Genomic DNA, 72089 nt, shown 5'->3' with positions numbered 1-72089 from the left:
TCCTGTTGTTATGTTTCCTGTCGTTATGTTTCCTGTCGTTATGTTTCCTGTCGTTATGTTTCCTGTCATTATGTTTCCTGTCGTTGTTATGTTTCCTGTCGTTATGTTTCCTGTCATTATGTTTCCTGTCGTTGTTATGTTTCCTGTCGTTATGTTTCCTGTCGTTATGTTTCCTGTCGTTATTTTCCTGTCGTTGTTATGTTTCCTGTCGTTATGTTTCCTGTCGTTATGTTTCCTGTCGTTATGTTTCCTGTCGTTATGTTTCCTGTCGTTATGTTTCCTGTCGTTATGTTTCCTGTCGTTATGTTTCCTGTCGTTATGTTTCCTGTCGTTATGTTTCCTGTCGTTATGTTTCCTGTCGTTATTTTCCTGTCGTTGTTATGTTTCCTGTCGTTATGTTTCCTGTCGTTGTTATGTTTCCTGTCATTATTTTCCTGTCGTTATGTTTCCTGTCGTTGTTATGTTTCCTGTCATTATGTTTCCTGTCGTTGTTATGTTTCCTGTCGTTATGTTTCCTGTCATTATGTTTCCTGTCGTTGTTATGTTTCCTGTCGTTATGTTTCCTGTCGTTATGTTTCCTGTCATTATGTTTCCTGTCGTTATTTTCCTGTCGTTGTTATGTTTCCTGTCGTTATGTTTCCTGTCATTATGTTTCCTGTCGTTATTTTCCTGTCGTTATGTTTCCTGTCGTTATGTTTCCTGTCATTATGTTTCCTGTTGTTATGTTTCCTGTCGTTATGTTTCCTGTCGTTATGTTTCCTGTCATTATGTTTCCTGTCGTTATGTTTCCTGTCGTTGTTATATTTCCTGTCGTTATTTTTCCTGTCGTCATTATGTTTCCTGTCGTTGTTATGTTTCCTGTCGTTATGTTTCTTGTCGTCGATATGTTTCCTGTCGTTATGTTTCCTGTCGTCGTTATGTTTCCTGTCGTTGTTATGTTTCCTGTCGTTATGTTTCCTGTCGTTATGTTTCCTGTTGTCGTTATGTTTCCTGTCGTTATGTTTCCTGTCGTCGTTATGCTTCCTGTTATTATGTTTCCTGTCGTCGTTATGTTTCCTGTTATTATGTTTCCTGTCGTCGTTATGTTTCCTGTCGTTATGTTTCCTGTCGTTATGCTTCCTGTTATTATGTTTCCTGTCATCGTTATGTTTCCTGTTATTATGTTTCCTGTCATCGTTATGTTTCCTGTCGTCGTTATGCTTCCTGTTATTATGTTTCCTGTCGTCGTTATGTTTCCTGTCGTCGTTATGTTTCCTGTTATTATGTTTCCTGTCGTCGTTATGTTTCCTGTCGTTGTTATGTTTCCTGTCGTCGTTATGTTTCCTGTCGTTATGTTTCCTGTCGTCGTTATGTTTCCTGTCGTTATGTTTCCTGTCATTATGTTTCCTGTCATTATGTTTCCTGTCGTTATGTTTCCTGTCATTATGTTTCCTGTCATTATGTTTCCTGTCGTTGTTATATTTCCTGTCGTTATTTTTCCTGTCGTCATTATGTTTCCTGTCGTTGTTATGTTTCCTGTTATTATGTTTCCTGTCGTCGTTATGTTTCCTGTCGTTGTTATGTTTCCTGTCGTTGTTATGTTTCCTGTCGTTATGTTTCCTGTCATTATGTTTCCTGTCGTTGTTATGTTTCCTGTCGTTATGTTTCCTGTCATTATGTTTCCTGTCGTTATTTTCCTGTCGTTGTTATGTTTCCTGTCGTTATGTTTCCTGTCATTATGTTTCCTGTCGTTATTTTCCTGTCGTTATGTTTCCTGTCGTTATGTTTCCTGTCATTATGTTTCCTGTTGTTATGTTTCCTGTCGTTATGTTTCCTGTCGTTATGTTTCCTGTCATTATGTTTCCTGTCGTTATGTTTCCTGTCGTTGTTATATTTCCTGTCGTTATTTTTCCTGTCGTCATTATGTTTCCTGTCGTTATGTTTCCTGTCGTTATGTTTCCTGTCGTTATGTTTCCTGTCGTTATGTTTCCTGTCATTATGTTTCCTGTCGTTGTTATGTTTCCTGTCGTTATGTTTCCTGTCATTATGTTTCCTGTCGTTGTTATGTTTCCTGTCATTATGTTTCCTGTCGTTGTTATGTTTCCTGTCGTTATGTTTCCTGTCGTTATGTTTCCTGTCATTATGTTTCCTGTCGTTATTTTCCTGTCGTTGTTATGTTTCCTGTTGTTATGTTTCCTGTCGTTATGTTTCCTGTCGTTATGTTTCCTGTCGTTATGTTTCCTGTCATTATGTTTCCTGTCGTTGTTATGTTTCCTGTCGTTATGTTTCCTGTCATTATGTTTCCTGTCGTTGTTATGTTTCCTGTCGTTATGTTTCCTGTCGTTATGTTTCCTGTCGTTATTTTCCTGTCGTTGTTATGTTTCCTGTCGTTATGTTTCCTGTCGTTATGTTTCCTGTCGTTATGTTTCCTGTCGTTATGTTTCCTGTCGTTATGTTTCCTGTCGTTATGTTTCCTGTCGTTATGTTTCCTGTCGTTATGTTTCCTGTCGTTATTTTCCTGTCGTTGTTATGTTTCCTGTCGTTATGTTTCCTGTCGTTGTTATGTTTCCTGTCATTATTTTCCTGTCGTTATGTTTCCTGTCGTTGTTATGTTTCCTGTCATTATGTTTCCTGTCGTTGTTATGTTTCCTGTCGTTATGTTTCCTGTCATTATGTTTCCTGTCGTTGTTATGTTTCCTGTCGTTATGTTTCCTGTCGTTATGTTTCCTGTCATTATGTTTCCTGTCGTTATTTTCCTGTCGTTGTTATGTTTCCTGTCGTTATGTTTCCTGTCATTATGTTTCCTGTCGTTATTTTCCTGTCGTTATGTTTCCTGTCGTTATGTTTCCTGTCATTATGTTTCCTGTTGTTATGTTTCCTGTCGTTATGTTTCCTGTCGTTATGTTTCCTGTCATTATGTTTCCTGTCGTTATGTTTCCTGTCGTTGTTATATTTCCTGTCGTTATTTTTCCTGTCGTCATTATGTTTCCTGTCGTTGTTATGTTTCCTGTCGTTATGTTTCTTGTCGTCGATATGTTTCCTGTCGTTATGTTTCCTGTCGTCGTTATGTTTCCTGTCGTTGTTATGTTTCCTGTCGTTATGTTTCCTGTCGTTATGTTTCCTGTCGTCGTTATGTTTCCTGTTATTATGTTTCCTGTCGTCGTTATGTTTCCTGTCGTTGTTATGTTTCCTGTCGTCGTTATGTTTCCTGTCGTTATGTTTCCTGTCGTCGTTATGTTTCCTGTCGTTATGTTTCCTGTCATTATGTTTCCTGTCATTATGTTTCCTGTCGTTATGTTTCCTGTCATTATGTTTCCTGTCATTATGTTTCCTGTCGTTGTTATATTTCCTGTCGTTATTTTTCCTGTCGTCATTATGTTTCCTGTCGTTGTTATGTTTCCTGTTATTATGTTTCCTGTCGTCGTTATGTTTCCTGTCGTTGTTATGTTTCCTGTCGTTGTTATGTTTCCTGTCGTTATGTTTCCTGTCATTATGTTTCCTGTCGTTGTTATGTTTCCTGTCGTTATGTTTCCTGTCATTATGTTTCCTGTCGTTATTTTCCTGTCGTTGTTATGTTTCCTGTCGTTATGTTTCCTGTCATTATGTTTCCTGTCGTTATTTTCCTGTCGTTATGTTTCCTGTCGTTATGTTTCCTGTCATTATGTTTCCTGTTGTTATGTTTCCTGTCGTTATGTTTCCTGTCGTTATGTTTCCTGTCATTATGTTTCCTGTCGTTATGTTTCCTGTCGTTGTTATATTTCCTGTCGTTATTTTTCCTGTCGTCATTATGTTTCCTGTCGTTATGTTTCCTGTCGTTATGTTTCCTGTCGTTATGTTTCCTGTCGTTATGTTTCCTGTCATTATGTTTCCTGTCGTTGTTATGTTTCCTGTCGTTATGTTTCCTGTCATTATGTTTCCTGTCGTTGTTATGTTTCCTGTCATTATGTTTCCTGTCGTTGTTATGTTTCCTGTCGTTATGTTTCCTGTCGTTATGTTTCCTGTCATTATGTTTCCTGTCGTTATTTTCCTGTCGTTGTTATGTTTCCTGTTGTTATGTTTCCTGTCGTTATGTTTCCTGTCGTTATGTTTCCTGTCGTTATGTTTCCTGTCATTATGTTTCCTGTCGTTGTTATGTTTCCTGTCGTTATGTTTCCTGTCATTATGTTTCCTGTCGTTGTTATGTTTCCTGTCGTTATGTTTCCTGTCGTTATGTTTCCTGTCGTTATTTTCCTGTCGTTGTTATGTTTCCTGTCGTTATGTTTCCTGTCGTTATGTTTCCTGTCGTTATGTTTCCTGTCGTTATGTTTCCTGTCGTTATGTTTCCTGTCGTTATGTTTCCTGTCGTTATGTTTCCTGTCGTTATGTTTCCTGTCGTTATGTTTCCTGTCGTTATTTTCCTGTCGTTGTTATGTTTCCTGTCGTTATGTTTCCTGTCGTTGTTATGTTTCCTGTCATTATTTTCCTGTCGTTATGTTTCCTGTCGTTGTTATGTTTCCTGTCATTATGTTTCCTGTCGTTGTTATGTTTCCTGTCGTTATGTTTCCTGTCATTATGTTTCCTGTCGTTGTTATGTTTCCTGTCGTTATGTTTCCTGTCGTTATGTTTCCTGTCATTATGTTTCCTGTCGTTATTTTCCTGTCGTTGTTATGTTTCCTGTCGTTATGTTTCCTGTCATTATGTTTCCTGTCGTTATTTTCCTGTCGTTATGTTTCCTGTCGTTATGTTTCCTGTCATTATGTTTCCTGTTGTTATGTTTCCTGTCGTTATGTTTCCTGTCGTTATGTTTCCTGTCATTATGTTTCCTGTCGTTATGTTTCCTGTCGTTGTTATATTTCCTGTCGTTATTTTTCCTGTCGTCATTATGTTTCCTGTCGTTGTTATGTTTCCTGTCGTTATGTTTCTTGTCGTCGATATGTTTCCTGTCGTTATGTTTCCTGTCGTCGTTATGTTTCCTGTCGTTGTTATGTTTCCTGTCGTTATGTTTCCTGTCGTTATGTTTCCTGTTGTCGTTATGTTTCCTGTCGTTATGTTTCCTGTCGTCGTTATGCTTCCTGTTATTATGTTTCCTGTCGTCGTTATGTTTCCTGTTATTATGTTTCCTGTCATCGTTATGTTTCCTGTCGTCGTTATGTTTCCTGTCGTTATGCTTCCTGTTATTATGTTTCCTGTCGTCGTTATGTTTCCTGTTATTATGTTTCCTGTCGTCGTTATGTTTCCTGTCGTTATGTTTCCTGTCGTTATGCTTCCTGTTATTATGTTTCCTGTCATCGTTATGTTTCCTGTTATTATGTTTCCTGTCATCGTTATGTTTCCTGTCGTCGTTATGCTTCCTGTTATTATGTTTCCTGTCGTCGTTATGTTTCCTGTCGTCGTTATGTTTCCTGTTATTATGTTTCCTGTCGTCGTTATGTTTCCTGTCGTTGTTATGTTTCCTGTCGTCGTTATGTTTCCTGTCGTTATGTTTCCTGTCGTCGTTATGTTTCCTGTCGTTATGTTTCCTGTCATTATGTTTCCTGTCATTATGTTTCCTGTCGTTATGTTTCCTGTCATTATGTTTCCTGTCATTATGTTTCCTGTCGTTGTTATATTTCCTGTCGTTATTTTTCCTGTCGTCATTATGTTTCCTGTCGTTGTTATGTTTCCTGTTATTATGTTTCCTGTCGTCGTTATGTTTCCTGTCGTTGTTATGTTTCCTGTCGTTGTTATGTTTCCTGTCGTTATGTTTCCTGTCATTATGTTTCCTGTCGTTGTTATGTTTCCTGTCGTTATGTTTCCTGTCATTATGTTTCCTGTCGTTATTTTCCTGTCGTTGTTATGTTTCCTGTCGTTATGTTTCCTGTCATTATGTTTCCTGTCGTTATTTTCCTGTCGTTATGTTTCCTGTCGTTATGTTTCCTGTCATTATGTTTCCTGTTGTTATGTTTCCTGTCGTTATGTTTCCTGTCGTTATGTTTCCTGTCATTATGTTTCCTGTCGTTATGTTTCCTGTCGTTGTTATATTTCCTGTCGTTATTTTTCCTGTCGTCATTATGTTTCCTGTCGTTGTTATGTTTCCTGTCGTTATGTTTCTTGTCGTCGATATGTTTCCTGTCGTTATGTTTCCTGTCGTCGTTATGTTTCCTGTCGTTGTTATGTTTCCTGTCGTTATGTTTCCTGTCGTTATGTTTCCTGTTGTCGTTATGTTTCCTGTCGTTATGTTTCCTGTCGTCGTTATGCTTCCTGTTATTATGTTTCCTGTCGTCGTTATGTTTCCTGTTATTATGTTTCCTGTCATCGTTATGTTTCCTGTCGTCGTTATGTTTCCTGTCGTTATGTTTCCTGTCGTTATGCTTCCTGTTATTATGTTTCCTGTCGTCGTTATGTTTCCTGTTATTATGTTTCCTGTCATCGTTATGTTTCCTGTCGTCGTTATGCTTCCTGTTATTATGTTTCCTGTCGTCGTTATGTTTCCTGTCGTCGTTATGTTTCCTGTTATTATGTTTCCTGTCGTCGTTATGTTTCCTGTCGTTGTTATGTTTCCTGTCGTCGTTATGTTTCCTGTCGTTATGTTTCCTGTCGTCGTTATGTTTCCTGTCGTTATGTTTCCTGTCGTTATGTTTCCTGTCGTTATGTTTCTTGTCGTCGTTATGTTTCCTGTTGTTATGTTTCCTGTCGTTATGTTTCCTGTTATTATGTTTCCTGTCGTCGTTATGTTTCCTGTCGTTGTTATGTTTCCTGTCGTCGTTATGTTTCCTGTCGTTATGTTTCCTGTCGTCGTTATGTTTCCTGTCGTTATGTTTCCTGTTATTATGTTTCCTGTTGTTATGTTTCCTGTCGTTATGTTTCCTGTCGTTATGTTTCCTGTCGTTATGTTTCTTGTCGTCGTTATGTTTCCTGTCGTTATGTTTCCTGTTATTATGTTTCCTGTTGTTATGTTTCCTGTCGTTATGTTTCCTGTCGTTATGTTTCCTGTCGTTATGTTTCCTGTTGTTATGTTTCCTGTTATTATGTTTCCTGTCGTCGTTATGTTTCCTGTTGTTATGTTTCCTGTCGTTATGTTTCCTGTTGTTATGTTTCCTGTTGTTATGTTTCCTGTTGTTATGTTTCCTGTTATTATGTTTCCTGTTGTTATGTTTCCTGTCGTTATGTTTCCTGTTGTTATGTTTCCTGTCGTTATGTTTCCTGTTGTTATGTTTCCTGTTGTTATGTTTCCTGTTGTTATGTTTCCTGTTGTTATGTTTCCTGTCGTCGTTGTTTCCTGTCGTTATGTTTCCTCTCATCGTTATGTTTCCTGTCGTCGTTATGTTTCCTGTCATTATGTTTCCTGTCGTTATGTTTCCTGTCGTTATGTGTCCTGTTATGTTTCCTGTCGTCGTTATGTTTCCTGTCGTTACGTTTCCTGTCGTCGTTATTTTTCCTGTCGTCGTTATGTTTCCTGTCGTTATGTTTCCTGTTGTTGTTATGTTTCCTGTCGTCGTTATGTTTCCTGTCGTTATGTTTCCATAAAAATGGCATAAACAACAACCTCCACCGACAGAAGCTTTGCAGCTTCACTGCGTTAAGATCAACGGACCAATCTGCCAATGGACTGGCATTTTGCAGTGGGCGGGACCAATGGACCTGACCCCCGTGGGCTTGTACAGACACGGCCTTGGTCCGGTCCTGCTGCTGCTGCTGCTGTTCAACGCACAAAACTTGATTCAGTCAAACGTGTCAGTGCTTCAGCCAAGCTGGAGACAAGTATACTTCTCTCTGCGTTGGTGATTTTCTTCTCTTCACTCTTCTTTTGTTCAGTCACATCTCAAAGTCCTTACTTTTTTTTTACAACAATACTACTTTTGATTACCGTGGGAAAATCTTTCTTTGATTTTTTTCTTTGTTGTTTTTTTTATAAAGGTTGGTGTGGTTGTAAGCTGAAATTGCACAAAAACCATGAAATGTGTCGGGGAGAATGTTTCTGTCTACATTACTGGTGCTCCTCACTGCAGCTGAGCAGTGTCCCTCCTTCTACATAGCACACTGAACATTAATGACCCCGAGCACTGCGCCGAAAACAACTCTGTAGTTCGGAGACGTGAACATTGTGAGACATTGAACATTGTTAATACAATTATTTGGACACTTATTCATTTTTATTGTTTCTCTTCGCAGCAGAAACCTTCAGCTGCTGCTTGTTGTTGTCGTTAGCAACTTCTGGACGTTCACCGAGAAACACCGAAGAAACCTTCTCCAGTTACGCAATTTAACACAAGAGGGTGTTCATTAACGTCGTTATTGGCACGTCGACATGTAATATTACGTAATATTACGATTAAACAACAAGTTACCAGCTAAGTAAAATATCTAATCAAAATGTCGCTCTCAAAATATACAACTATTTGTTGGTGCGATCTCCGTTTCAATGGCAACACATGGGGCATGACTAACAAGTGGAAAACAATCAGTAGACTCTTATGTAACGTATGTGATGTTTACTACTCCAGGAAGTAGTCCGACCCTTAGCAACCACCTAGCAACAGAGAGGATTTCTAGTCTCCAACTGAATAAATACAGAACATAGAAACACTAAACTGATCAGCTAGTTCAGTCTGGTTGGAACAAAGATATCTGATGAACAAAGATATCTGATGAACAAAGATATCTGATGAACAAAGACACCTGGTGAACAAAGATATCTGATGAACAAAGATATCTGAGGACGTCACTAAGGATGTTAAGTGCGTGACTATCCGTGGTGTTACGGTACGGGTGCTCGGAGCGACCAAAAAGGACCAAAAGAGACCCGACTTCACCAAATGGGTCATTTAATAGAACTAGAACAAGTAGAAACTACATTATATCACATGTTATGTGAAATTCAACAATCAACAGTGACATCATCAATATGTGCCGTAACAGAAGCATCTGTTTGTTCTCATGTTTTCTGGTTGTTTTTTTCCAGCTGCATGCTGCTCTGTCTGTTATTTAGAGTTATTCTGAATCCTCTGAAGTTCTCGTCATGACATCGTCTCTCGGCCGTTGAACAGGAACCATATTTGCCTCCACATGCATGAAGGAGATCTGTATCGACCTGCTGCTCAGCCACTAATGATTCTCCTCTCACTTCCACTTCTCAATGAACACAACTGATTTCAGCGCACTAACTACCTTTAATATCTGCGCTGGATATTTCCTTCTTTTGAGCACAGCTCTCTTCTTCTCCTGGATGATCACCTCATTACTCCTCATTGACCGACAGCAGCACCTCAGTCCAAACACAACCTTCAGCCTGAAGAGGGAAGCTCAGAACCAATCACTGAACTGCAGATTTAGTTGAACGTTTTTTTATTGTACTTTATTTTGGCCTCTTTTAGATCAATACTTTAGTTTTAACTTCATCAGCATCAGCTTCGTTTCCAGGTTTAGTGAACGGGGAGGTGGTTTCCTGGAGGAACAGAGTCGTGCTGCGGTGTCGGGTCATATGAACACGGAGGATCTCCAGAACCGACCACAACAAACACGTTTCATAGATGTTCTCTGTTCTCCAACAAACATGTCTGAACAACATCTCCCAACTGCAGGTTGATGGTGAAGACAGCATGAAGAGCGACGCGTCGCATGAAGAGCTTGAAGGTTTAATAGAGACTTGGTGTAAAAATATAATAAATGCCCTGTAGTTCCTTTGAAGGACATTTCCTCCCATCTGACATCACCTAAACGCATCCTGAGTAGATTCAGACGAAGCTCTGATTAAACAAGAATTAATTCAATTTAATTCAATTTTATTTTGATAATGAAGTATTCAATATCAAGACCGACTCCATGTCACATGTCCATCTTGTACCTGGCATGTAGTCAAACATCCATTTTCCCTGCAGACGTTTCCTCATCTGTTCTCCAAGAAGGTTTTGGTCTGAAGGAAACCACATCGATGTCTCTTATTATAATTATAATTATTAGCCACTGAAATCTTGCCTGTCATTACTGAACCTTTGATTTTAGTCCAACTACTCCTCTTGTTAACAGTCTTGACTCGTGTTCTGGCGATTTAATGTTTAAATCCCAGTTGCTTTGCTCTTACTGGAAACACAGACCTGCAGCGAATGCTGATGAGCCTGCAGGTTGCAGAACTCATTTCATCTCATCTCATCTCATCTCATTTCATTTCATTTCATTTCATTTCATTTCATTTCATCTCATCTCATCTCATCTCATTTCATTTCATTTCATTTCATTTCATTTCATCTCATCTCATCTCATCTCATCTCATTTCATTTCATTTCATTTCATCTCATCTCATCCCATCTCATTTCATTTCATTTCATTTCATTTCATCTCATCTCATTTCATTTCATTTCATCTCATCTCATCTCATCTCATCTCATCTCATTTCATTTCATCTCATCTCATCTCATCTCATCTCATTTCATTTCATTTCATTTCATTTCATTTCATTTCATTTCATCTCATCTCATCTCATTTCATTTCACTTCATTTCACTTCATTTCATTTCATTTCATCTCATCTCATCTCATCTCATTTCATTTCACTTCATTTCATTTCATTTCATTTCATTTCATTTCATCTCCTGCTCAATTAAAACCAGCTCAATGCTTCACATTTACAACCTCAGCCGGCCGAGGGAGTCCGGCTTCATCTGATCGCTGCGTCGTGTTCGTGTTTCAGAGTCGGTGTTTCTGGGCTTTTACACAACATCACCTTCGTGCACCGCGCAGAGAGGAGAATAAAAAACACATGTTGCCCCCACGAGGCAGAATACTCACCCCCAAGTGGGTTTTTATGATGAATTGTGTTGAAGTGAAATACGTTCCCACTCAGATTGTCCTTCAAACAGCTGTGATGTGTTCAGCAGTGCCGCTGACGGAGAGGAAAATGGAGTTTCTGCGCGGCGTTATGGATGGTTATGTCGCGCTGCAATATGTGCTGTGGGTTTTCTGTTTTATGGCTGCGAGTGCTGCAGATCATATTTTTTGTCGTGAACAGTCACCAGCTGGGAAATTTCCAAACGCAGGACTTGGAGCTGGCGAGCAAATCTGTCTGATGGATTCTTCACAGAATGTCAAAAAACACAAACTGGTCCTTTAAACTGTCACATTATGATCCTGTTTGTTCACAAGCAATATTTAGCATAAAAAACATCACAGACAGATCATCTGAGTCACAGAGTCGGTGTAGGAGGTGACATTTAATCATTTTTATGAATGTCAATCACGACCACAAGATACAAGATGACCGATCTGGTTTCTCAGATCTTCACTTGGACCTTTTATGTTTTATGTAAAGCTCTTTCTTTGAATCGCCTTGTAGCCATTCGATACTACATCCCGCCCACCAATAGCTGTAACCTGACTGCACCACAGACCTGTCAATCAAACAGACACGCCCCCAAAAACAGGTCTTCTTGAATCTTCTTTTCTAATGAATGAGGGATTATTTTCAGATGGACCTCCAGAAAACTAATAAGAAGGAGTGACTTTAGCTAACAACACCGAGATAACTGATGGACACATTTTATTCACTTTGGATTTGATGAGAGAAGTTGAATGGGAGTCTATGGAGCCGGAGGCTTTTTGGAGCCGACCTCTAGTGGCACTCGCTGGTATTGCAGCTGAAGACACTTCTGGATCAGAACCATTTTACAGACCTGAAGCTACGAACTCTTTTATAAACAGTCTGTGATGTAAACGTATGAAATGATTGAATTTCTCTCTCTGAGTGTTACATGACTGAATTGGTGTGTTTTAATTGCCTTTTATTTTCCCTCCCTGCGGCCACTTAGCCAATAGAATTATACACTTGTGACAAGACAATTAATCTCACTGATAAAAGAATGAGCGATGAGGATCTCACTTTTTAATTTCTAATTACTGGAGTGTAAATATGTGAAGTAATGTTACAAGACTGATCCATTTCTCTGCGGGGAGCCTAATGAGGCAGATGTACATCAGGCCGACTTTGACTGTTAATCACTCGGCGGGAATCAGAAACAATGACAACAGCCCCTCGTCAGATAAACATGATGCTGTTCTGATCGGTAAACCGGGGAGCAGTCGGACCAAAATGTTCTCTTTGTCTGGCAGCGTGTGAATAGATGGCTTTACATAACACTCACACAGAAATCACACAGGAGGATGTCATTTTGCAAATATGAAGAAGTCTCCTCCGAGGCGAGAAATCACGAGAGCCAAGACGGAGCAGCACTTCCTGGAGCCGCTCCATCACAACACAACGAGGTGCCGCTCGCCGTATCCACGGTGATTCTCTGGGATATGGGCACATTTCTCTCTGCAGCACAAACACCAACTACAATGACATGAGGCTCATTTAGATGTGATTACTCACACAAATATACTTTACAGTTCACAGTTAAACTCCGTTTGTTTCGGTGGAGCAGCTCCAGACGATTACCGAGGAACGACGGGATTAAAGGGACAGTTTGGCTCGTTCACCTGCTGTTCCTGGATCTGTAAAGTACAGAGCGCCGACTGGATAGAAAACACAGACTGGATAGAAAAGTGTGAAGCATGCAGAAGTGTCTTAAGCTGCAATAATGAGACATGTACGATCAAGATTCTGTAAAAATGGAAAACATTTTGGTAAATCTTGAAGGACTGAATGGGACCTTCATGCATGCTCAGCTGGTTTTAGTATTTTCTTATTTGTTGAAAAAGAGGTTGTCAAGCAGAAACTGGCCAAATGACAGTTAAACTAAATGACTGGTGGACCACATGTTGTCTAACAGCTCCACAAGGTAAAAGATATCCAACTAATTATAAAACTCTGTAACTGTCATCTTTTCTGAAACCATTGTTTGGTGTCCAGATTTTGAACTGAATATCTGCTGTTTATTATTTTATCACTTAAAACCTGAAAACTTTTCATTTAACAGTTTGGCCAAATCATAAATAATGTCAGAGCACTTCAAACAGAACAATCAAGAACTGACAGTCTCATAAGGAGAATCTAACAATCGGCCCTTGAGCAATCACTTCACCAGCAGGGAGGAAACACTCCCTTCAACCAGGAGGAAACCTGCGGTAGCCTCTGAAGTGAGTCATAAAACGAGTCATATCATGTGTCTTGTTTTTTCGTGTCTGTTTCCTGTTTTCCTTCGCGCTCACCGTTGTGTCTCGTTTCAGGTCTTCTTGGCTTCCTGCCCTCGTGTCTTCCCTCCGCTGATCGTTTCCACCTGTTTCCAATCATCTCCTCCTTCAGGTGTACGTAGTCTAACTTTCTTATCTCTTTTTCACCTGCCTTCAAGAGAAGAAGTTGAAGTCCATTTCACACTGCATCCCAACTTTTTTGGAAAACGTGATTGTACAACACCAGAGACACTTTATCTTCCGACTTCTCCTGCGATGCTCATTCTGTCTGAACAGGCTTTTAGACAGAACTTGATTGGTAACATCTTACAAGAACAGACAAAAAAATACCTTCAATATTTCGATTTGACCTTCACACACAAGTGAGATGTCAAACAAAGCTCCAGCGAGCTAGCTGTTTCTCCCTTATTCTGGTCTTAATGCTAAGCTAGGCTAGCCAGAAGAAAACCCATTAAACATGCCAAGTTTTCCCTTAAAAGATACAACAAGATCTTTTTTGTTCTATCTGCGTTGTGAAGCATCTCAACTATAAGCAGCGTGCGTTGGCATCACCTCGAGGCCTCGTTAGTTACGGCCAATTAACAGCACATTATTTCCAACTTTCCACAGAGTTCAAGTCACACACGTGTTTATATTTTGTCCAGAACCGTGACGCTGTGGTGGTTTCCAACATTGCTAATCTGCTGCACTTTCCAGGACGCCGCTGATTTACTCTGAGGCGTCGGAGGATGCCGGGGTTTTATAGTGAAGGTGGAGGGATGCGGCGTGTCCCACACAGATATGAATATTTTATTAGGCTTCTCAGGGGTCACTGCACGTCAGCCATGACAGCCACATAAATCAAGAGGCGTATCAAGCCGGGCGATGTTCTTGAGGTGCAGCAGACTGTTAATCCGGGCCAACTGTGACCCTTCAGACACAAACACACCGCAGGAATGTAGATAATGGGCTCTATTCATCAAAACCTCTCTGTGTTTATTTCTGCATGGAGTAAATAAACTTAAACACCTGACGTGCCTCCAGCTGAGAGACATGATGTCAAACTCAGTGTGAATCACGATAGGAAGTTACGCAGTTTTCTTGTAAAGTAAAATAATTTTTTTACAAGCAAGTTCTTATTTTCAATAGTGACCATCATCTCTATCAGTCCTGACTTTACTCAGCAGGTGTTCTGCTGCCCATAAATCCACAAGGACAAACAGTGTCAGCGTTATCAGACGGTTTCTGATGCGATTGGTAGCAAAAGATGATTAGAAGACAGGATGGACTTTTGATTTTTTTTTTTACTTAAAAGCTTTATTTTAGCATTTTTTTCAGAATTTGAAAGCTGCACTTCTGTGACCTCACTTCTGTCCCGTTCTTGTGAACATGATGTACTTTACATTTTGCAACAGCTCAACCTACAGCTGAGAGGAAACACCAGGGTTAGCGTCTCCCGTCGAGAGGCTGCTCGCTGCTCCAAAAAGATCGACTGAAGCTCGAAGTGGACTGCATGGACGAAGAAAAAACCTTCTGGCAGAAAGTTTTATGATCAGATGAGACAAAGATAGAGTTGATTGGACACAATGACCAGAGGCATGTTTGGAGGCCTTCAATCCGACAACACTGTGCCCACTGTTGGGCACGGCGGCGGTAGCATCATGGCTGTTCTGCTGCCAGGGGAACTGGTGCAGAACACAGAGTGGATGGAATAAAGATGAAGGAGGAGAAGTTTTACAGTTTCACCTCAAACCATCGGGTAGACTGTTAAAACAACTGCCGCTCCAACGGGAAGATGACAAACAATCAAAGTTAGTCATGGAATGAACAAAAGAAACTAAGCTTTTGGAATTGTTTTCCCAAAGTCCTGACGTCAAACCTATCAAAAATATTATGCTTCTGTGCCTTCTGTGCCAGGAAACCAACAAATTAATTGAATTATATTAACTCTGATACAAGCAGTGGTCAAATATCCAATTAGAACTTGCTAAGGAATAAAAAATTAGGTGTGTTGTATTTATAATTTTGACCATCCGTTGATTAAAAGAAAACTCTAAATAAATGATAAATTGTGCATCAAATTCTTGTTCTGTTCAGTTTTTCTATTAAAAATGTGTTTTTCAGTCTTTCTGCCTCAGAAAAATAACAATCCAAAGAAATCATTGAAATCTCAATTCTTATATCATGTATGTTCATGATTAATGTAAAACAGATTAAATTAAATAGATTGGATAATACATTGAACTATTTGTTTACTGGTATTTAATCTGAGCAAACGATTGCAGAATATAAAGAATAAATATTGGGCATCGACATAGAAAAGACGCAGGTCATGTAGTGGTGAAGATATATTTTCCTTTTAACTGCTGGATGCTGGAACAACAAACCTGTCGAGGCTCAGCTTCAAAGCGTCCTCAGTAAACTCACTGAGCCTTTGTGCATACTGTATGTTTAAACTGATCTCTGCAGCCCACCTCCAGCTGCCGAGAAGAAACCGGGTCTCCTCAGGTCACGTTTGTTCAGCACTCGAACGGAATCACAAAATCATTTAGTTCAACTCAAGAGTCTAATTATGAGGTCTTGTGCAAATAACAGCAGGTGAGGAGGCGCTGATGATGATATTCACTCTAACTTTAATATCTACAAATGATCAGAAGCACTGACGATCTATAGAATAAACAGAAAGATGAGTTCAGTTTTCTCTGAGTCTCGCAGCACACTTAGTATTCTTGAGGCAGAAATGAATCAGTGTTTCAATTAAAGCCGCGGCGATGAAAGAATCGAACAAGAAGGAGGCCGAACGCGACAGCTAATGGTTGCTAAGAAAACAAAACCATATCTCTGTGCACGAGCTGGAAAATGTCAGGATTGAGATAAATACTCATTCACGACTTTAAACTCTGTATATGAATGACATTTCTTCACAGTTCTCCTAATTTATTTTTTTTTAGACACAGTTAAGATTGTTTTTGGGCATCTTTTGGTCCAGTAGATATTGACAGGAAATGAAAGCAAAAACGAGGATGGGAACGATTCGTTTCCAACACTTTTCCTTCCAACCACCCCCGCTGACAAACACGACGCTTTTATCCACCATGACAGCTCTCCATCAAAAAGTGGTTTCTGTATTCTGTTGTTTTATCTGCAGGCCGTCACTCTGTAAACGGTTCAAATCTTCTACATCACTGAACCGATTCTGATTCTGAATGACAACAAGCCACCTGAAAAAAATCTAACCTGTAATGATCGATTGCTTCAAGAACCAAAATCCAAAGGTACTTTCCTCCAGCAGCCCTCCCAGTAGACCAGTACCCAGTAGACCAGTACCCAGTAGACCAGTACCCGGTAGAACAGGACTCACCAGTAGACCAGTACCCATGAGACCAAGACTAATCAGTAGACCAGTACCCAGTGGACCAGGACTCATCAGTAGACCAGTACCCATGAGACCAGGACTCACCAGCAGACCAGTACCCAGTGGACCAGGACTCATCAGTCGACCAGTACCCATGAGACCAGGACTCACCAGTAGACCAGTACCCAATAGACCAGGACCCATCAATAGACCAGTACCCACCAGTAGACCAGTACTCACCGGTACCCAGTAGACCAGTACTAACCGGTACCGATACCTGCTATGTAACACTAACCTGTTCCCATTCCTGCCGGCCTGCTTTGCTCTGTTGACACCTGGTCTCAGGCCAAAAGAGACTCAATGATGTCACAACAGAGCTTTGAACCTGGTCTTAACTGATCCCCGTCTCAAATGAACCAGGTCTTAAATGAACCCAGTCTTAACTGATCCCCGTCTCAAATGAACCAGGTCTTAAATGAACCAGGTCTTAAATGAACACGTTCTTAAATGAACCCCTGTTATGACGTGGGGCAGGTTACATATAGTCCGGGGAGGTGATCAGGGAGATGCAGCACACCTGCAGGTGGTGATCAGGGGTGAGTGGCTGCATCTGCTGGGACCGGTGAGGGGCGTGGCCACGGGAGGTGAGGAGAGGAGGACACAGAACAAGCAGACAGGGGACTGAGGGGACACAGGAGGAGAGGAGAGGAGGACACAGGAGGAGAGGTGATCGGGGGTAAAACAGAGGAAAACAGGAATCCTGACAACCCTGTCTTAACTGAACCAGGTCTTAAATGCACCCGGTCTTAGGAGGCAGGAAGCTAACATTAGCTTAACTCAACTATTCAATCAAATATTACAACGTTATATTCTGCTGTGTCTTCTTTTCAAAGTAGAAAAGAAAAGATGAATACTTGTGAATAAATGTTTAAGGCTGGCAAAGTTTAAAACATTAACACTACAAAGGCTCTCGGAGAGCGCAGACCTTCTCCAACACTTGTTTCATTCTCTCAGGATATGCAAATTCATAACATCTACCACTACGGATGTCTCGGTAGATTTGTACACGATGGCTCCGACAACCGCTGACTCTGAAGATGGAGTAAGAATGTGTATCCTGGAGGACGGCTGGTCCTCATGAACGTGGATCCTGGAGGACGGCTGGTACTCATGAACGTGGATCCTGGAGGACGGCTGGTCTTCATGAACGTGGATCCTGGAGGATGGCTGGTACTCATGAACGTGTATCCTGGAGGACGGCTAGTCCTCATGAACGTGGATCCTGGAGGACGGCTGGTACTCATGAACGTGGATCCTGGAGGACGGCTGGTCTTCATGAACGTGGATCCTGGAGGACGGCTGGTACTCATGAACGTGGATCCTGGAGGACGGCTGGTCCTCATGAACGTGGATCCTGGAGGACGGCTGGTCCACATGAACGTGGATCCTGGAGGACGGCTGGTCTTCATGAACGTGGATCCTGGAGGATGGCTGGTACTCATGAACGTGGATCCTGGAGGACGGCTGGTACTCATGAACGTGGATCCTGGAGGACGGCTGGTCTTCATGAACGTGTATCCTGGAGGACGGCTGGTCCTCATGAACGTGGATCCTGGAGGACAGCTGGTACTCATGAACGTGGATCCTGGAGGACGGCTGGTCCACATGAACGTGGATCCTGGAGGACGGCTGGTCCACATGAACGTGGATCCTGGAGGACGGCTGGTCCTCATGAACGTGGATCCTGATGTGGAGCTATTGTTTTGTCACTTTGAAACTTTAATCTGCTGGATATTAAGATCTATGACAGATTCCATGGCAACACATGGGGTACGACTAATAACTGGAAAACTATCAGTAGACTCTTCTGTAAGTGCGTGACTATCCGTGGTGTTACGGTACGGGTGCTCGGAGCGACCAAAAAGGACCAAAAGAGACCCGACTTCACCAAATGGGTCATTTAAACTACATTATATTTCATATTATATGAAACTCTATTCTAATTGTATATCCCATTGAGGAGGTGGAGTGATATTTGTAGTGATGAGCAGGATGTGTTGTCATGGTGATTTGACCAATCAGATCTCTGGGGCGGAGTTACTGGTTGTATAACAGGCTCTTCTTTGGCCCATGTTACACCCTTCCACCATGTTTCTTGAAAATTGGGAAGACCATTTTTTCTGTTATACTGCTGACAAACTGACAGAACAAACCCCATCAAAAACATAACGATGTTGGAAAAAGGAAAAAGTCACACGAGGTAACAAGACAACAGGTCGAAATGCTGATGCAGCACAAAGGAAGAGCTTAAACACGGAAGGTATTTCTTACAGTGTGCAGCATATATTTCGCGCCTATGTGGCCCATGCGTTCCAATAAAAAAGAGTTTGACAAGAGTATATATATGTTGTCAGCATGGATAATGTGTGTAAGCAGCATGTACTTCACATCCCAACTGTCAGCCGGTCAGAAGCCAATAAAGCAATATGGAGCTGATTCTGCCGCGTCGTTCATGTTTGCCGCCGGCTTATCGTCAGCTGCTCGAGAGCCGGCAGCTCTCCACCGCCACACAACCTCCTGCTTATGTCTGTGTTTGTGTAATCGTTGCTCTAATTGATTTAATTGAGATTTAATATTCATCTAAGCATTTATTTAGTGCCGTTTCCTGTGTAACACTGGGTATAAACGGTTGATAGCTTCAGTCATCATTAGAATCAGTGTAAATTTCAGATTTTAAAGACACGGTGTGTCGTGGCTCCTTGTGAGAGACATAATTACATAATAACCACTTTAATAAACTGGAAGAATAACTCCACCTACTTACTGTTTTACAAGGTGCACCGAGCTAAAACTAGTCAAAAGCCCCATTATTTTTTCTAAATAATATTTTTTTATCTACCTTATTTCCTATATCCCATAAGTATTTGTAAATTTGTTCATATTGTGCGCACTTTTTTTGTCTCTATGCTGCTGTGCTGAGTAAATTTCCCCACTGTAGGATTAATAAAGTCAAATCTAATCTAATCAAGACATCTAACCGTCATGAAGCTTCTAATGCTCAGAGTTTGCATGTTGGAAACTGTTTGAAACAGGTGGTGTTTCATATATTTGATCATTTTACATCCCTCCAGTTTTTTTGCAATTGTTGCGATCAAAAATGATTCATTTTGCAGCGGATTTTCTCCAAAAATGTCAAAATAATTTGTGGAGTTTTCAGTGTTTTTTGCATAAAATTGCAGAAATTAGAAAAAGTTTCAATTTTAGGAAGAAAAATGCAAGTTTTTTTAAGCACTTCCTGATAAAGGAATAAATCTGTAATCACTTCCTGTGATAATAATCCTGCTACACATCACAGAAATATTTAAACAGGACTCTTTATCATACAGACGAGACGAGTGGTCAACCCGCGCTACCATCTGAGTCGCAGCCTCCTCAAGGTCATTGTGCTCACAGCAACAGGAACATATGTGTTCCATCGAGTGTGTTTGAGGTGGATAAGAAAAGAGCCTACATTTTGTTGTTTCCATTGAACTGCATTATGTGGGGTCATGAAGGGTTAAGGTGTCCGTCATAACTCCACCTGACATGAATACTCAAACAATCCCAGATGCATCGAGGTGTCACCAGCCGCTTATTTTAGTTTCAGTATTTCCTGTTTTATTTCACTTCCTGCCCCCTCCCCCCCTCCTGACTCTGTGCACCTGCATCCAATCAGGCACTTGATATTATAACGCAGTTATCGTCTGCTGCCTGCGCCACCTTCTTCGGCCTTGCTTGAAAGGCGTCACAGCGTTATTTAGACTTTCAACCGGGCCACAGACACTTTTCAGTGAAGTGGACTTTTGGCAGGTTTCAGCAACTTTTGCTCAAAACGGTAAAACAAATTGAGTGTGAAAAGCTGTAAACTTTCCACACTCAACGGTCGCCATCTTGGCCTGACGATACTACGTCCCGCCCACCGATAGCTGTAACCTGACTGCACCACAGGCCTGTCAATCAAACAGACACGCCCCCAAAAACAGGTCTTCTTGAATCTTCTTTTCTAATGAATGAGGGATTATTTTCAGATGGACCTCCAGAAAACTAATAAGAAGGAGTGACTTTAGCTAACAACACCGAGATAACTGATGGACACATTTTATTCACTTTGGATTTGATGAGAGAAGTTGAATGGGAGTCTATGGAGCCGGAGGCTTTTTGGAGCCGACCTCTAGTGGCACTCGCTGGTATTGCAGCTGAAGACACTTCTGGATCAGAACCATTTTACAGACCTGAAGCTACAAACTCTTTTAGAAACAGTCTGTAGTTTTAGTATTCTGAAATGAAATGATTAAATGATTTTGTTTATTTTCAACTGAACGTAAAAAAATAAACTTCAATAATAAAGAAATAATAGTTTGGCACAACTTGTGAAATTAAATCCTTCTAGTCCTCTAAACTTGTAAAGATCAAAATACCAAACTCCTTCACATTAGCCACTCTTCCTGCAATCAACCTTGTAATTGAAAATGGAAGTGCCTCCAAATGAGCGCCATAATTAGGGTTATCATCAGTGAGGGGAAGCCACTTCATAAACACTTGAGTCTGGAGTGCCTGACACCCTCCCTCTGAGCCGTTCATCACCGCCAACGGGATGATGTTTGTATTAATGACCATCTTCATCCTCATCCTCATCACATCTTTAACTCGTTTCATCAGGTTTGTGCTTTTGTATACTCAACTCTTAATTCCAGCTTGATTAGAACAAAAACAACTCCTCACTTCACACTTCCATCAAACAAAGGATCCAAATCTTCTGAAGCAGCAGCAAAAAACTTCGAAATGAAGCCTGGTGTCTTTGAAGCAGATTCCTCCGGGGGAACGAGGGAGGAGGAGGAGGAGGAGGAGGAGGTGAAGTGTGGGTATCATACAGACTGTGTTGACACAGCTGTGTGCTCCAGAGCTGATCGAGCTCCTGAGTAAATACTGAGGCAAAACTCAGACGTCCATGGTCAACTTGCATCAGAGGAATGTTTTCCTCTTCTTAAGATCAGAAAGGCTTTCAGAGGCAGACACGTTGCTATCGTTTGACCAGTTAATGTCCTGATATCCGTCGTTGAGCATCGAGCTTCAGGACTGACTGTCATGGTGGACGGTGGACGTTCGTCTTTACCAGTCTAGATGCACCAAATCCAATTTGTTTTCTCACAAACACCGGAGCGGACAGTCGGTCCTGAAGATCTGATTTAAGAAAAAAGAAAATCCAATTTGCCCGCTCAGAGCCAAAGATTGCTCCTCAGGACACTTCCAGGATTATCTGGTGTCCTTCAGAGGTTCAGGAGGTTTTAATTTGACCGCTGGGCTTGTAGCAGCCACGGGGTCGAATTTTCCTTTTCTCATTCAAACCGGCACATGAGGACTCTAAGATGAAGATCACTCGGCCTGTCAATCATGAAAGAACACAATTATCTGTTCAGTCGTGGAAATGAGAGGCAACTCTTCTCACATTATGGATCTACAACCAGATAGATATATCACACGGGTAGATGAGGCGACCTCGCATTTAAATCTAAACTCCAAACGTACATCACTCAGTGCAGAATAAACTCTGAACTAAATGACCTCGTAATGCTGCTGGTGGTTGAAAACCACCTTGAACAGCACTGTGTGCTCAGGAAGACGCTGCGGTGGAGGAGTGTCGGCCGGTTACTGATTGGTTGAAATGAAACGAGGTCTACGCCCAGTAGGGTAGAGCAAAACTCAGAGTAACTCAGATTTAACCTGTTGAACTCCGTTCACGTGCAGCAGAAGCCGTCTTGGAACGTTTTGTTTGCAACACTATGATTTACTTGTTAATTTGTGGGAGAATTAACAGGTTGAAAGGGAGGAAGAGGAGAGAAGTTGTTTTTAATCTGAAACCTTCCTCTTGTAAAACGCCGCTCTCAGCCAATCAGAAAAGCTCTGCTCACTCCTGCTAGTTCCTCTTTGTTTTGCAGACGTCACGTCTTTCAGCGAGTGTTCAAGGACGGCAGCGTGTAGCGGTTACTCTGCTCCGCTTTATTCCTACAGGGGGCAGCGGTATTGATCTTCGCTGCTGAATTAGCATTTCATATCACCTTTCCTCATTTAAAATGGTGATTGCTGATATCTCACCAGGACAAATGGTTGGCTTGGGAATTGCAGCTGAGGGCGATACCGATCAGCCACGGAGAGTTAACGAGCTTATCATCACAATGTAAATAGAGGTGTGTGTGTGTGTGTGTGTGTGTGTGTGTGTGTGTGTGTGTGCGCTCAATGATTGCTTTACCCCCCCCCCCCCCCCCCCCCTGTCATGGTTGGTAATCAAAGGATAAACTGGAGGAGAATTACAAATGACTGTATCATCTGTGGATGTGACGGGGTCGGCTCTAAAAAGGATGATCATCCTCGGCTGTCTGTCACACTGTAAGAAGAGCAGATCTATCAGCCGGCTGCCTGCTGCAGGAGTAATAACACAGAATACACTTATTGATCCCTGTCCACCAAATCAAAGAGAATTAATTTACAGAGCGGATCAGCCGCTCGATGAGTCGACTTTGTAACCGAATGGTCATAAACGTGAGAGCTTCATCAACGGCTGTAATTAGTAACGCTCCACTAGTTCAGGTGTTGATACTTCTGAAAAGCAGATGTTAATAGTTGGTATTTACTGCTGATGTTCATCATCCATTCACTTCGATTCTATATATAATCCCTGAAGAGCTGGACACGCAATTAGTCATCACAGTTTAGGCTTATTTATATAGCGCCAAATCACAACACAGGTTATTTCAAGGCACTGAACACATTAAAGTCCTGACAGCAGAACTTTACAGCATCATATAGAGAAACCAACAATTCAACAATTCACACGTAAAGTAGGAGGAACAAAAATCCTCTTTAAGGGAGAAAAACCTCCAACAGAAGGAAGGAAAAACTCTCTAACAAGAAGAAAAACCTCCAACAGAAGGAAGGAAAAACTCTCTAACAAGAAGAAAAACCTCCAACAGAAGGAAGGAAAAATTCTCTTTAACAGGAAGAAAAACCTTCAACAGAAGGAAGGAAAAACTCCCTCTAACAGGAAGAAAAACCTCCAACAGAAGGAAGGAAAAACTCTCTTTTAACAGGAAGAAAAACCTCCAACAGAATGAAGGAAAAACTCTCTCTAACAGGAAGAAAAACCTCCAACAGAAGGAAGGAAAAACTCTCTTTTAACAGGAAGAAAAACCTCCAACAGAAGGAAGGAAAAACTCTCTCTAACAGGAAGAAAAACCTCCAACAGAAGGAAGGAAAAACTCTCTTTTAACAGGAAGAAAAACCTCCAACAGAAGGAAGGAAAAACTCTCTTTTAACAGGAAGAAAAACCTCCAACAGAAGGAAGGAAAAACTCTCTCTAACAGGAAGAAAAACCTCCAACAGAAGGAAGGAAAAACTCTCTTTTAACAGGAAGAAAAACCTCCAACAGAAGGAAGGAAAAACTCTCTTTAACAGGAAGAAAAACCTCCAACAGAAGGAAGGAAAAACTCTCTTTAACAGGAAGAAAAACCTCCAACAGAAGGAAGGAAAAACTCTCTCTAACAGGAAGAAAAACCTCCAACAGAAGGAAGGAAAAACTCTCTTTAACAGGAAGAAAAACCTCCAACAGACGGAAGGAAAAACTCTCTCTAACAGGAAGAAAAACCTCCAACAGAAGGAAGGAAAAACTCTCTTTAACAGGAAGAAAAACCTCCAACAGAAGGAAGGAAAAACTCTCTTTAACAGGAAGAAACCTCCAACAGAGTTGATGTGCAGACCGTTGTGTTTGTCTTGATAACACTGAGGTCTTTCCCTGATGATGAGCTGCTGTATAAATAAACCGAAGTGTATAGAAGTGCGTTCGCTGCTGTTTCCTGCTGGTCAGCCTAACGAGCAGCGGATCGTCCTCCTACACAGCTTCTCTCCACACGGCTGGCACCTGAACACCTCCACTAATTAAATATTTCCGAGAAACACTGACAGATCGTGTGCACATTTCAAACGCTACAACCTGCTGTTTATTAGTAGTAGTTCCTTTAGAGGTACCGTATGAGGATGCTTTTTCTTGTTATTCCCCAGTATTATAAATCAAAACGGATACGACTGAGGTTGCTGGTTTATTGTTCATATCAACATATGTCAGAGATACTTTTTACCGGGCATGAAAATAGCTTTCAGACAAAAGACAGATGTCAGAACAGCTTCTGTCTTGCATTTGCAAGTGCAAAGATGTGAAAGTCACAAAGGACTGATGGATAAAAAACACTGGACTCCATCTGAATCCTTATTATGGACCTCGAAGGTGTTCATCTGCTGACTCATCACTGCTGCTGTCAATCAGAGGACATGTTGTCTCACCTGGACCCGTTGTCATTAATTCCAGCAGCTCCAGTATGTTGAGACGTCCCCCTGTTGTCTTGTTCTGTGGCTCCATTGTCTTCAGCAGCGTTGAACTGCAAACTTCTACGGTTCTGCTGTGACATCATCAGATTCTCTTCTGTGACATCATCAGATTATCTTCTGTGACATCATCAGGTTCTCTTCTGTGACATCATCAGATTCTCTTCTGTGACATCATCAGGTTCTCTTCTGTGACATCATCAGGTTCTCTTCTGTGACATCATCAGATTCTCTCCTGTGACATCATCAGATCTCTTCTGTGACATCATCAGATTCTCTCCTGTGACATCATCAGGTTCTCTTCTGTGACATCATCAGGTTCTCTCCTGTGACATCATCATATCTCTTCTGTGACATCATCAGATCTCTTCTGTGACATCATCAGGTTCTCTCCTATGATGTCATCAGGTTCTCTTCTGTGACATCATCAGGTTCTCTCCTGTGACATCATCATATCTCTTCTGTGACATCATCAGATCTCTTCTGTGACATCATCAGGTTCTCTCCTATGACGTCATCAGGTTCTCTTCTGTGACATCATCAGGTTCTCTCCTGTGACATCATCAGGTTCTGTTTGTTTTTAATGCAGTGCTGTCTGAGGGCCTGAAGATGACGGTCTCCAGATTCTCTGAATCTTTTAACGATATTATGAAGAAATCCACTAATTGTTTGTCATTTTCTGTTGAGGAACATTATTCTCAGATCTTTTTTTGCTCCCAGACTGATTAACCTCTCCCCACCTTCACTGCTCACACACTCTCAAATGCTCTGTTTATTCTACTGATTTGATTAGTTGAGATGTTCCGTCAGGTGTTTGTTTTTTAGCGTTACACAACTTTTCCTGTCTTGTTTTTTTGTTTTTTTAAATGTTGCTGGCATCAAATTCAAAACGAGTATATATTTTTCACAAAACATTTCAACATTTCATATGTTGTCTTTGGTCTATTTTCAATGAAATATAGTTTTATGGGATTTTCAAGTCATTGCATTTTGTTTTTAATTACATTTTAAACAGCGTCCCAACTTGTTTGGAAAGTGTGTTTTACAATATAAGAAGATTAAAAAGGGGAATTTGGGTTTTATAGGTTTAATTCCACATTTAATGAAGTAAACTGTGAATCATCCATCATATCACAGCTGGAACACCTGGACTGTGATGAAGGACGTGTACATGTTGGATCTCAGCGAACATAAAGCACGGAGCGTCTCTGCAGGGAGATGTGAGAACGAACCGACTGGGATTTTCACCACTTCACTATTTATATCTACAGACACAGAGTTTCAGTCAGACAGCCGAGTGTCGCTCCAGGCTCGCTTCACAGCTTCTTCCACACTGTCATCCTCCTGTTGTTGACTTGATTTGTGGGATCAGAAGAAATCAGCAGGCTTATCATCTTTTTTTATTTCTTTTTTTCACTCATGATCTGCTAAAAAAGAAGACTCCATTTTTGTTGTTTCATCAAAGTTACAAACCAAAAAATTTGAAATGTTTCATCAGGAAATTGTGTTTTTCTTTTTCCTTTAGTGCCTCTGCAGACAGAAACTGGGTTTCTGCTCCCACTTAGTGTTGCCGCCCTCGGTCCGTCTCAACGATCCTCTAAACTACACGATCTGACACTCAACAGGACTCGCAGCCTCCGCTTCGCTCCCACCGCCCCCCAATTAGACCTGAGATCCATCGGCTCATTAGCTCGTCCTGGTTCCGGGCGTCTCCGCTTCCCCTGACGTCTCTTTCCCACTAACAAGACAAACTCTGTTAACGTACACCCTCCAATTATCAGACGGATGTGGCGGCGCTGGAAACAGTCTTTGAGTTGAGACGGAGTTTTAACAACATTTGTCATTCAGGAGGTTTAAAAGTGTCCGTCAGTGACGTGTTGGCTGAAATGGACCTTCAGTAATGTTAAACATGAAATCAGTTGTCACGGTTACCGAAGCCGAGGCTGTGGAGGTCTGAGACAACAACCCTGGTGATGTCATAGTGATGTCATCATTGGTTTGTGAACGTTATGAAGCCTCCAGTTCAGATTCTGTCCGTCACCATCTTTGCTAGTTCGGAGCGGTTTGGAGCAGGAAGTGACCATATTTGGACGAGCTGGGGGAGGAGCCAGAGGTGGATCTGACCGATCTGATCGGAAACCTGACGATACTACGTCCCGCCCACCGATAGCTGTAACCTGACTGCACCACAGGCCTGTCAATCAAACAGACACGCCCCCAAAAACAGGTCTTCTTGAATCTTCTTTTCTAATGAATGAGGGATTATTTTCAGATGGACCTCCAGAAAACTAATAAGAAGGAGTGACTTTAGCTAACAACACCGAGATAACTGATGGACACATTTTATTCACTTTGGATTTGATGAGAGAAGTTGAATGGGAGTCGATGGAGCCGGAGGCTTTTTGGAGTCGACCTCTAGTGGCACTCGCTGGTATTGCAGCTGAAGACACTTCTGGATCAGAACCATCTTACAGAAGTTAGGAACACTTTAATATACAGATAATATGCTAGTGATTTGCATTACGGGAAATGTAGTGCTTTTGCAGTTTGACCCATGTAGGAACTAAAAATGAGGACATTTTGGTCCGTTCTCCTTATTTTCAATATTTAAACAGCTAATAAAGGACTAAGATTAAAATATAGTAAGACTGGACTTCACTGTAACAGACAGGAACTCATCACAGAGCTCTTCGCAGCTTAACTTTCGTAAAAGTCTCTAATTTCCTGCCGTGACTCCCCTTCAGAGCTTCTCTCACGCTGCCGTCTTCGCCTTTTCTTCTTCACAGTTTTCACATCTTTCCTCCTCTGTCTTGTTTTGTAAGTGCCGCTATCTCCTCTGTTCATCAGCATCACACCGAGCGTGGCGGCGCCTCCGCTTCTCAGCGGCACGCCACCACTCTGAAGAAAACAATGAGAGGTTTAGAAAATGTCTGCTAATCCACTGAAAATGATGTGAACAGGGTTTAAACACAGTTTAAATTATATTATGTGAAATACAGTCATACGTTTAAATTCTGTTAAATATACAGACACGCTACTCTATAAAGTAACAGGCTCATAAAGCAAGAAAATATAGAAATTCATATATCTTATCCCAAAAGGTTTGAAGATGTAATTTCCTCTGTCTCATATTTTTTCTCTTCCTTTGCCAGACTCGATAACTTCAGTAACAGGGTTGTGTGCATGTTATAGGACACAATTTCAGTGCAAAATCATTATTATTTAAAATATGTTGATTAAATTAAGTGTTTTATTAATTACGTGAGATATATTTCAACAAAATCATACCCCCAAAAAGTAAATTTAAAACCTAAGTTAACTGTTATATTTGATTATAAGTTGGTCACGAAGTAGGCGGGACAAAAGATGTATGTACATTTTCAATTCAATTTCCAAGTTATTATGTTACATTGTTGAACTTCCACAAAAGGAAGCAATATGTTTCTGGACATAAACAAACCAATAATTGAGGAATGAAGTCACCTTCAAGATAACAAATACTAATTTTGTAGTTTTTATTTCATTGTTCCTTATCAGACTTGTGTATTTGTAAAATCTGAGTAACAAAATGCAACTTCTTTTGTTTTTGTAGTTTTGATCACAATTAGTAAGATTGTTGAGACGTTACACAAAACAAATCCTTCAAACTCTGAAAACGTCATCACATCCGGAGGACGTCAGTTTGGACTTCGTTTCCCAGAAGCCCTAGCGCGGGGTCGACCAAAGAGCATCCCTGAACAGAATAAAGCTGATTTTAAACTAAAATAATCCACGTAGTTTTAACATTAGCCTTCTAATCTGGTACGAAAATGTGTAGAATCTTTAGTTGATGTTAATACTAGAAGAAACATCATATTAACAGCTTTTTCTGTTACGCAATACATTTATGCGTTAGTTTTTATTTGCCATCATATTAAACGCGGAAGTAAACTCCTGAGAGAAACATGTCTGTGTCCAGCAGCTACGCGCCCGTGAGCCATGTGCTCTTCGACATGGACGGATTGTTGTTAGGTACCAAATCCGACTTCATGTTTTATATCTTGTGGTTTCGCTTCTGTCAGACGACTTCGAGCAACTCATTTTGTGTCCTCCGAACTCCTTTGAAAAAAGTACATGTTCACAATGTCTTCGCATAAAACGAAAACCACGTGTCTCCTCGAGCATCCCATAACATGACTGATCCGTTATGGTGTATTAGTCAATTCGGCACATATTTCAAATATATTCTTTCGCTACAAACGTATAAAATCAGCGTTAAGCATTGCTGCAGATGGCTGTCCGGTAACTTATTTTCGGCTAACCACCGAGCGGTGACCCACTTCAAAAGTTCCGATTTTACTGACGGCTGGAAACTCTATTGTAATGAACTATGTGCCGAATTAAAGATGATCAATTAATGACTACCTTAATACAGATTATATTTAGCCTGATTATTATATATGGTTTTCCAAGCCTGGCTGCCAAAAATCCCCTTATGTTTCAATGAGGTTTGGTTTGATAAAACAGCCCCGTCGTGGACTGTTCTTGGTTCAACACGTCTGGTCAGTCATTTCAACTATATTTGAACTTTATGATGTAATGTTTACACGTTTAATCAGGCCAGGTGTCTGGTTACATCCCACTGGTGTTTGTTCCTGTCATATGTTCATATTTCATCCTGAATGACATTCAGTGAAAGCTCTGCATCTTTTCCTTCCCTGTTTTCGGATTCTCAGACACGGAGCGTCTTTACACCGTGTCCTTCCAGGAAGTGTGCGACCGCTTCGGAAAGCAGTACACGTGGGCCGTGAAGTCGTCGGTGATGGGGAAGAAAGCTCTGGACGCGGCCCGGTTCATCCGGGACGCTCTGGAGCTCCCGATGACAGCCGAGGAGCTCCTGGTCGAAACCAGGCGGATCCAGGAGAGGATCTTCCCGTCGGCCTGCCTCCTGCCAGGTAACCTGATCACCGGCCACCGGGTCACCGGCCACCGGGTCACCGGTCACCGGCCACCGGGTCACCGGGTCACCGGTCACCGGCCACCGGGTCACCGGGTCACCGGTCACCGGCCACCGGGTCACCGGGTCACCGGTCACCGGCCACGTTTCAGACTCTCACTGACACCCAGCTGGGTTTTCTTTCATCAGCTCCTGTGTGGGCTGCTGCTCCTTCTGTGTGTGTGTGTGTGTGTGTGAGAGTGTGTGTGTGTGTGTGTGTGTGTGTGTGTGTGTGTGCGTGTGTGCGTGTGTGTGTGTTGTTGTGCCATTTCTGAGTGAGTGAGGATTCTTCTTATAATAAAATAAGAGAGAAAAGCACAATAACAGATGCTGTAAAAGAAGATGGTGCAGCAGTCTAACAAGTGACTTCATCATGGAGTTATAATTAAAAACCATCTTATTCAGAAAACGCTGGTTGTCAAGGTGACATCAGCTGATATGAATGTATAGGAGCTGTTTTATGATTATGTTTATTCATGACATCATCAGCTTGGTGTTCATTGGCGGTTCCTACAGTAGATTTGACCTGTCAGGTATTATACAGCTGTATTGTGTTTTTAATTATGTTCCTTATTGTTTTATTACACAACCAGTAGCTCCGCCCCCAGAGATCTGATTGGTCAACTGTGCTCAAATCAGCATCACTACAAATATCCCTCCACCTCCTCAATGAGAATATAGAATTAGAATAGAATTTCATACATGTAAAATAATGTAGTTTCTACTTGTTATAGTTCTATTAAATAAGCCATCTGTTTTGCTCCTTTTTGGTCGCTCCATTTAGATTACATATTTTATTTAGTGGGAACTTGTATAATCATAATATTACACTGGAGGTGATGTTTTAACGTCATTATTGACACGGCAGCGACTGTTTTCATATTGAATATTGCTTTACTGCACAGTTTGTCCTTTTTTATTCTTTATTCCACATACAAGTATGTGTTTGGTTCAGTGGATCTGCTCCGCCTCCACTGATTCCTGCAGCCTGCTGATGTTGACATGTTTCTGACAAGTGGTTTTTGTGTTTTCTACTCTGAGCTGCTGCTGCTGATTTCTGCTGCTGAGAACTCTTCAATCCACCCGTTGATGATGGACTGTAGTTCCTCGTCATCAGGTTGACTGATTTTCACTATAAAAGCTGCTCAACATAAAATCCACCTGTTAACTGAAAATCCGGTGACGACCTCATTAAGTTACTAAAAGAGTGCAAAGATGTCATCGAAGCAAAAAGCTGTTTACTGAAAATGTGAAACATATTTTGCTTTGTTCACGATGTTTTTGTTTCCCACATGTTATTTCACAGTTTCTCCTTTTCAGCAGATGCAATTTCCAGCGCAATTTATTCAAAGTGTCGATACTGTTTACCAAAATGTGTTTATACACTAAGAGAGACGTAATTTCCTCGTTACTAAACACAAAACATTTACTTTTTACAACCACATGCGCAAAGCAAGTTCTGTTGACTTATTCTCAAAAATTCAACTTTAATCTTGATGTAATTTTATTCTGTGAAAAATAATTTCAACTTTATTCTTTGCATTTTTTTTTTTGTGTGAACATTTTTTATAAAAACGTGTTTACATGATGTTCCCAATTTAACAAGGCTGAAAAGAATAAAGTAAAATAACTTAAAACTACACATTGTGTAAATAGTACATGTAAAGCAAAAGATGAAAGAAAAAAAAGAAGCAGAATGATTAAATATGGAGCAGCTAAAAGAAGCATTTTGTAAAATGTCTTCTGAAGGAGGATTCATCATCAATCCAGGATTTCAAACAGCTTTCAAACTTAAAACTAAAATCAGTTTCTCCATCACAGAAATATCCCTTTATCTCAACATTTTGTCTCTTATTTTGTCCCCAACGCTCTGCCGTAGTTCAGCCCTGTCAGACCTCAGGAGATTCTTCTTCTCATGTCTGTGAACTCTTTGTGTCCTCGGAGGATTAGAAAGTTGATCAGCTGTTGGACAGACGAGGGCTGAATCGTCCCCGGTGACACCGCACCATCTTCAGCTTCAGGGTTCCCCTGGGAACTAAACTTTTCAATGGTCACCATGACAACTGTCACGTTAAATGTGGGTGTGGGTGGATGAGGCCTCAGATCTGTCCTGCTGTGTGATGTGCTGATTTCTGATTTCGGGGCAGAAATCTGATCAACTAATAATCAGTCACTCCAGGAAATCAATCGCAATAATTAACCACATTTAAATATTCGCGGGAGCTTGAAATTTAGCAACATTTAATACATTTTTCTGCAAAGAAATGTCGTCAACAGAAACTCTGCTGAAAGTATTACAGCATCATAAAACCTGTAAAGTAGTGTTTCCAAACAAAACTCAGGCGTCGTGGGAAACGTGCTCTTATCTTTAAAATATATCGTTTGCAATGTGCTTATTGTTAAATGAAGTGATTACATATGAATCTTTATCAGGCAGGTGTCTTGAAACAATTAAATACAAATTCCTCAACTTGCAATTTTTTGTAATTATTGCAATTTAAGTGCAAAAAAACTCACTTAAAACTCCACAAATTCAAACATTTTTGATCACAAAAATGACCAGATAGTTGTGCTGTGCTGGAGGGGCTGAAGTAGTTAAAGGCTGCTTCAAGAGATCGAACAGGGGAGTCGTTGCGTCGCTCTCACTGTTCACGTCTCGCAGTGTTTCTTTGTTTTTCTGTTTTACACCCAAACAGAGAAAGTGAAGTCGTGTGTTGACGTTTCATCACAGCTTCTCCAGACTGAACTCAACCGTGCGATTTGAAGCAGCTTTATTAGCCCGGTTTTAATGTCGCATCATGTGCACCACCAGGCGTGGAGAAACTCGTGCGGCATCTGCAGAAGCACAACATCCCCATCGCCGTGGCGACCAGCTCGGCCGGCGCCACGTTCGCGATGAAGACGAGCCGACACGAGGACTTCTTCGCTCGGTTCGACCACGTCGTCCTGGGCGACGACCCCGAGGTGAAGAGCAGCAAACCGCAGCCCGACTCCTTCCTGGTCTGCGCCGGCAGGTTCGACCCCCCCGCCGCTCCGGAGGAGGTAAGAACTGCCGACTCAGCGGGAATCCGTCCGTCGCACGTTGTTTTCATGTTCAAATGAGGGTCTGAAATCAGAAAATGATTCATTTCAGAAACTTGTTTTCTATTTTAAATTGAAGTTCAAATGAGGAAACGAGAGAACGTCCAATGACTGAACTCCATTTCGATATTCAATTATTTGAATTTGTGTAACCAGGAAGTTACTGGTACACCTGGTTGTAATGTGTTACTCCCGTCAGCAGGTGGCGGTAACGCAACATCGAGGGCTGGAAGCCACAAGAGGGCGCCGTTCAAGTCGTTTCTTAGCGTGTGTTTGTTCACATTTTGGATATTAAATATGAAAAATGAACAATTAACCGTCACATAAATTCACACTTCATCGTGACTCCTGTGACCTTAACGACCTTGGGTTCACCAACGACCCCCACAAATAGGTTGAAGCCTCCGACGCCGATTCAGTCTGTTTGAACTGAAGAAGTCAGATAACAGTCAGATCCAAAAATCTCTGTGATCCTGATCAGGACGTAGTTTTCTCCAAATTAATAGATAATAGATCATATAATAATCTCTCTCTCTCTCAGTCTCCCTCCCTCTCTCTCTCTCTCTCTCTCTCTCTCTCTCTCCCTCCATCCATGTTGCCGCGGCGACTGCGAATTCATCGGCAGATGCAACACGTCCTCTCATTATCAACAAGTGTTTGCTTGTTCTTTTTCTCAGAGTAGCTGGGAAATATCGGAAGGTGCACTTTTTTTTATATTTAATTATGTTTACATTTTTCAAATGTCACTGCTTTCTGAGACTGACGTCAGTCTGCCTAATGCAGGAAAAACACAGTGAGAGGATCTCAGGTGAACTCGGAGCTGTCAATCATCTCCACCTGCTGCTGCGCCGACTTATAAATTACAGCTGCAGCTCTCGCGTAACGGTATCATAATAATAATAATAATAATAATAATAATAATAATAATAATAAAGGTGTCTTTAAAACCAAGAATATAAAGTGAAAACTGTTGCTATGTTAATAATCTATTAATTTTTTTTCTCACGATTGTTCAACAATAACAATAAATTCAGCAACTTTTATAAATAAAAAAAATTAAAATTCTATAAATAGTTTCCTAGTAAATCATAGAATTTTTCATCAACCCATATCAATTTCAGGTTTGAATGAACAACTTCCGGTTAGTTACCACCCACCCACCCATATAAGGCTAAATAATAAATAATAATAAATACAGTCAGGTAAACCCAAATAATAAATAATAATAAATACAGTCAGGTAAGGCTAAATAATAAATAATAATAAATACAGTCAGGTAAGGCTAAATAATAAATAATAAATAATAATAAATACAGTCAGGTAAACCCAAATAATAAATAATAATAAATACAGTTAGGTAAACCCAAATAATAAATAATAATAAATACAGTCAGGTAAGGCTAAATAATAAATAATAATAAATACAGTTAGGTAAACCCAAATAATAAATAATAACAAATACAGTCAGGTAAGGCTAAATAATAAATAATAAATAATAATAAATACAGTCAGGTAAACCCAAATAATAAATAATAATAAATACAGTCAGGTAAGGCTAAATAATAGATACTAACAAATTATTAGGCTGAAAGAAAGGCCGAACATCTATTTTGTTAAATGATGTTTTTTTATGCTCTATAAACTGATGATTGCGTGGTTGCTAGATGAAGTGTGTGATTTGAGTGATGCGTGCTGCACCGACCTCTTTCTCCTGAGATCATATATGAACCAGGAAGCAACAAGTGCTGCATCAGGTGGAGGAAACATGCATGTCAGACGGTGTATGTTATATATAACATATATATATATATATGATGATATATATATATGTTGTATATAACATATATATATATATATATTATATATAACATGTTATATATAATATATATATAATATATATATAATATGTTATATATAACACACATATATATATATATATGTGTGTTATATTTAACATACACTGCTGGTGTTTAGCTTCCTGGACTTTTTTTATTTGCAGCTAATGTGCTCGATCTGCGGCGTCGCCGGCAGGACGTGATGTCAGCCGCTGACAGCGTCGCATTTCTTTCCCTCCGCAGCACTTTGATCACTCTCCGACGCTCTCCGGGTTCACGGGCTGTTTAACATATATTTTCAGACGCTCTGGAAGCCTTTCGCAGTGTTGAGTCAGTCTGAAATAGCTGCCAAATATCTCCCTGGAAGAAGCAAGAACATTGTGAGGGCTGACCTACTTTCATGGAAACACTCACTGTAGACCACATGCAATAGAAACGCTGGTGGGATGCTAATTATGATGAATCCACTGTCCATCATTGTTCAGTGCTCAGATTGATGAGGGAGGATCTCATTAAATTACATGCAGTTTAAACTGAGTGTTTTTCAGGAATATCTATTTATATTTATCTTTATATACATATTTATCTCTTAAAGGATGGTATCATACTGATAACACACTCGTATTATTATATTTATTTATAACAGCAGTGATATGTACGTTGTATGCTGTGTATGAAGATCACAGTTGGTGCTGTTGTTATGATCCCTTTCCTTTTACTTGAATTGCACCTTTATTATTAATCCCAGACAGTAAACTGTAGAAAAATACCCGTCAGTCCATTTGCTCTGAAATTGGCGATTTTATATCACAGGCCTGTCAATCAAACAGACACGCCCCCCCCAACATACAGCTTTTTAAAGCCTAACCTTTAATTAATGATGGAATATTTATGGTTCACCAGAAAACTAATAAGGAGTGACTTCAGCGAATGGAACTATTATGAATATTGGGGGAAAAAATATGAGATTTTTATTTTATGAGAGGAGTTGAACTTGAGTCTATGAAGCTGGAGCCTTTTTTGGAGCCGACCCCTGCTGGCTGTCGGTGGTATTACACTTTAAGGCACTTTCGCATCAGCCTCACTTTTCATGCCACAGTCTGAATTTCAAAAAGATTGTTCTGAAATAGTTTCAACCAAATTGAACATAACCTTCGTGAATACAAGATGTCGTGCTCAGCTGTCGCCACAGTATTTTAGTTTTGCTGAGGTCGGCACCTTTCATCCAGTCCAGAATGCTTCTTTATGACAAGCATTCTGCAAGCAGATATCTGAGCGCGGAAAACGTTTAGCAAACTAAACACTCAGAAATCATGTTTAAAAACAATATAAACTAAAGCTGGTTTAAATTGTGACCATCGCGTAAGGCCTGTTTAACAAGAACATTTACAGTCCATCCGGAAAGTATTCACAGCGCTTCACTTTTTCCACATTTTGTTATATTACAGATTTATTCCAAAATGGATTAAATCATTTTTTTTCCTCAAAATTCTACACACAATATCCCATAATGACAACGTGAAACATTTTTGTTTAAAATTTTTGAAAATCTGTTAAAAATAAAGAATGAAAATATAACACGTACATAAGTATTCACAGTCTTTGCTCAATACTTTGTTGAAGCACCTTTGGCAGAAATTACAGCCTCAAGTCTTTTTGAGTATGATGCTACAAGCTTGGCTTCTATTCTTGGGCAGTTTCTCCCGTTCTTCTTTGCAGGACCTCTGAAGCTCCATCAGGTTGGATGAGGAGCGTCGGTGCTCAGACATCTTCAGATCTCTCCAGAGATGTTCAATCGGGTTCAAGTCTGGGCTCTGCCTGGGCCTCTCAAAGACATTCACAGAGTTGTCCCGAAGACACTCCTTTGTTATCTTGGCTGTGTGCTTCGGGTCGTTGTCCTGTTGGAAGATGAACCTTCGCCCCAGTCTGAGGTCCAGAGCGCTCTGGAGAAGGTTTTCATCAAGGATGTCTCTGTACATCGCTGCATTCATCTTTCCCTCCATCCCGACTAGTCTCCCAGTTCCTGCTGCTGAAAAACATCCCCACAGCATGATGCTGCCACCACCATGCTTCACTGTAGAGATGGTGTTGGTCAGGTGATGAGCGCTGCCTGGTTTCCTCCAAACATGACGCTCGGCATTCAGGCCAAAGAGTTCAATCTTTGTTTCATCAAACCAGAGAATTTAGTTTCTCCTGGTCTGACAGTCCTTCAGGTGCCTTTTGGTAAACTCCAGGTGGGCTGTCATGTTCCTTTTACTGAGGAGTGTCTTCCGTCTGGTCACTCTACCATACAGGCCTGCTTGGTGGAGTGCTGCAGAGATGGTTGTCCTTCTGGAAGGTTCTCCTCTCTTCACAGAGCAACGTTGGAGCTCTGTCAGAGTGACCATCGGGTTCTTGGTCACCTCCCTGACTAAGGCCCTTCTCCCCCGATCGCTCAGTTTGGCCGGGCGGCCGACTCTAGGAAGAGTCCTGGTGGTTCAAACTTCTTCCATTTACAGATGATGGAGGCCACTGTGCTCATTGGGACCTTCAATGCTACAGAAATGTTTCTGTACCCTTCCCCAGATCTGAACCTCCATACAATCCTGTCTCAGAGGTCTACAGATGATTCTTTGGACTTCATGTCTTGGTTTGTGCTCTGACATGTCAACTGTGGGACCTTATATAGACGGTGTGTGTCTTTCCAAATCATGTCCAATCAACTGAATTTACCAGGTGGACTGTAATCAAGTTGTAGAAACATCTGAAGGATGATCAGTGGAAACAGGAAGCAGCTGAGCTCAATGTTGAGTGTCATGGCAAAGGCTGTGAATACTTATGTACAGTACATGTATATTATATTATAGTTTTTGATTTTTAATAGATTTACAAAAATTTCAAAAAAACTTTGTTCCCGTTGTCATTATGGGGTATTGTGTGAGAATTGGAGGTGGCGGAGGAGGAGAAGGAGGAGGAGGAGGAGGAGGAGGAGGATGGGAGAGAGGGGGAGCAGAGGGAGCAGCGGTATCATAGTAACATCCGATTGTCTGATTTTCCTTCATTAATCTGTCGCGTCCACACACACACATGTAGACTCACTCTGGGACACACTGCCTGGGAGTGTGTGTGTGTGTGTGTGTGTGTGTGTGTGTGTGTGTGTGTGTGTGTGTGTGTGTATAAGTGTGTGTGTGTGTGTGTGTGTGTGTCCATGTTAACATGGTTAAAAGCAGCTCTCACGTCTCTCCTATTTTTACAGTGTGATGTTTCTCAGAAAACAACAACACACGCAGAGAAACATGTGATCACGTGTAGCGTGTAGTCACAGCAGAATCCCCGTGTCGGCTGTAATTATAGCACTCGTGTCAGTTAACAGGTGAAGAGCTGTTTTTTCCCGTCTGAACGAGGGTAAACAAATGTCTCGTGACTGCTTTTCACTTGTCAGACCTTAAACATTTCATGACCGCTGGCTTTTATCCAAGAGAAGCTCGATGTAGAAGGACAGAGTTAGTAGTTGCAGCGCTGCAGCAGACAGACGGGACGAGCTGCAGTGGAGCAGTGAGGACAGAAAAGTGGACGAAGCTTCAGGTCTGAAAACTGAAGTGTCTTCAGCTGCAATACCAGCGAGTGCCACTAGAGGTCGGCTCCAAAAAGCCTCCGGCTCCATAGACTCCCATTCAACTTCTCTCATCAAACCCAAAGTGAATAAAATGTGTCCATCAGTTATCTCGGTGTTGTTAGCTAAAGTCACTCCTTCTTATTAGTTTTCTGGAGGTCCATCTGAAAATAATCCCTCATTCATTAGAAAAGAAGATTCAGAAAGACCTGCTTTTGGGGGCGTGTCGATATATTAATTTCCGTGATAAATATTCTGATCATAATTTCTGGTTTGATTTATCTCTGACAGGCAGAGTTATAAAACTGTAGAGTAAATGTGTTAGAAGATGAGGTGTAACGTGATGAAACGCTGCAGGCCTCAGGTGAGTAATGTTCTGCTCACGCCGGCTGTCTCAGTTGACCAAAAGTGAAAGAAAAAGCTCTGCTCTCTTTTCCATGGAGAGCAGAGACATTTTTCACGAGTCTAAAGTAACAGCGTTGATGAGACAGGAGATATTACCAGAGGTGAGGAAGATTAATGAAACATGACAGTGAGCTGGTTGCTGCTCGCAGTAAGAGGCAGCGGGAACTAGTTCCTGTCCGCCATTAATCATACGAGGCGTTACACCTGGGGAAGGCTTTATAATCCACATATTCATATATGGTACAATTCAGACGTGAACTTTCCTTTCTTTGCCTTAAATTGTCCCATTACTGACTCGACAGAGCTCAGCGCTCCCTTCCCAACGCCGACGTGTCCGAATGTTAACTTCAGTGGTGGAGGTCAACTTTGAAATGTTTGTTTGGTGAACCAAGAACGGTTGGTTTTCTTATTTAAGAACAAAATCTACACACACGAGGGCTGAAATGTTTACACCAAATAATTGTTCATTATTAATAATCTGATAATTATTTTGGTCTCTGCATCGTGGTTTTGAGTAATCACCACACTGACACTCCAACGACCGGACTACAGCTTTGCCTTCCAAGTTTAATGGCAATCAATTTGCTTGTTAGTAAATCAAAATGAATCAAAATTTGACAGTGTGATTCTTTATATATTACGATTAATCTCAAGAAGGAAGCACGTCACGAACAAAACAAACAACATGCCGGGTCACCATGTGGCTCTTTTTCTAACGATGCTTCAGACACTTCTGCATCGGATCCATTTTTCAGACCTGAAGCTACGAACTCTTTTATAAACAGTCTGTGGTTTGAATCCATGTCTTGAAATAGACACGTGCTTTCATGTGAGACATGATTCAACTATTTCAAAATAACCCTCATCATCAGCAGATTTTCGGGCAGATGCTTGATAATTTTCCAACTGATGAACACATGTAAAAAAACAAGTGTCCTGACCTGCCGGTTGTAAATCTATCTCCAGCTGCTCTTCAGATAACGAAGGTTTTGTTTCTGTACAGCCGAACACTAAACTGAACATCTAGCTCGGAGCAGGAAAATGTTAATGCCGTCGCTCTACGTTTCAAACCACAACACAACGAGTCGCATTAATGATCCTTCAGACTCAAACTGCTGATTTAGAGCTTCCCTGGTGCTTTTCTGCATTCGGTTTAGGAGTGAAACCAGAAGGTCTGCTGGATATCCAATCTTTTTTAGTTTCTCCTCTGACAATTAGGTTTCTTCTGAACATCACAACGGATAACAAGGTGTCTTGTTAGCTGCCAGAGGACCAGGCTGGGGAATATAACGTGGTCAATTAAGCCCATACAGTATGCACCACATCAAGGACGTGGGATCACTAGATAACACTTCCATATCTCTTTTTTACTTTTACAGTTTAGTGTTTCAGGCCAATTTTGAGAGAAATATTTGCATAAAAAGTGAAACAACTTGTATGTAACTTGGATAACAGCCACGTACACATATATGATATTTCTTATGTTTTATGTGTTTCTTAATGTCACTTTTAAGTAGGCGTTATAGTGTTTGCTGCCAGGGACCATGAAGAAACATAGTAAACACACAGTTCATGTCCCAGGCTGAAGATGGGACGTTTTGATTCACTCCCTCTGAACCAAAAGCAGAAAATCACCAGAAAATGAGGAACTCCAACGTGTCTGTGTTGTAGTGCGTTTATAAAATCAGATTTTTCTGCTCCAGGCTGACTTCTCAGTTTCGGGAGGTTTTCAGAAGAATCTGAAGACAGACATTGTTGGGAAATCATTGAGCCTGTGCTTTAACAAATCTCCAGGCGATATTCTGTTATAGGCTGTAACGTACGTTTTATTGCAAGTCAATCTGTCAGTTTTATTACCTGATGAAATTTCTATTGTTATATTCCCTTGAATCCATATTTTGCCTTTTAAAAGTGATATCTTGGAAATGTCTAAAGGGACCTTCTTGAAATTTGACACAAATGTTCCCTTGGGAAACCCAGGTTTATATCACATATGGTGTACGGTTGAACTTACTTCCTGTATCCATTTAAAATGAAAAGCAGTTTAACATATCAGTGTGGACGGAACACTTTCAATTCTTAACAAGGCTTTTATTGTGAAATATTTGCAGGAACGTGTTGTGAAAAGTATAGGTTTAAATGAGTTATCACGAACAGCTGTTGACAAAAGTATTTTTCTATATTTTTTTGACTTCGAAACAACGGATATATGCAGTATTATTGTGTAAACTTTCCACCACAGTGGTTACGCAACCTTAGAAACAAAGCCACAACTTAACCTGGCACGTGCAAACTGGTACTTAAAGAAATAGTACTGAAACCCTTGTTTGAAAGGATTAACTGATGAATTTTGCGGTCAAAGTTTATGTGACCTCAAAAAACAGGTTTGTGTGCAATAGAAGTGTGATCTACCCAGAGCCAGCTGGACCTGCTCCACGGGCTTCACCCTCCTGTGGGGTCGGTGGTCTTCACGGGCCGACTAATAACTTGGTTTGGATGTCAGGACATATTGTAGGTTCAGGTCGAGTTAAAAAGTGACAAAGCGGCGCGTTTACTACGTTTTAAATAACTTCCAGAAACATATTGCATCCAGTCGGACGTCCTTTTCATTGATGTATATCTGGATTCATCAGTCAACACAACTCTTCTCCATCATCCACTGAACCTCTGCCGTGTCCTTCCCCACCAAGCGTTCGGCCTTGTTCCCTCTCCTGAGAAGTGGTTCACTCATCCTCTCGACTCTTTCGGTAGGACTGCTGCTGAACGCCGTCCTGCCTTCTTTGTTTAGTAAATTACGTACCGGCGATGAAGCCGGGATCGTTTTTTGATCCGCCTGATTGAACTTTGGATACATCAGTTTCTGCAAAGTGGATGCAGGGCAGTTCTGACGCCACGTTTCCCACCGACGCTGCTGAGTCAGCAATGTTCTGCTGGGAACTTGAAGCACAGCCATATTTCTAACAGGTGATCAATGACTGCAGGTTGATTTAGTTGAACACGCCATCTAAATACTGCTTCACTGGAAGGATACTTTCCCCTCTTTTTCATTGTGTCCACATGGGAGGAACTGAGAAACTTTTGAAGTCCTATAACTTTGTTTTGTGGGACTTTTTTTATGCTCCTCCCTCTGCCTGGGATACTCTCCCCCGTTGCCATAGGAACTACAGCTACCAACGAAGATGTTTAAAGTAGCAGAAGAACGAGTTTCAAATGGAGGCGCACAACAGTCGAGGCTTTATCACGCCAGTACACATCGGAGGAGGAAACGCATCGGAGGAGGAAACGCATCGGAGGAGGAAACGCATCGTCGGAGGAAACGCATCGTCGGAGGAAACGCATCGTCGGAGGAAACGCATCGTCGGAGGAAACTCATCGGAGGAGGAAACGCATCGTCGGAGGAAACGCATCGTCGGAGGAAACGCATCGTCGGAGGAAACTCATCGGAGGAGGAAACGCATCGTCGGAGGAAACGCATCGGAGGAGGAAACTCATCGGAGGAGGAAACGCATCGGAGGAGGAAACACATCGGAGGAGGAAACTCATCGGAGGAGGAAACGCATCGGAGGAGGAAACACATCATCGGAGGAGGAAACACATCGTCGGAGGAAACGCATCATCGGAGGAGGAAACTCATTGGAGGAGGAAACACATCGTCAGAGGAAACACATCATCGGAGGAAACACATTGGAGGAGGAAACACATTGTCAGAGGAAACGCATCGGAGGAGGAAACACATCGTCAGAGGAAACACATCGTCAGAGGAAACGCATCATCGGAGGAGGAAACTCATCGGAGGAGGAAACACACCGTCAGAGAAAACACATCGTCAGAGGAGGAAACACATCATCGGAGGAAACACATCGGAGGAGGAAACACATTGTCAGAGGAAACACATCGGAGGAGGAAACACATCGTCAGAGGAAACACATCATCGGAGGAGGAAACTCATCGGAGGAGGAAACACATCGTCAGAGGAAACACATCATCGGAGGAAACACATCGTTGTTGGAAACGCATCGTCGGAGGAAACTCATCGGAGGAGGAAGCGCATCGGAGGAGGAAACGCATCGGAGGAGGAAGCGCATCAGAGGAAACACAGCTGGAGGTTGTTGTCGATGATTCATCGTCCGACTTCAGTCTCAACACGTTCCTGCAAATGTTTCACAATAAAAGGGTTTCTGTCATAGAACGCTACAAAGCTTTTAGTTTGAAACAATACAGGAAGTGTTGAGTTTCTATTTACAGCGTAAATGACAGCGTATCATAACGAGGCTTCAAGTGAATCAGTTAATACATCTAATATAATTATGATAGATTTAAACCGTTCCATTTGTTTTTATTGGCCCTCCTGAATGAAACTCTTTGGATCTTCAAACAGGTCAAATATGTTGATGAATTTCGTTATTTCACAGGTGCAAACAGCAAAAGGCCTCAGAACCTGTTTAGTTCTGGAGGAAACTCTGTAACTACAGTGTCCGTTATATTTAACCGATGTTTTACTGGACTGTGTCCCACTGTCCCACCACTTTCACTCCAAAACCATTTTTAATCCACACAGTTTGGTGATTTAAGGAAAACCTGCTCTGAGAAATGAGAGAGTGGGAAAAGCTTTTCTCAGAGGCAGGATAGAGTCGGACAATTCCCTTCGGCCACGGGAGCTTTGGATGTCCAGATAATGATGCTGCAACAACACTGCAACTATGATTCAGGACCTTCACCAACCCTCATTCTTTTCATTGGCTTTCATCCCTCAGAAACCATCCCGGGTTTACAAGGAGTCACATAATAAAGAATCAGCGCTGCGATCCACAATGGAGGAAAAAAGAAACAACTCTGTTTCCCAAGCTGCAGTCTGTGGACTTCCAACATTTCATTCATCACTTTAGCATTTCATTTCCCTGCAGTTTGAAGCTTGTTTGGCCTCATGGTCAAGGTCACTTATGGAACAGATGCATCTGTTGTGGAAACGATGCAGCGGCCCTGAAAAAAGGTTTCCGCAGAACACTCGGAAATCGTCCCGAGAGGTTTCCATCGGCGTCTCGGTAATCTGTTCCACTCTGTGAAAGTCAGGACGGTAAGCTTCTGGAATACACTCCAAAATATTATGGGTCTGTGAAGAGTTTAGAGTGCAGTGATGGCCAGGTTGATTTAAGACCACTTAGCTCGGTAGGCCTCTCATCCCTCTCATCCAGCACAGCGTATGACTTTCTATACTTGCATGCGGCTACGCAGCTCCGTCCCTCCTCTTCCTCCTCTTCCTCCTTTTCCTCCCCCGTTTGTGTTTTCTGGAAATCTGCTGGATACTTTATCACCGCAGACTTCAAATGAGTGGGTTAAGCCCGCTGCAGGGTCCTCCTCACATCACAAGCAAAGCGAAAAGGAGGCCGGGTGGCTGTGAGATTTGCAGACACTCATTTTGGCTCAATGGTGATTTTTTTGATGAGGTCCTTGGGCTGTCCACGGGCTTTTCTCTGAGCCAATTGCAATCTCTTTTAACCCGGCACAGTGGTAAGTTATCTCTCGATGAAAACGTGCTCGGTAAGCTTCCCCCTGTAGTGAAAGCACTCTGTCGGTCTGTCAACATGTCTGACTGTTTTTATTCTCACTAATGCCACTAAGAACCTGTTAAACTAAAGGTCACATCGGTCGACTCCAAACATGCACGTTTGACTTTACAAAATAACTTTACGTTTTCTTTATGACAAACTAATTCAACTCAGCAATCACATCTATAATCCTGCACAAATGTCATTTAGGAGTTTTTAATGACGTAGATAAAAAGACCACCGGTGCATGTAGAAATGTTCAGTAGTTTCAAGGACTTCCCTTCGTGCAGCGTTAAAGGAATAATTCTCTTTAAAACACCCGTTCTGAATATAAAGCACTCTCCCCTTTGTAGGCTTGAGAGGTGGCTCTGAGATATCCGGAGTTATTGAGGACGGCATCTGTAGTCACCCCGTACTCACTGCAGTCCCAGAAAGACTAAGTATTAGAACAAGTTTACCTCTTGGAAGTACACTTATGTTTGCTGTACAGATGTCAGACTCAGGGACTCTGGCAGATGTATTGTTTGTGTATTGCACACAAAACCAAATCAACTCACCCTGTTTTGGGAGGCTGTAACTCAGTCGGTAGAGTGGGTTGCACACTAATCAGAAGGTTGGTGGTTCGATCCCCAGCTCCTCCTGTCCACATGCCCAAGTGTCCTTGAGCAAGACACTGAACCCTAAAATTGTTCCCGATGGTGAACCATCGGTGTGTTGTGAGTCGCTTTGGATAAAAGCGTCAGAAGGCTAGAAGCAGCAAATATTCCTACTTCTTCAGTTTGTTTACTTGTGCTTCACTCACCCTTGGGATGTCTTAAACCTCAGGGAGGGCGCTTGGTTCGTCCAGCTTGTTATCAGCGTGGTACTAATAAGGTCAGAGTTCACAGCAGACATTTATAGCACTTTCCTCTCAACATTTATCTGACATCCGCTGTGTTGTTCACCCGGCCGGTCATTACAACGTGGCCTTGGGGAGGGAAAGGCCTCTGAATCAACCTTGAACCACTGAGGCTGCGATCGCGACCATCTGACGTGCGACGCTAACGCACGGCACTCGCACTTGTTGGAGTCGGCCGTGGCGAGCGTCCGTCCATCATGGACTGTGTTTCTGCTCTCTGATGAAACGTCACGCCGCCCGGGGCTCCGCGGTCATTTAGAAACCGCGACGGGCGATCTGTCACTGTCGCTTACTCACTGGCCGCTGCACGCAGTACAACAACGGACACGCTTCCCTTCAGCTGCTGCATCACCGGAGAGGCCTGACGTGTGTCTTTGACACATACGTGAGCGTGTCAGCGCGTTAAAGTTTCACATCATGTATCAGGCATGCATCTCCGTCTTATTTCTTCTTGCTACGGTTGTCTCATACGTCTGCCTGTCACAGCTCTGTCGGGAGTAACAAACAACCTCTCCGAGTAAAGCACATGATCCTTTTACACACCGTGAGCGAGTCAATCAGAGCAGACTGACAGGATGATGTATTATGGTCTGTGAATGTGTGTTTCCATGAGGCGTGTAATACCTCTTGTTATCTTACTAAATATAATTCAAGGAATCTCTGTCTGTATATTTTTGCGTGTATGTTTGGCCTGAGAATATCTCCACAACCGTTGGTCCCACCTGCTTCAGACTTGGTGGGGGGGTTATTGGGCACCTGAGGGTGGGACGTGGTGACTTTGGTACAATTTGGACATGTGGCACTTGTAATATTTAATAAACTAATAAAAAGAACATTTTTAACATGCAATTCTCTAGTTTTTCTAAAAATTCCACAAATACTTAACCTGGATTATGAATTGCTTTAGAATTACATCAGATAACTACCAGCAAACAGCACATATTCTGTGTTTATATTAAAGTAATAAAAGAAGTAGAAACAGGGTTCGCTGAATCAATTCTAAAGACAACTTTCCACCTTTTAAATTGTGTTCAACCAGTTGTCCAATGACGTTGTTACACCTGGTCTGGTTGACTAGAGACTGAATGTTTACCTCTTGTCTTTGTCCACTTTCCCTCTGATGAACTGACAGTTAATGGACAAAGTACTCAGATACTTTACTCGAGTAAAAGTAACAGCACCAAAACCTAAATAAAGAAGTAAATGGGACCATATTTAGTGTAAAGTAGAATAAATTAGAAACAGTAATGTGATATCCAAGTTTGACTTAATACAGTATCCTTCCTGCCTCTAGTGGTTATGATTTATATTTGTAGGGTTGGGATCTGATAGTGGTTTCCATATTGGATCTAATTCCCTGGAGGTAAAATAGCTGCATATGCAAAGAGAAATATAGTGAATATAAAGGTATAAGGCTTCTCCGACTATAAGCTGTTACTTATTAAATAATTCTGCTGCAGAATATATCATCTGAAGCTCATAAACATGAATTCCTAAATACCTAAAATAAAACTTTTAGCAGTTGTCTGTTTAATATCCTCACTGTGAGCCTGAAAACACTGGCAACCTTCCTCTGGAGACGTGATCGAGTAATTTCAGTTGTCTCCGAGATAAACTTTTATTCACATCATCTCAATAATTTAAGATAATCAGCTCCATACTTCTCAATCAGAACCTCCAGTATTCAGAGTTTCTTGAGAAAATCCTTCATCTTTTTTTTTTCTGTTAGATGCACATTATATCTGATGGTACTAATATCATTTTCAGTTCAAAACTACAGGTTGTTGGTTGGATGTCTTGGACAACAAAAGTCCTCACAGATTTTGACATGTTTTTTTATTTTAGTCCCTCGTGCATGCTTAGATTTGAAACCATTCCACATACAGAGGCATGTGTTTGCACTTATTTGCAGTCCAGCTGTTCTCAGCTCTTGTTTCCAGGTTGTGTGATGGAGATCATTTGATGGCTGCATTTACCGGCCCATCACTCATCCTGAGGCTCGGCTCACTACATCCCTACATTTTCCATCCTTCTATTTTTCAGGTTAGAAAATTGCAAGTGAAAAATACAAAACAATGGCAGCCAGACAGGTGAATTTGATGCCACGTTCAGACCAACAGAAAGTCAGCTCAGCCCCAATTCTGATCCTTTGAATTGGTTCAGGACATCCACAGAATCAGAATTTCATTTTTCAACACTCGATGACTATTTCAGCCAGACACTGGTATGATTTTTACGTTTAAAATTGCCTGCATTTTTGCCGAAAAACAACATTTTGATATTACTGTATTTTAATTTACGATAACCCTCCTTTTTGTATGGCAAAATTATTTGTGTTCAACTGTCCATTAATAATAGGACATTACAGAGCTCCTCTTTTTCAGCTAGTTTCAACATACTGATGTTTTTCATACATTTATCATATGACCACAAATCATCATAAATATCATATGCAGGATATTACGGTAATTCACTTCTTCTAAAATAATCTATTAATCAGTTAACAGATTCATCTTCCAGTTTAACAAAGCTATGTTTATTTGTCCTCTTTGCACTATTTTGTTATATATAAAATGAATATTTGTTTTCTTGACGATGAATGATGGATGTGTAGTTTTAAAGCTGCTTGTTTTTACCTACTGAAGGAGACAAGTTTTGGATTTTAAAGGGAGTGGCTCGGAGCAGGATCTTTGACATCACAAATCGTTTTAGAGCAAATCCTGATCCGGTTCAACTCATAAATACACAAACAAACTTGAGAAATGAACATTTGCATATTTGTAATGTCTAAGAAGGAATTTTTGTTTAGAAAGATTTTTACAAGGTAATCGATATTTTTTTGGAGAACCATATCAGACACAACTTCATATTCAAAGTCGAATGTTTTATATAGATCTTAAATGACCTTTTAATACAGCTTCCTTCTTCCTATCAGTGTTAAAACACCACGAGCATGTGTTCCTTTTGGTTCATTTCCAAACAATAAAACATCGTTATCATTTTCTGTGCGGCTCAGACCCATTAAATGGGTTTTCTGATGAACATTTCCACCCTGCCAGACTCTTTGTCTTCGGCCGTGTCACATATTCAGGCAGACAGACTGTCGGCGTGCGGCTGACACTTTGCCGTCGCATCTGTGTCACATGTCTCTCAGTCACCAAGCCGAACAGTCCAAAGTCAACCGGGGAGCATCTGTGTGCTGCGGGTGTAATTCATTGGAGGAACTGTGGATGCAGACGCTGGTTGGATGTGACTACGTGGGGGCTCGGGAGTGTTTGCTGGGCATTAATGCAGTTAGGAGGCTGGATAATTAGCTAAAAGGCTAAATAAATCAAACTGAGTTGAGGGTTACAGTATGATGAACTTTTAGTCTTTTACACGTTACACAAACAGCTGCGATGCACTTTAATATATCCCAGACCTGGACTTGCACCGTTGTTTATTAGATGATAATGAGATGATATTTGCTTTATCTAGTCAGCATAAGTTTTAGCTTTCTCCGTGCTTTTTGGGCTACCCAAGCCACCGTAGGGCTACCCAAGCCACCGTAGGGCTATCCAAGCCACCGTAGGGCTACCCAAGCCACCGTAGGGCTATCCAAGCCACCGTAGGGCTACCCAAGCCACCGTAGGGCTACCCAAGCCACCGTAGGGCTACCCAAGCCACCGTAGGGCTATCCAAGCCACCGTACCGTTATGCTGCGTTCACACCGAACGGGGCGCTCGGTGTGAACGCACCTTAAGGAATAGACGGTCATTAATTTTTAAAGCGGCGGCTCACTTGACCGCAGTGTGTCTGCCGAACCCCTGAGAGTGACTCGTCGAACCCCTGAGAGTGACTCGCCGAACCCCTGAGAGTGACTCATCGAACCCCTGAGAGTGACCCGTCGAACCCCTGAGAGTGACTCGTCGAACCCCTGAGAGTGACTCGTCGAACCCCTGAGAGTGACTCGTCGAACCCCTGAGAGTGACCCGTCGAACCCCTGAGAGTGACTCGTCGAACCCCTGAGAGTGACTCATCGAACCCCTGAGAGTGACTCATCGAACCCCTGAGAGTGACTCGCCGAACCCCTGAGAGTGACTCGTCGAACCCCTGAGAGTGACTCGTCGAACCCCTGAGAGTGACTCATCGAACCCCTGAGAGTGACCCGTCGAACCCCTGAGAGTGACTCATCGAACCCCTGAGAGTGACTCATCGAACCCCTGAGAGTGACTCATCGAACCCCTGGGGTTCGATCGAACCCAGGTTAAGAACCACTGATCTCGTGGCTGGTGAGCAGCCTGAGTTCATGTTGACAGACTTATTGAGAAAAAAATAAGCAAAGTATAAAGTAAGAAATAGGAACAAACTGTATTTCTTTTTTGAAAGGTACAGCTATACAAAGTAAATTTTTTGCCACAAACTTTTTTTTCATTTCCATCATTTTAGTTTTAATGTGTTTTTTTTTTTGTGTTTTTTTTTACAAACTAATCAAAACTCTCCCCTGAAAGTTCTGTCTGGTGTATTCAGCATTTCATGGTTTCTTGGTTTTGTTCAGTGGCGGTTTGTAGCAGCAATCACAGTATGAGAATTTGGTGCCTAAATTTCAGCCTTGGTCTGAATTTGTTTTCAGGCTGGCTCTACTGAAAATTGACTGTTAAAAAAAAAGACTCCTTATATCGGGTTAAGGACGTCACGAACGACGCAGTGGTTCAGAGGATGGCGTCGTAGCCTCTCAGCAGGTTCTGGGTTCGAACCTGTGTGGACTTGTCATGTGTGAATGCTCTCAAAAGGATACAGCAAACTAAGGATCTTTTATTAGTCCTGGCAAAGCACAAGTACAAAATTCAGAAACATCCACGAATTCAAGAGTTTTTCTTTTTATGCACCTTGAATATAACATACAATAACATGAAGAAAAATTATGTCAAAATTGAATCAAAGCAATACATATTTTGTATTTAAGATTGCTCTAAGTAGCCACGGTTTGCCTTGACTTGTAAACGTGAAGGTTATTCAATACATAACTATTTTCGAGAACTTTAAAATAAATTAATCTTTTCATTAATACTCAAAAAAAACCATCAATACCTCAATGAATTGGACAACAGCGAGCAAATGCTTTGCAGATTTGAGGAGTTTGAGGTCGACACCCCATGAAGCTGGTTAAGTGTGCAAAAAATATAAATGAGTGTATTCTTTGGTTTGAGTTAGAAAAAAAATACAAGTTTAGAAAGAAAAATGACTTCCTACAGTGGTTCCCAGTATGATTTCAGTTCCAGTAGTTCCCAGTTCTAACATCCTCCCGTCCTCTATGATTTCAGTTCCAGTAGTTCCCAGTCGTTGGCTCTCAACAGAAGTGACAGCAGCGTTTTCTAACCGTATTGAACGTTTTTAATTCATCTCATGGAAGATTTCATGGAGACTTCTAACAGAAGTTCAATTACAACTACACGTGGCCGTCCACTATAATTAGAATGATGACTCTTATCTGGACATCAAACATCATATTTCAATGATGTTTGATGTCCCCTGTGATCCGTCCTGTACGTGCAGCTCCATCACGTTCGTCTCATGGCCGCTTATTGAAGACGTGTCCTTTATTGAGCGGCTGTCTGCAGCCAAATGAGTCCTGGGTCCGGTCCAAATCACTGCATCCAGGCTCCGGCTGCTGCCACCTGCCTCTGTCTGTGTGTGTGTGTGTGTGTGTGTGTGTGTGTGTGTGTGTGTGTGTGTGTGTTTGTGGTAATGAGTCAATTGTATTTAAGACAATACCAAAGGTGTGTGTTTTAATGTGCACACAACCAACAAAGCGTTTACATCTCTGGCCTGCGTCCTCTTCGTCTTGTCTCATTCGGCGGTGCTGACTCGGGTACGAAGTGGATCCAGGTTCTGTTGGCTCTGATGAGTCCTGTTTGGGTTGTAAATCTGCCACAGCACCTTTTGAAGAGGGACCAGCTGGCGTCTCCTCACCGCTCCACTCAGGTGAGGAGACCAGTTTCTGGAGTTTTGAAAGTGAAATGTTGCTTCCTTCCAGATGTTCAAGCTACCCATGCCATGTGCACTAATGCATCCCTGTACCATCACAGATGCTGGCTTTAGAACTGAGCTGATAACAAGCTGGATGGTCCCTCTCCTCTTTAACCTGGAGGATGCAGCGTCCATGATTTCCAAACAGAATCTCAGATTGTGATCCATCAGACCTCAGGACAGTTTTCCACTTCACCTCAGTCCATCTTCAATGATCTCGGTCCAGAGAAGGCGGCGGTGTTTCTGGATCATGTTTCTATCTGGTTTCTTCTTTGGAGAGTTTTAACATCATTTGTGGACGCAGCGATGAACTGTGTTCACAGACGATGGTTTTCACAAGTGTTCCTGAGCCCATGCAGTGATTTCCACTCCAGAATAGTGTGTTTTTAATGCAGTGCTGCCTGAGGGCCCGAAGATCACCACCATCCAATATTGGTTTCCAGCCTTGTCCCTTGTGTTCAGAGATTTCTCCAGATTCTCTGAATCTTTTAATGATATTATGAACCGTAGACGATGAAATCCACTAATTCTTTGTAGTTTTACGTTGAGGAACATTATTCTTAGATTGTTGAACTATTTTCCAACACAGTCTTTCACAGAGTGGTGAACCTCTCCCCATCTTCACTGCTGAGAGACTCTGTCTCTCTGAAATCATCTTTTTATACCCAATCATGTTCCTGATCTGTTGCCATGGTAACCTGATTAGTAGTCAGATGTTCCACCAGGTGTGTTTTTGTATTTTTACTCTGCCCCAGTTTTTTTGAAAAATGTTTCAGCCATCAAATTCAAAATGAGCATATACTTTTGATAAAGCAATAAGATTTTTTAGTTTCAGCATTCGATGTTGTTTTTGGTCTATTTTCAATAGTCGTATCTGGAGAAGGTGTTTATTCCTTAAACCTTCGCCAGAGAGTGGCTCGGACTGTTTCCTGTCTCATCAGTTCCTCTGATGTACCATGAATATGGATTATGAGGATTTAATGTTGGCAGAGAAAAGGTGGATAAACTCTCGTCTCCCTCCACAAATGTTGGTAAAGTGAATTCGAGTGGATTTACCTTGTTCCATTTTGCTGAGGCTTTGTTGCCGTGGCTCGGGTGTTTAGGAGGCACGGCAGCGCCTCTCCGTGTGACAGCCACTGTGGGGAAATGGATTTTGGCTGTAGTCAGCAGCTGTTGACGCTGCTCTGGTCATCCCAGGCAGAAAATGTGTCGGAAAAAATTCAGACAATGACAATTGGATAAATGTGTTCACCAAAAGGACGAGGTTGGGTTTTACAAGTTGGACTCATTTGGTGTTTATAGTCACTCAGCCGCACAAAAAGTCGTATTACAATCCGTATTACTTTTTCCATGCAATATGCAAATCAGGGTGTAACCACCAGAGGAGGCTGGTAATAGATGGTAAGCTTCACTAACCGATTGGTAACTGCCAACAAAACCTTCTAAAAGGATTATCATGATAAAACTGAGATTATGTTTACTACGGTGGAATCTGGGGAGCTGCATCTGAACATGTCATTCAACTTAAGATATAACTCTTCAAATCCAGCAGTCCATCAGGCGGGCTCACTTTAGAGGAAGATTACTTTATAACATGGATGTTAACTCTCGTGATGGAAGATAAAATAACTGGCAATTTCCCGGCTTGTAAAGAAATCCTGTCTCGTAGTGTTTCTAAATATTTTGTGCATCTGACAAACCATCAAACTGATTTATTACTCAAACAGAGAAGAGCAGCCTCCCTGGATGATGTTTTATTTCGCCAACAATGTGCCCACAGCAACACAGTGTTCGTCTTATTTGCTTTTTAGTCTGTACGAGCAGCTGAATTATGTGTCTTGGAGGAATGAACGCATTTAAACCATTTGAACATCTGACAGGATGATGTCTTATCTCAGTTATTTGTTTGTTCTGCTTGCTGTGCTTATTGACTGTTTATGCAACCAGTAGCTCCGCCCCCAGAGATCTGATTGGGCAACTGCTACAAATATGACTCCACCTCCTCAATGGGAATATAGAATTAGAATAGAATTTCATATTATATGTAATATAATGTAGTTTCTACTTGTTCTAGTTCTATTAAATGACCCGTTTGGTGAAGTCGGGTCTCTTTTGGTCCTTTTTGGTCGCTCCGAGCACCCGTACCGTAACACCACGGATAGTCACGCACTTAACACCCTTAGTTACGTCCTCAGATATCTTTTGTTCTTCAGATATCTTTGTTCCTCAGATATCTTTGTTCCTCAGATATCTTTGTTCCAACCAGACTGAGCTGATCAGTTTAGTGTTTCTATGTTCTGTATTTATTCAGTTAGAGACTAGAAATCCTCTCTGTTGCTAGGTGGTTGCTAAGGGTCGGACTACTTCCTGGAGTAGGAAACATTTCGTATTTTAAATACAGTAAGAGTCTACTGATAGTTTTCCAGTTCTTAGTCGTACTCTGTGTTGCCATGGAAACGGAGATCCCACTAACAAAAAGTTTCATATTTAGAGAATGAATTGCTCCACAATATGAACACATTTAGATTATATGTTTGATTTAGTTGGTAACTTGTTGTATGATCAGGTTATTGACGTTAAAGAACACCCTCCAGTGTGATGTTGCTCAAGTTGACAGCCCACAAACTGGTCAAATGTGTGTGTTGAGTTTGGTTTCGGTCTGGTTCTCTTCAGCTACGGACAGTTTGTCTGTAATCTGTAATCTGTAATCCAGCCCAGCGATCCGTCCGCTCCGCGGCGCCGTCTGTTTTCATCCATTTCAATGCAGCACACTGGAAGCAGATTAAAAGGTCATTTCGCTCACTCATCGGGTAATTACTCGTTTTAATTGCTCCCAATCAAGGGAATTAGCGAGGGCCCTCTGTTGTGCACTCTTCAGTGTTTCTGCCACCATTGTTCCACTTCCTCCAGTTTTCAGGCTTAGTGACATCACAAAAGTCCATTAGGGTTTTCAAAGAAACTGGAAGAGGCGTCTTTGTTCTACCTGAATACGGGAGGAGAGGAACAAAGGTCCTCTAGGTGCTCTCTGAGACTCCAGTCATTGTACAGCTGTTTCCTGTTGGGGCTGAAGAGCTCCTCAGTCAAAGTGGTTCTGAACCAGTAATGGAGTCAATAAAAAGGGCGACGAAGGAGGCGTGTCTAATGCAGGTTAAAGGGGAATTTGTGGCATTTATTAACGCTAATTTGGATTGAAGGAGCAGCCTGACCCCCCGGGAGTGAATATTGATCTGCAGTTGTTGTACTTTCAACAATAAATTACAGCAAACAGCTGATTCGTTCTGTAGATGTTAACCTGCTTCAGGTTTCTGGACACGTTGTCATGCCGACACTCAATCTCAGTTCAAAGATCTATGGCTCTGTTTCTGTTGAACAGTTGGTGTGACAGTAACTGTCCCTCCTCCACCTCCATCTCCATCTCCACCTCTACATCTGTCCACCTCCTCCTCCACCTCCACCTCCTCCTCCATCTCCATCTCCACCTCTACCTCTGTCCACCTCCTCCTCCACCTCCACCTCCTCCTCCATCTCCATCTCCACCTCTACCTCTGTCCACCTCCTCCTCCACCCCCACCTCCATCTCCACCTCTACCTCTGTCCACCTCCTCCTCCACCTCCACCTCCATCTCCACCTCTACCTCTGTCCACCTCCTCCTCCACCTCCACATCAATTTAAATCATACATTTGTTTGATTCTAATGTTAATTATGCTGTTTGTCTGGAGAAAACTTAAATCACAAAACTTTTGGAATTTAAAAAAAGTTACGCAGAAAAATATTCAAAACCTTATTTCTTTTATTTGTTTTTCTTTTCTGATGCTGCAAGAAAAATAAACCTCCACGACTGTAATTCGGCTCGAGTTTGCAGACAAATGTTTTATGCAAATTAAATATTTCATTTTTAAATTGATTCATCAAAGTTCACGATTTGGAAAGAAAGAATAAAAGAAAGAGCGGCTCGGCGGCTCACCACGGCTGTTTTCCACCATAATTTACTGCGAGCTTTTCTCGTACTCAGCTGGTATCCGGTCACGCAGAAGGAAAAGTTGTATTCCAAGTTGATGGCAGATGGAGTAAAGAGCAGCTGGACATTCAGCGGGTAGAAGTACTGAAAGAGTGTCCTCTCAGCTGAAGGGAGGTTTTACTGTTCAAGTGTGTACGTGCACATTAAATGTGTCTGAATGAATTCTCCTCCAGTTTTCTGCTACGTAACATGTTGCTCACAGTTCACACAGGTCCTGGAAAAATCAGATGAATTAGAACCGCCTTCATATTTCTTATAGATACTGGGTTACTGGGGCAACGGCTGCTTTCACGTCCTTTTATCGAGTCTGGTCTGGAGCTGAGTGTTCATGCACAACAGAAAAAACCCACACTCAGTGGTGTCCCTGAATGTGTCCTCCTTCCAGTTCTTCAGTTGAAGTTATGCACAAACCTTCTTTATACTTCTAGTACGTACTGCACCCTGACCTTTGACCCTCTTGGTCATATTCAACTCAATTCAATTTAACACAGGTTATTTCATGGCACTTAACACATTCAAGTCCTTTCAGAAGAACTTTACAATATTATACAGAGAAACCCACAATTCAACAATTCACACCGTCGTGATCCGTCGTGCAACAACAAACTTTATCAAATTTATAAAAGCGTTCGTAGCTTCAGGTCTGAAAAATGGTTCTGATGCAGAAGTGTCTGAAGCACGGCCAGTCTTTACGTTATCGATTGACTGGATCTGAACACGTGAAGAAGAGCTTCTGGTCTGTAGGCTAACAGGCTGTTTCCTTTTGTCCAGTGTCTGGTGTTCGAAGACGCTCCCAACGGCGTGAAGGCGGCGCTGGCTGCCGGGATGCAGGTGGTGATGATTCCCGACGACAACCTGGACGCCGGCCTCACGGGGGAGGCCACGCTCCGCCTCCGCAGCATGGAGGAGTTCGAGCCGCCGCTCTTCGGCCTGCCGGCGTACGACTGAGCCACGAACCGACGCTGGAACCTCACCGTGTAATACCGTCTTTGTGTCCGACTCCATTCTCCGTCTTCGAAAGGAAACGGTGAAAATCCCGCCGATTGTTTCCCTGCCTGCCTTCACAACGTGGCGGGGGAACGCCGCTGGGTTTTGTTGGTGCCGGTTAAAGACGTTTAATTGCCATCTGTCGAAATAAAGCATCACATCATTTCACAAAGCCTTTAAGCTGTTAAAATGGAAGCCAGTTGATTTGTGACTCCTTTTCTGAAAGCTCTCTCGATGTGTCACACTCATGATGTCTAAACTTCTCCCACCCTCCTATTTCTCAAAAAATATCATTCGTAATGGCCAAAGTAGCGTCATCACTGCACTGAAATGGAATAACGATAATATATGAAATGAATCCCAAAACAACCGTCCATTTATACATGATCTGCTTTCTGGAAACTGGAGCTGATCCCAGCTGACTTTGAGCGGTTAATGCCGTCACCTCACAAGACGGTTCTGGGTTCGGACCTCCTTTCTGAAAGGGTGCAGATAACAGATGGAAAACATCCAGTTCAAATGAATTAGATTTGGTTCTTGGTCCACATTGTGTTGAACATCAGAGCCGCTGCAAAACATCTAGAGTTCAGTAGAAACACACCAATGAGCCCAAAGCTTCACTCAACAGAAAGGTCCAAAACTAGAGCTTCGTCCAGACCAACCTGCTCCATCAGTGATGTCATCATCCATCAGTGATGTCATGAACCGTCAGTGATGTCATCGTTGGTTTGTGAACGTTATGAATCCTCCAGTTCAGATTCTGTCCGTCACCATCTTTACTAGTTCGGAGCGGTTTGGAGCAGGAAGTGACCATATTTGGACGAGCTGGGGGAGGAGCCAGCGGTGGATCTGACCGATCTGATCGGAAACCATGACGATACTACGTCCCGCCCACCGATAGCTGTAACCTGACTGCACCACAGGCCTGTCAATCAAACAGACACGCCCCCAAAAACAGGTCTTCTTGAATCTTCTTTTCTAATGAATGAGGGATTATTTTCAGATGGACCTCCAGAAAACTAATAAGAAGGAGTGACTTTAGCTAACAACACCGAGATAACTGATGGACACATTTTATTCACTTTGGATTTGATGAGAGAAGTTGAATGGGAGTCTATGGAGCCGGAGGCTTTTTGGAGCCGACCTCTAGTGGCACTCGTGGTATTGCAGCTGAAGACACTTCTGGATCAGAACCATTTTACAGACCTGAAGCTACGAACTCTTTTAGAAACAGTCTGTGTTCTGGACCGGATGAGTTCAGGTTGGATTTGGACCGTTTTGTTGGATGAAGCTTTGGGTTCGGTTATTTCTGAAGATAATATTTCACAAAATGTCTCCTATGAAACCATCTCTGAGCTCTCTGAGGAGTTGAACTGCTGACCTTGAAATTACACGTTGTGATTGCATTTTGGGTTTCTGAAGACTGTTGTTTCCGTGTGGTTTTCTCAGAAGACGTCACCACGGTGACGCAGTCGGCCGTCAGTGAATCCGACGCCTCATTGTTTTTAAGCCGTTTTATTGAAATGCTGAAGACACTTCTTCTGTTGCTCGCTGTAATCCAGTAAAGTTCTTCCAGTCTTTCATCTCCGCTCGTGTCTGCCTCTGCAGAACTACAGTTCACATGTTCCCCGACCTCTCGCCGAGCGGGTTTTAACGGGGGGGGGGGGGGGTTCCCTCCGGCTGCTCAAATAGGATTTCACCGCCCTCCCATCCACTTCCCTCAGTGCCTTCCTGGCCTTTTATCCTCGGGGAGGAGGTAATCTCCTCCACTCTTTTCCCTTCCTGCTTACACACATCTCTCCGTAGCTTTACAGACAATTTACCTTCTCCCGGCCTCAATGCTGCAAGTAATGAATATTTAATTTAACAATTAATCTGTGGATTATTTTCGTATTATCATGGAGGAGTAAAGGAACTCGAAAATATCCACATTTAAGGAGCTGACATTGGAGAATTTTTGCTATGTCAACGCCAGTTGCCGTGACGATAATGACGTTGAAACAGTATACAGCGATTACACAACAAGTAACCATCTGAATAAAATACATAATCTAAATGTTTTCATATTCACTCTCAAAATATTAAACTTTTTGTTTGTGTGATCTCCGTTTCCATGGCAACACATGGGGTACGACTAAGAACTGGAAAACAAACAACAGACTCTGAATGTAACATACGCAATGTTGACTACTCCAGGACCCTTAGCAACCACCTAGCAACAGAGAGGATTTCTAGTCTCCAACTGAATAAATACAGAACATAGAAACACTAAACTGATCAGATGGCTCAGTCTGGTTGGAACAAAGATATCTGATGAACAAAGATATCTGATGAACAGAGATATCTGATGAACAAAGATATCTGATGAACAAAGATATCTAATGAACAAAGACATCTGATGAACAAAGATATCTGATGAACAAAGATATCTGATGAACAGCGATATCTGAGGAACAAAGATATCTAATGAACAAAGACATCTGATGAACAAAGATATCTGATGAACAAAGATATCTGATGAACAGAGATATCTGAGGAACAAAGATATCTAATGAACAAAGACATCTGATGAACAGAGATACCTGACAAACAAAGATATCTGATGAACAGATACCTGATGAACAAAGATATCTGATGAACAGAGATACCTGACAAACAAAGATATCTGATGAACAGAGATACCTGATGAACAAAGATATCTGATGAACAGAGATATCTAATGAACAAAGATACCTGACAAACAAAGATATCTGATGAACAAAGATATCTGAAGAACAAAGATATCTGAGGACATAACTAAGGATGTTAAGTGCGTGACTATCCGTGGTGTTACGGTACGGGTGCTCGGAGTGACCAAAAAGGACCAAAAGAGACCCGACTTCACCAAACGGGTCATTTAATAGATCTAGAACAAGTAGAAACTACATTATATTACATATTATATGAAACTCTATTCTAATTCTATATTCCAGTGAGGAGGCGGAGTCAAATTTCTAGTTATGATCAGGGTTTTTCCTGAATGTTCAGTTGACCAATCAGACCTCTGGGGGCGGAGCTACTTGCTGTATAATTTGTCTACTGAAGTATGATTTTTTTTTTTCTTGCTGTGAGTGTTTTGTATAGACTGAAATAGAAAGACACCTTAAAATCAGACAGCAGAATGACTTCATCCTCTCTGAGTAACATTTTTGTCCTGTTCTGCAAACGTGTTAACTTTTCATTCATAAATAAATAATCCCCAAACACAAATCCAAAGCATAATAATTACGCAATTTCCATTCATTTTTAATTTATTTTCTTCTCCACTTTGATTTCAGATTTAACTAGGCTGTCGGTTTATTTTCAGACATATCTTTTTTTCAGGACCTTTAGAGAATGTAACTCGTGCATCGTATATCGCGGGATGTGCTGCTTCATTTTGAATTTATTTGAGCATTTAACATACGTAGTGCAGCTTTAGTTAACCTGTCACATCGGTTCACTGACTGCATAATCAGATGAGGAGCCATTAAAACACAAGCACAGCAGGGTGCCGCTTAAAGGAGCACATCCGATATATGAAGACGGGGACACTTACTGTTTATGGCTTCATATCAAAAAGAAACGTTTTACAACAAGTTGAAAGGAAAATGACCTGAAATGATGACGTCATAAAGGATTGGTGGTAAATAAAAGCTTCCAGATGACATACGTCCCTCGGGACACTAACAAATAGTCCTCCTCCATGTTTGGACTCTTACATACTTACTCTTACTCACAATATGTTTTGCATTCTGTTGCACAGGTGTAACCATGGTTACCTTCACATCTGTCCACTTCCTCCTATTTCATTTTTACGAATGCGACCACTTCCTCCAAATTTGTGTCGTTTCTACTTTCGAACACGTGACATTTTTTTATTCCAAATACTGTGGCGCATTCACAGCGCAACATGGCCACGAGGACGCACACTACATCTCCCATAATGCATCACGGGGCCACACAGCTGCAGGTGTTTAAACCGCCTGATTGAAGAGGGGGATAAAAGAGGCGTCACAGTGGCTACGGAGAGGACAAAGAGCAGAGGACACGGCTGGACGGAAACGAGGGACATTTAAATCAGAGGGGATAAAACCTTATTCTCCTCGGGATGTTTGAAGTTGAGTCTTTGACCAGAAAATAAAGCCGACTTTCATTTTGAAAAGGGAAATTCCAAAGACTTTCCTCCTGATATGATGTTGTTCTTGGCGTGGCTCTGATGTCATAACTCCGCCCACTACTGAGAACCAGATCTCAGATGGTGTGGCTGCATTTCAAGACTCCATTTGAATGAACAGATCCAGAAGACAAAGGAGAAACGTGAGCGCCGATTAGAGCCGCGTTGTGACGTCATGATATTCAAACTGTTTCTGACCCGTTTCACCTGACGGAGAGCATTTAAAGGTGTCACCATGTCTTCCTGTCAGCTGACGGCTGAAGATCATTTCTCCAGATGAGTTTTTGTCCGACAGCCTTCAGGCTGCAGCGGGCGACCGATGCCCCGCTTGACCCGCCTGCTCCTCAACATGCCCGTTATGAAATATGTAAGCGTCTGGAGGCGATCCTCTCTCCTCCAACATTTGCATTCTCCCACCATCCCTGCCAATCACTCTCCTCTTCTATGTCCTCTCCTTTAATTCTGCCCGAGTGTGCGGAGGGCAGGAGAGAGACGACGTCTCCCCGACGTCGCTGCCGGACGTGTTCGCAGCCCATAGCAACACATTCATTCCCGACGCCGAGGTTTTATATCCGGATTTTATCAGCAGCTTCTTCTTACAGGCAAAGTGGAAACACTGCGCCAGGGAGTCATTGTATGTATGACCTCATTTTAAACATTAAGCCCTTTTCTTTTTCTTTCTTTTTAAGGAGCTGGCAAACACTCAGCGACTGAGTGAAAGGAGCAGGATGGGAGCAGATAGCACAGGCAGGCCTCCCTCTCTCCATATATCCATGTATCCATGTATATATATATATATTTATTTATTTATTTATTTATTTCCTCCAGTCTCGTCTCAGAAGTGAGGAATCAGAAAGACTTTATGTCGTATCTATTTGTGAAGGAAAAATCCACTTTACTGCAGGAAAAGTGGGATTTAATCCACCAAGAAACTGATTTTAAGTGTTTTAATTGGTTTGAAATCCAAAACGTTGCATCTCAGTTCTCTGCAGCAGTTCTGCAGACATCTTTTGTGTTAATAGTCTTAAAGGAAATCCTCCTTTTTCCTTTAAAAGACTCGGCCAAAAAAAACAAATAACTCCGCTATGTGCAAGGTGGCAGAACTTTAGATAGATTTCTCTATTCTTGACACCAAGCGGAAAAAAAGCATATCTCAAAGTCTGCATATCTCCAGCGAACAGGCGGAGCTCGAATTGCCAAGAAGAGCGGCGGCTCCGACGGAAGGAGTTCTGCTGGATGCCGTTTTGTATTCTGCTGCCAACGTGTGAAACCTCGACGTGAACCAAACGGGGATTTTATATGGAGATGAAGATATCCAAGGCCTCTGACCGCGAGAAGCACTTTTGTCTGTTAGCAGATAGGATGGAGAGAGACAGAGACAGAGAGAGACAGACAGACAGACAGACTCCATGCAGCAAGGGAAATAGCACTCATGTTTTATTCAGCTTCCAGTGATGAGAGTAAATGTGATTAGAGGAGCAGGTGAGGGAGACAAGGAGGATGCTGGGAAGCAGATTTATGACTGTAAAAAAAGACGTTTAATGCTCAATTAAGGCCAGACTTTATCAGATTAACAATGATGCAGTGTGGAATGAACAGTGAACTCTTTGTTGTCTTTTAGTATCCTGGGAGTTTGATATTGTGGAATAATGAGGGATGATTTGCAATGAATGAACGGGACATGAACCAGAGAATACAGCAGTTGTAAATATTCTTTTGGAACCTCAGTATAATGAAAGCATCAACCGTCAGTGAGGTCATCAATCATCAACCGTCAGTGAGGTCATCAATCATCAACCGTCAGTGAGGTCATCAACCATCAGTGAGGTCATCGATCATTAACCATCAGTGATGTCATCATCCATCAGTGAGGTCATCGTTGGTTTGTGAACATTATGAATCCTCCAGTTCAGATTCTGTCCGTCACCATCTTTGTTAGTTCGGAGCGGTTTGTAGCAGGAAGTGACCATATTTGGACGAGCTGGGGGAGGAGCCAGCGGTGGATCTGACCGATCTGATTGGAAACCTGACGATACTACGTCCCGCCCACCGATAGCTGTAACCTGACTGCACCACAGGCCTGTCAATCAAACAGACACGCCCCCAAAAACAGGTCTTCTTGAATCTTCTTTTCTAATGAATGAGGGATTATTTTCAGATGGACCTCCAGAAAACTAATAAGAAGGAGTGACTTTAGCTAACAACACCGAGATAACTGATGGACACATTTTATTCACTTTGGATTTGATGAGAGAAGTTGAATGGGAGTCTATGGAGCCGGAGGCTTTTTGGAGCCGACCTCTAGTGGCACTCGCTGGTATTGCAGCTGAAGACACTTCTGGATCAGAACCATTTTACAGACCCGAAGCTACGAACTCTTTTATAAACAGTCTGTGGTTTAATATCCAGTCTGTAGTTTAATATCCAGTCTGTAGTTTTATATCCAGTCTGCAGTTTTATATCCAGTCTGCAGTTTAATATCTAGTCTGTAGTTTAATATCCAGTCTGTAGTTTAATATACAGTCTGTAGTTTATATCCAGTCTGTAGTTTAATATACAGCCTGTAGTTTAATATACAGCCTGTAGTTTATATTCAGTCTGTAGTTTATATCCGGTCTGTGTTTTATATCCGGTCTGTAGTTTATATCCAGTCTGTGTTTTATATCCAGTCTGTATTTTTATATCCCGTCTGTAGTTTTATATCCAGTCTGTAGTTTTATATCCAGTCTGTAGTTTAATATCCAGTCTGACCATGATTATCGTTGACCTTGTTGGATGAAGGCACCAGTTTTGACCCGATCATGTACAGGTCATTGGAGGAGAATATTTTCAGGGTGAGGTCTGGATCAGGTGGTCTACAGGCCTGAGGAGTTACAGAGTTCATAGCTAGATGGAGGTCAGGGAAAAGGCTTAAGAAGAATCATTAAACTCCTCAGGGCTCAAACACCAGTGAGGCACGGCAATAAACAAGTGTAATCCCTCACCCTGACCTGTCTCCTCATTGTATTCATTCTAATGAGGTCAGTGGGTTGGGGAGATAAGTGTGTTGCTTTTTAGCAGGCAGAGACAGTGAACTGTGACGTCTGAGAAATGACATGTAGTTCCTGCTGTGAGCAGTGTTGGTGTTCATTTTTAATCGTCCAACAGTCCATCCTGACCAGACGGGACTGTCTTCAAACCTTTTTTTGATTATATCCTTTACGTTTGTGTTGGATCCAATTTAAGTCAGTTTAATTTATACTGCACCAAATCACAACACAAGTTATTTCAGGGCACTAACTCTAATTTAACAGGAAGAAAAACTCTCTTTTAACAGGAAGAAAAACCTCCAACAGAAGGAAGGAAAAACTCTCTTTAACAGGAAGAAAAACCTCCAACAGAAGGAAGGAAAAACTCTCTTTAACAGGACGAAAAACCTCCAACAGAAGGAAGGAAAAACTCTCTTTAACAGGATGAAAAACCTCCAACAGAAGGAAGGAAAAACTCTCTTTAACAGGAAGAAAAACCTCCAACAGAAGGAAGGAAAAACTCTCTTTAACAGGAAGAAAAACCTCCAACAGAAGGAAGGAAAAACTCTCTTTAACAGGAAGAAAAACCTCCAACAGAAGGAAGGAAAAACTCTCTTTAACAGGAAGAGAAACCTGCAACAGAAGGAAGGAAAAACTGTTTTTTAATTTTTTTCATTTCAGTAAAACTCCCCCAATCAAACATGAATAATATTGGCGGCTTTTAATTTGACTCTGCGCTGCCCTGCTGAATTATTTATGGCAGGAATTGATTTCTGACTTAATTTTTAATCACATCTATATCCATCCCACCTTCCTCTCCGCCGATATGACACGCTGCGTGTTGAATTCGCATCGGGACGCCTCGGCAGGTATCCGACTCTGGCTCATAACCCTGTTCTCTGAGGCTCCCTGCTGTGTGTGGGGGGGTAACAGTGATCTAATGCAGAGAGGGAAATGGAAAGTAAAATGGGATCCATGAAGACTTCACACACACAAGGAGAGCCGGTCCTGGACAAGATGGAAGGACGAGAAGTGAGACGTGAAACGCAACAAATTCACTGAACGTCTTTTTGATTTGATCACTTAATTAGATTTTGGGGGCATTATTACGTTTGAAAGTTGTATCTTCTTTTTTCTCTGTTTGATGGTTTTTACAGAGTTTTACATGTATGCTTACCGATCACCGTGGCGACGCCAGCGCAGCAGGTGAGCATCTCGGTTATCGTGTTACTTCAACACGCTTCAACTCGAGCGGCAGAACGAGGACTTCAGACTCGACTTGAACTCGTCTGAGAGAGTTGACTTCAGACGTGAAGGCGTAAACCTCCGGAGACATTCAAAACAAGTCTCTGCTGGATGGGTGTGATGTAACGACACTTCCAACTGCAGCCAAAACAAAGAAAACTCCAAATCTACGTGAGAGAAATGAGCTTTTCATTTTTAAATCCAATCAGTGTAAACAAAAGTGATTTCCCTCCCTGCAGCCGTCCAAAGGATTTCCAAACACAAATCACTTTTTATGTGCTACTTCCTGCTTCTAATATTAAAAGAGACCCAGTTTACTCTTCTTGGAGATCTTAGAGTTTAAATCTCTTTTCTTTTCTCTGTAAAAAGCCTCTTTTAACCAACATTTAATGAGATGTTTTTAAATAAATGCTCTACATCTTCCACAAAAGTCATCACTTTAAAATCTCTGCATTTCATAATTGAAAAATATGAACAGTGTAAAAATGTAACGTATACAGTAAATCTGAGAACATGTTTTTAACTATAAAAAGGGAGTCTGGGAGCTGATAGCAGCTCAGAACATCATTTTTTCCAGCGCAGTAGTTGTGATCTGGTGATAAGGCCATAAAGCTAAAAGAGAAATAAACACACACACACACACACACACAGGTTGTTTGCTTTGTTGTTGTCGCCGCGGGTAACAATCCATACATCCACAGACGACATCTCGGAGGAACACAACGCCACAAAACTATTCATGTTTTTATCTGCAGTAAATATTGTTGCAGCCCAACGAAGGCAGACAACAGAAACACCGTCGTATTATTGAAATGACGTCTTTTCTTAAAGGCTGATTTCTCATAAATAAAAGTTGCTCTGTTTTGTTTGTGGTTTAAATGATCAGTTCAACCAAAGGATCAAAAACAAAATGACAGTAAAATAGTGGTTACCTGAATTTTCACGAGGCGCTCGCAGCATAAAGTCACATCTGAGACACAGTTCATTTTTCAATATTTCCAGACAAACATGTTTTTAAGATAAAGTAAATAAATAATAATATAAAGTATTAAATAAATAAATAAATTATATATTTATTTATTTATTCATCAGTCCCTCAAACATTTTGAACATTTTTTGTGATTGTTGGAATCAAAAATGTAAAGTTTTGAAGCTACATTTCTAAAAAAAAAATGATAAAAAAAAACTAAAGCAGTAAAGAGTTTTATTAAAAATGTATTTAAAAAGGTTTTATGGAAGTTTCTTTCTCTCCCTTAAGGCCTTCAGCAGAACCTTTATTTACTACATTTATTGAAGAGAAATCACAGGAATGAAAAAAAAGCCTCCAGCAATGGTTTCCTGCAGGGACGGATCTGCTTCCAGCTGCTCTCGGGGCCTTCGGCCTCCAGGGGCCCGGAAGACCAGCGACTGTTTGTCCACTGAATAATTGAATGAGCTCCACGACGGTTTCATTCGGCCCAACCTCCAAAAACACATCGTCGTCCATCAGACCGTCCCTGATGATGAGCAACTCATTGTTGTCTCAGACGAGAGAAACTCATCTGTATTTAATATCTTTTCTCAACCTGAGCGTCAGGACATGAAAAAACCAGATTAATCAAAGAGACTCCGATATAATGTTGAATAAAGTTTCTTCCTCTGAGAGTAAAAATCTGAATTCACATCAAAACTCAAGAAAAATGCTCGTTAATGTGAACTTTTCTGAATTTTGAAAGTGGATTTGTTTGTTTGAAATAAAATATATTTAGCTCTCAATCGTCAGAACGATTTCTGACAATATTCATCAAAAAAGACTTTTACATTTATCAGTGAAGCAAACACAATGATGATCAGTAGGATTGTTTGTGATTGTTTTGATGAATTTGTGTTTGTGATGAAATCATTTGCAGTAAATGTTGCTTCTTTTCATGTCATAACCAAAAGTCTTCTGAATGACTTGATTTCTCCTCACAGACTGTTTATAAAAGAGTTTGTAGCTTCAGGTCTGTAAAATGGTTCTGATCCAGAAGTTTCTTCAGCTGCAATACCAGCGAGTGCCACTAGAGGTCGGCTCCAAAAAGCCTCCGGCTCCATAGACTCCCATTCAACTTCTCTCATCAAATCCAAAGTGAATAAAATGTGTCCATCAGTTATCTCGGTGTTGTTAGCTAAAGTCACTCCTTCTTCTTAGTTTTCTGGAGGTCCATCTGAAAATAATCCCTCATTCATTAGAAAAGAAGATTCAAGAAGACCTGTTTTTGGGGGCGTGTCTGTTTGATTGACAGGTCTGTGGTGGTCTGGAGGTCACAAACCAACGTGTGACGTCACCTTCAGCCTTCGATGTGAAACTCAAATTCTCACAGTGAACGAGCCATTAAACTGTCAACATAACAGCTGTGTGTCTTTGTGTGAAATCAGCAAAGCGTGAAATAGACACGCCCATTCATTAAAGCAAAAACATGTTATTGTCATGCCTAAATATCGTGGAGCGTAACTACTGCACGTTTGGCTTCTGGTAACAGTCGTATATATTACAAGTAAACCAAAACCAAAAGTGTGGTTTCAACCGGGTGCTTTACAGGAAAACGAAACCATGGTTACGATTTGGGAAAAACAAACATAGCTGTCACAGGTTTTACTTCAGTGGAAGATTATTGAATTATTTTAAAACCCTCCAATGACCCACCATTTCCCCCCAAGTTAAGGACCAGATGCTTCTCTAATAAACATCTGTCGGGGTGTTTTCGTGGCTCAGTGCAAAGTCGGACCAGAACTTTGGAACGAGCAGCTCTGCAGAGGATGACCACCAGAGGACAACGTTATATGGTGCTGCATGCTGGATTCATTTTCCACATCATTGTTTATAATTCGGGTAACGTTTGGTCCCGAAAACAACCAGGACGGCCCATTTTAACTCCCATTACCAACCGTTTTACCACCACCATGCTAATGGCTTAAAAGCAGCTCCATTAACACAGATTCATTTGACACATGACTAATTCTCCTGCTACCAAACCAGCGGGACGCCCTGCGTTGTAAAGCAGCCATTAATGCCCCCCCCCCAACCCCCACCCTCGGGACGTTAATGGACAGTGAGCGATGCGTCCTTGTCCGTCTGTTTAAATGTACGAATCAGAGCTCTGCTGAGTGGCCAGGAAAGACCCCCGGGGGGGTCGGCGCTCCGGGGGGTCTCCGGGTCCATGAAGTCTTTGTCTTCACCTGCTGGGACATCGATAGCAAACAAACCGCTGCGTCGCTCAGATCCAGCTGTTCCTCTTTAAGCGGCCGGTGTGACAGTTTAATTTCAGACATATTTCTTGGAGGGTTTTTGTGGACCGGAGAAGAGAGACGAGGAAAAGACGACAACGGTAAAATGAAACGGTCGTGTTACTGCGGCCTCCGGCTGTTCACGCAGGAAGGAAGTGTCGGATCCAGATGTGCTGACGGGCTGCCGGACGGACAGACGACGGGTTCACAGAACCGCCGATCAAACACTGGAGAAATGTTCCCAGACGACAACATGGGTTCAGATAAATCAGGATTTTCTGTCCTGCATGTGGACAAGGAAGACGTAGATGTCAAGATGGAGGGACGCATTTTGACCTTAAAAACATCAGTTTAACAGAAAAGAAAAGACAAAAATCTCTGAAGTTCATGACTCATCAAATAATCTCAAACGATACTGTTTCTGGTCCAAGCCGTGTTTTCAGAAATGTTTTTAGTGTTTGACCTTCAGAGCCACCGTAACCTGGAGGTTACTGCTAATTCATGTTGTGGAGTGAGTCGCTCTCTAAATATTTAACTTTTCATTCGTGCCATCTCTGTTTCCATGGCAATACATGGGGTATGACTAACAACTGGAAAACAATCATTGGACTCTTATGTAATTTATGTGATGTTTACTACTCCAGGAAGTAGTCCAACCCTTAGCAACCACCCTAGCAACGAAAGGATTTCTAGTCTACAACTGAATAAATACAGAACATAGAAACACTAAACTGATCAGCTAGCTCAGTCTGGTTGGAACAAAGATATCTGATGAACAAAGATATCTGATGAACAAAGACATCTGACGAACAAAGATATCTGACGAACAAAGATATCTGATGAACAAAGATATCTGAGGATGTAACTAAGGATGTTAAGTGCGTGACTATCCGTGGTGTTACGGTACGGGTGCTCGGAGCGACCAAAAAGGACCAAAAGAGACCCGACTTCACCAAATGGGTCATTTAATAGAACTAGAACAAGTAGAAACTTCATTTGCCATCTTATATTATTTGTTGAGGCCATTTTTAGAACGAGAAAACAATCTTCTACCAAATTTGTGAATTACCAGCACATCCATATTAACACTATACAGCAACACACATAAATAGTATTTAAACTGTTCTTGTTCTGAGGTGGCTCATTAAGTTTTAGAGGCTCATCGTTTATTTATGAAATGCTTCAAGGAATAGATGGACTGACATCTCTCATCCAACTGGGAAGGCCGTGGTCCACTTCAGACTCCCTGAAGAGCTGAGGGGTCAGATGTGAGCAGTGAGTGTGTGTGTGTAGTGTGTGTGTGTGCGTGTAGTGTGTGTGTAGTGTGTGTAGTGTGTGTGTGTGTGTGCGTGTAGTGTGTGTGTAGTGTGTGTGTAGTGTGTGTGTGTGTGTGTAGTGTGTGTGTGTGTGTGTGTGTGCGTGTACAGGTAGACGGTGCTCTTCACCTGCTGCTAATGAACCTGTGTGTGGATGCTGCATGTAGAACGGTGGCGGTCGCAGACAGATGACTGCTGGCCTAAAAAAAAATAAAGATTTTATTTACAGACAATACCCGGAGGAGGACGATGAAGAGGAGGAGGAGGAGGAGGAGAAGGAAGAGAAGGATGAGGAAGAGGAGGTTTCAGCACCGATGGCACACACTTTAAATTATACAAGCTTTGCTTTGTGACAAATAAAACAAAGACAGAAATGGAAGCAAATCTCCAGAGTCCCCGATGCAATAAAAGCCTGAACAATGTTTAAGACTTTATGTTGGACGGCCAAAACTTTTAGTTCGCCGCTTCCCAGCTGGCAGAAAAATACGAGCGCATTTCTCACTCTGCTTCGGTCTGTGGGGAAATTTATGATATGCAAAGACGTGAGTCCATGAAGACAACGTTTGTTTAAAACCACTAAATTAGAAAATTAGGGCTTTGACAGCCAGAGTACACACACTGAAAACATGGCATCAGGACTGTGGATGGAACTTTGAGCTTTTGGTTTGTTTCATTTTAAAATGATTTTTCTGACATTTTAAGCAGCATGTCCTCAAACAAAAATAAGATCTCTTTCAAGATCTTCGTTGTCCTGGTAACCAAAGTGAAAACACGCTTATTGGTTTGCTGATGTTTGCGCTCTAAATGGAGGTGGTTGGGTTCAGATGGTTTGATTCATTGGTACGGCCGGTAGTCTGCCTCTGTGCTCTTCATCTCCAGGTAGCTCCTCCTCCTCTCAGCTGGCTGATTGGCAGCACCTGAATGTGATAGCTGGTCAGGAGCAGAGTATGAAAGCCTGAAGGAGCCCGTCGACCACCAGACACCAGGCGTGTGTTGTGGTCACTGATGGTGACTTTAGTTTGCCGACAGCTGTTGATCACTTCTTTTTCTGCCAGTAATCCTGCTGCTTGTTTTAAAAGTCGTTGTAAATGAGTTTCTGAGTTGTACTTGTACGTTTGTTTTTCCGGCTTCCTTTTTATTTCCCTTGGTTTTCTTTTGACTGAGCTGCTCCCAACCAGCAGTTGGAACCTGACTGCACCACAGGCCTGTCAATCAAACAGACACGCCCCCAAAAACAGGTCTTCTTGAATCTTCTTTTCTAATGAATGAGGGATTATTTTCAGATGGACCTCCAGAAAACTAATAAGAAGGAGTGACTTTAGCTAACAACACCGAGATAACTGATGGACACATTTTATTCACTTTGGATTTGATGAGAGAAGTTGAATGGGAGTCTATGGAGCCGGAGGCTTTTTGGAGCCGACCTCTAGTGGCACTCGCTGGTATTGCAGCTGAAGACACTTCTGGATCAGAACCATTTTACAGACCTGAAGCTACAAACTCTTTTATATCCAGACTGTGGTTTTATATCCAGTCTGTAGTTTTATATCCAGTCTGTAGTTTTATATCCAGTCTGTAGTTGCTCTCCATCCGTCCTAGAGACATTCTGGGGACGTAATGATCATATAAATGATGATATATGTTGGTGGATGAATCATCTACCAGACCTTTAAGGTTTGAGGTGAGTTCACCTGAAGTTTACACCCAAACTTGCTCTGCGTTAGCGGATCTTTAGCAACATATCAACTGTTGCATCGTTCTGTTTTGCGATGAAAATGGCAACTTAGCACAAATATAAGCTACTTCTGTGCCACTAAAATACCAATTCATGCTGCGTCCAGTCCAAAAACAGGACCGTAAAAGGATCTAAAGAATGACCACGACGCATGAACTCATACAGCTGCTCGCTGGTGTCACAGATTGCTCTGCATAACTCACCAGTCTGCGCCGCTGCCGGATAAACAGGTGATGGGATGTGTTCATGGTACACCTCACAGCTCAACAAACTCCCAGCTCAGACGGAGGACACACTCTGGGCCCGTGTGCCTTTTTTAAATTACTGTGAAAGAAATGTAAGCGAGCGTTTCTCCCACCGCTGACCCCGTGAGGTGAGCTTTTCATCTGGAGCGGCGTGAACGGTGTGTTTACCGACGCCTCAGAAAGCATGACTCAGCACACCAAGCTCATGACGAATTCACCAGCAGGGAGGACGGAGGGAGAGCTGCACAGCCACTTTAATTATGAATCTCTAAAATGATGAATTACTCATGTCTCCTGGTGCTTCGGAGCTAATGCATTGATTATAGGCTGGGGACCGAAGGAGGAAACAAGAGATGTCGCATTAAAGTGCACATTTAAACATCTAATGACTTCTTCAAGTCTGATTACTGACTTCACACCTCCACACACGCTTTTAAATATGAGAATACTCTGAGTGTGCTGGACACTTCCACTCTCAGCGCTAGTGGATCTCTATTGTCGGCACCTTTTTAACCTCATGTGTTCAGACCAACCAGCAACCATCAGTGATGTCATCATCCATCAGTGATGTCATCGTTGGTTTGTGAACGTTATGAATCCTCCAGTTCAGATTCTGTCCGTCACCATCTTTACTAGTTCGGAGCGGTTTGGAGCAGGAAGTGACCATATTTGGACGAGCTGGGGGAGGAGCCAGCGGTGGATCTGATTGGAAACCTGATCAAACAGACACACCCAGAAACTATTTTCCGTCTGTCTCTATTACTTGAAGTCATAAATAACGACCTGAGATTTCTATTCTGAAGGTATCGTGGATAACTTCCTTTTCTGAGAACTGCCAAGATCTTATTTCACATTTTGACAAAAGTCCTTTTCTTCATCATCTTCATCAAACAACCACTTGGAGAATTCGAGGCTGCTTGTTAGTTGACCGGTGATAGATTCAC

At 41.8% G+C, this 72089-nt stretch overlaps 1 protein-coding gene across 1 annotated transcript; it reads left to right on the top strand.

Moving 5' to 3' along the window:
• Positions 1-28737: 28737 nt before the first annotated feature.
• pudp (pseudouridine 5'-phosphatase) lies at positions 28738-57738 on the top strand. Its single transcript, XM_069175264.1, has 4 exons — positions 28738-28818; positions 29523-29741; positions 32595-32824; positions 55940-57738. Exons 1-4 carry the CDS (start codon positions 28752-28754, stop codon positions 56114-56116), a joined length of 693 nt encoding a protein of 230 aa, XP_069031365.1. The 5' UTR covers positions 28738-28751; the 3' UTR covers positions 56117-57738.
• The last annotated feature ends 14351 nt before the right edge of the window (positions 57739-72089 follow it).

This window comes from Embiotoca jacksoni, unplaced genomic scaffold (genome assembly GCF_022577435.1).
Source record: "Embiotoca jacksoni isolate LCO1_2020_lvr unplaced genomic scaffold, fEmbJac1.0.p SCAF_65, whole genome shotgun sequence".
NCBI classification, from domain to species: domain Eukaryota; kingdom Metazoa; phylum Chordata; class Actinopteri; family Embiotocidae; genus Embiotoca; species Embiotoca jacksoni.
This window is presented reverse-complemented; position numbering and strand designations above follow the sequence as displayed.

Coding starts and splice junctions, on each gene's coding strand:
- pudp (XM_069175264.1), top strand. CDS start 28,752: ATGTCTGTGTCCAGCAGCTACGCGCCCGTGAGCCATGTGCTCTTCGAC. Junction 28,819..29,522: donor CATGGACGGATTGTTGTTAG/GTACCAAATCCG, acceptor TCGGATTCTCAG/ACACGGAGCGTCTTTACACC. Junction 32,825..55,939: donor CCCCCGCCGCTCCGGAGGAG/GTAAGAACTGCC, acceptor CCTTTTGTCCAG/TGTCTGGTGTTCGAAGACGC.